The sequence below is a fragment of the Sorex fumeus genome, unplaced genomic scaffold (assembly GCF_029834395.1).
Source record: "Sorex fumeus unplaced genomic scaffold, SorFum_2.1 ptg000039l, whole genome shotgun sequence".
NCBI lineage: Eukaryota > Metazoa > Chordata > Mammalia > Eulipotyphla > Soricidae > Sorex > Sorex fumeus.
The window spans coordinates 7,853,161-7,924,178 of NW_026606096.1; the positions used below are offsets into that span (position 1 = coordinate 7,853,161).

The 71,018-nt window shown below is 48.1% G+C and overlaps 1 protein-coding gene across 2 annotated transcripts; it reads left to right on the top strand.

The window, feature by feature from the left end:
* The first annotated feature begins 2,072 nt into the window (after positions 1-2,072).
* On the top strand, positions 2,073-39,574 carry SLC25A37 (solute carrier family 25 member 37). Of its 2 annotated transcripts, XM_056119160.1 has the most exons (4): positions 2,073-2,405; positions 32,920-33,148; positions 35,251-35,307; positions 37,075-39,574. In XM_056119160.1, exons 1-4 carry the CDS (start codon positions 2,190-2,192, stop codon positions 37,593-37,595), a joined length of 1,023 nt encoding a protein of 340 aa, XP_055975135.1. In that variant the 5' UTR covers positions 2,073-2,189; the 3' UTR covers positions 37,596-39,574. The 2 variants fall into 2 exon arrangements, with proteins under 2 accessions (XP_055975135.1, XP_055975136.1); XM_056119161.1 differs by lacking the exons at positions 2,073-2,405; positions 32,920-33,148 and adding an exon at positions 33,543-33,641.
* The last annotated feature ends 31,444 nt before the right edge of the window (positions 39,575-71,018 follow it).

Sequence of the window (71,018 nt, forward strand, 5' to 3'; positions counted from 1 at the left end):
AATAAAAAATATCTTAGATCTCTGAATATATGGACAGGTTCACATTTGCCAAAAGTCCTCGTTTTTGTTTTTTGGGATTGCACCTGGAAGTGCTCAGGGCTTCCTTCTTGCTCTGTGCTCAGAATCACTCCTGTCTGTGCTCAGAGGACCATATTGGGTCCCTGGGATACAACCCGGGCAGGCTGCATGCAAGGCAGGTGACTTGCTCTCTGTACTATGTTGCTGATCCCTGCCAAGAGTACTCTTAACCACCTGAAATGTGAATTTATTCCTTAAATAACACCAAGGAAAGTTCAGGGGTTATTCTAATAGTGAAAATTATATCCTAAAAATAATTTTTTATTATTTTCATGTTTTATAGAAATGAAATATTCTCTGATTAAAACAGAGTAGTTAATATAATCCTATATTTCTATCACAATACCAAATTTTATTGCATAATTTCTTCTGTGCTTTAGTTTTAGATTTTTGTTTTTCCTAACAGTACACCATATTAATTTCCTGTGGTTACACCCTATTAAGTTTTACATTGTAAATAATTTTATAATATTCATACCATGATTTACCAGCCATTCATTTCTAACTTAACATTTAGGTTTCCCCAATTGTTTATTATAAATAAATGCCTTGAAGAGATTCATGCATTTTCAGTGTTTTATATCATAATCTCAGACATAGAATAACAGATTAATGTATATCAGCTAAAGAGCACCCACTTTTATATGAGTATCAACAGCTTTTGATCAATGGTTCTTATAATCATTTCTGGCAGAAGGAAAACTCGCAATTACTAAATACCGAGCTTATTTCTATCCATGTCCTTAGCACTCATCTGAGGAGATGCTTCCTACCAGCTAATAAGAAGAGAGAAATAAATGGTACCCTTGCTCCTGAAGGCCCCCTTGACAATGCTTATAACACTTTGTTTGGTATCCTTGAGAACTGCCTGGGTTTTGCTGTGACCTAAACTTTGGGACCTGGGTGAGCACAGAGAGTGGGCGCAGCATCTGGAGGGTCCCACCCTCTCCTATCTGCAGGCCCAGCTTTCCTGATAAGGTGTCTGGAGCCCTAGCCTTCAGCTCTGGAGCATGCACATTTAGATCACAGATGGCGTGTTTCTTGGAGACCTTCACCAAGAGGCCACTCCTTCCCTTCTTGACTCCCCCTCTTTCTGACATGGAGCAAAAATGAAGCCTACTGGTTGCACTTTAAGAAGCCAACTTCAGATGTTTTGCAAAGCAGGAGACAGTCTTCAAAGACAAAATAGGTGCAGTGCTATGGGTTTACCCTCTCAGCCCCGTGCACCTCAGCCAGGGGAGCAAGTCCCTAGAGATCTCGTTGGGTATTGGAAGGAGAGAAATGTGTTGGTGCCTGACCCTGGTGTTTTAGGCCTTGGACAGCCCAAGTCAGGTATTTAACCTATAAGAGGAACAAACAACTGGAGCTCTTAAAGATACGTCTTCATTGGGCAAAGGAAAATGGACTAAGATGAATGTTTTTCTCCAGCACAGCAGCCTCATACTGGGCCTTGAGTGTTAACTTGGCCTCCTCCACTGTCTCATCCGTGTTTTCCAAAAGATGATGCGTTACGGAGTCGTTGCTCAATTCCAAAATTTCCTGCTCCCAGCTATCCAAGGTGCGCCATACATGATAGTAACTTCCCAGCTTCAGGCCTCAGGAATGCCAAAGCTTGCTGAACCCATACCCTTTGCAACCCCGCCCCCGGGGGATGGGGATAGGAGTGGGGGGTGCTGGAAAGGCCGCAGCTCCAGATCTCCCTGTCCCTAAAGCAAGAAGCACCCCTGAGGCCTCGCGGACCCTTCGGGACCACCCCTCTCCAGCTCGCTCCCAGCGAGGAGGCAGCACCATCCTTGGGCCAGTCCAACTTCCCGGGACACCCCAACGTCTCCGCTCGCCCCCGTCCGGTTGCTTGGAAATGTGCAGTGGACAGTGACGTCACACAGGGGGGGCGGGCCTGGAGGTCCGGCCCACCAATGGCGCGCCCGCGGCCGGCCTCTTCTTTTCCAGCGATTGGTGTGCGGGGCCCCGGGGCTCCACCCCAGCCCGCCATGGCGTCAGGCGCCGCAGCACCGGGGAGGTGGGTCCCACTTTAAGAAGTGAAGTTTGTCGCCCCCCCTCCCCCTCCCTGCCCCCCGCCTGCAGCCTCCCGCGGCCCGCGGAGCTGGCGGATGGAGCTGCGCCGCGGCGGCGTCGGGAGCCAGGCGGTGGGGTGCAGAATGGATGGGGACGGCCGAGATGGCGGCGGCGGCGGCGGCTGCAAGGACGCCGGGTCGGAGGACTACGAGAACCTGCCGACCAGCGCCTCCTTATCCACCCACATGACAGCCGGAGCGATGGCCGGGATCCTGGAGCACTCGGTCATGTACCCGGTAGACTCCGTGAAGGTGAGGCGCGGCGAGGCTGCGGGGACCCGGGCGAGCCGGGGCGGACCGCCCGCACGCGCGCGCGCGCTCGCTAGCTCGCGTGTGCGTTTGCATCCTGCGCCAGAGCCGTCCCGGGCAGCGCCCCGAAAGCACGCTCTGACCCCCCGGGGTCCGCGCCCAGCCGCTCCTTCCGCCGCGCGCCCGGGCTTGGGGGCGCCGCGGGAGCCCACGAGGATCCGCTCCAGGCGCGCGCGCCGCGCAGCGCGGGGCCGGCGATCGGTGGTGCCCCAGCGGATCACGCCAGCCCGTGCGCTCCCCAGCTTTGGGGTGTGTGTATGTGGGGGGTCCTGGTCCGAGCCGCGGCGAGACTGACCCCTCCACGTGCCGCGTTTCCAAGGGAAACCCAAGCCGCGACGCGCTGGTAACCCGGCTCGCGCTGAGAAACGTGGCCCCAGCCCGGCGCTACGCCTCCCGCCGTGGCACGTGTGTGGTTTCTGTACTCTGGCTTTGGCGTTTTTTTTTGGGGGGGGGGGGTGCGAGTGTGTCTGTGTGTGATCAGCAGGAAGAGTATGCCGCTCCAGAGCCCCTTTCTCGGGGTGGCACGTGCCACTACGCTTCCCCCGGAGCGTAGGGGGAGGTGGTGATCTCCCCGCGTGGGGACGTTTGCAGCGCTCCGGGACGTTTGCTGACTCTTACTTGAACACACCGCGGCTTGTGTAGCCGGCACCCCGTTTGACTGTCACTCCCCTAGGTAGTTTGAAATGCACTCCTGTAAGGGGAGGCGGCATAACCCCAAGGCAGCTGTAGCTTTCACCTCCTACCAGTCTCCTGCCCAGGAACGGTGTGAGGAAATATTGACACATTGCGCTTTGCTGGGCTTAACTCAGTCGCTCCCGCAACCCTGGGGAGCTGAGGATGAAGAAACCGCCCCTTGGAGAGACAGCCTGAGGACTTGGTTCCAGGCGCACTTCCACCTGTGCTCTCGGACTCCACCCCACTGTGCTTGGGGGAGTAACATACTGGCTCTCAGGCTCCCACCCCCGACAGACGGATAGTGGTGCCTTGAGTATTCCAGCCGGGCAGCCAGTGGGGATGGGGTTCTGGGGAGAGAAATTAGAGGAGGGGGTCCTCCTGGTGTGCTTACCCCAGGCCCTGCCCTGGAAGGAACCTCTCCATGTAATACAGTTCCCTGTGTGTTTGAAGCGTTTGTCTTCAGTGTCTCGGACAGACTGCAAGGGAAGTGAGGAGCAGGAAGATGTCATTTTCATGGACACCAGGCCCACCGGGTGAGGGAGTATGTCCAGGAACTAGCTGGCATCTCTGGCCCGGGGTCTCTTTGCTTTAAGTTTGGTTCAGGGCATTGTTTTGGTTTCTCATTAGGGTTAGGAATAATTAGTCATGCCCTCTGAGCTGCCTTTGACACTGTCAAGAGGCATTCTTTTGACATGTTTAAATTGTGAGCTGTGTTTAGTTTCCTCCCTGCCCCTTCTCCTGCCCCGAACTGGTATGTTTTGATCCTGACATCGCTGTGTACTTAGTATTAACTTTCCTGAGCTGCTTTCACCCATGGGCAGATTAACATGGTGTGTGGGAGAAGGAGGTGGTCTGCCTGTCTGGGGCTAGTTACCCCTGGCACTGGGAGGGTGAGGGCTTTGGCTGGCATTGAAATTTCAAATAATGATTGCAACTGAAGTCAAGTCAATAGAAATCACAGTTTGAATAAGGTAAATAAAGTTTTCTTGTTTTTTTTTTTTAATAAGGTACACGGTTCAGACTTTGCCCTTCCACAATTCTGAGGGTGGCCTAGGTTCTGGGGTACCTCGCTGTGATCCTAAATTGTGGTCCTGGCGGATTTCTATGTGTTTTAGCTTGTAGGCTTGTTTTGAAAACATTTACCATGTGTTTATCACCATTGCTTTCTCAGAAGGGGTAGCAAGGGTGATTCTTTCCCTTGTTCAGTAGACACTGTTCAGTGGTGTGCGCCTCTGAGCCCCTTTGCACAACCTCGGGGAGGGTGCAGCAGAGTGCTGTGGTCTACCGAGGTTTGCCCAGGAGTCTGCAGTCCTGGGGAGCCCTCCCCTGTGTACCTCTGTATTAGTCTGTTGAGGGAGACATTGTAACTGAGGCAGGAGCCTGGGGCTGGGGCAGGGTGGGGTGGGGGGCTCCCACCCTCCCCTCATGTACTTCCTGTCTCAGGCTCTGTTCAGATGGGTTGATCTGGTCACTTCTGAAATGGGGACTGAGTCCCCATCAGTGTTCCTCTCTGTTCACTTGTACCCCCTTGCAGTGAGTGCAGGACACCTCGTCCTCTTTCTCGTGATGTGAAATTTCAAATAATGGTTGCAACTGAAGTCAAGTCAATAGAAATCACAGTTTGGATGAAGGAAATTAAAGTTTTCTTTGATTTATTTTTTTTAATAAGGTACACGGGTCAGACTTTGCCCTTCCACATTTCTGAGTGTGTGTGTGTGGGCCTGCCTTTCCTGTCCTCAATGGTGTGACTCCCGGGGGTGTGTGTGTGTGGGGGGGGTTCTGTTCACATTTGGGACAGTCTGGTGTGCTGTTGGTTCTCTGGTCATAGGTGTAGAAGGTCAGTCTTGGTCATGCGTAGATCAAGAACAGAGAGCACTTTTCCGTGAGTCTGTCCCACGCTCCTGGTGCCAATTTAGCTGGTGTGCGTCTTTTAGCGCTGAGCTGTGATGTTGCAGATGGACATTTTCATGCAGCTTGGTGAGTGCAGACTTGGTGTTTGCAGGACATGGCCCCGGAGAAGTGTGGTTCCTTGTAGCAGGTTTCAGTTCTGTGTGCGCATTTCCTGCTCCTCTGATGGCCCACCACTGCCAGCGCTCACCAGCCTCACTGGGCTGGCCCCTGGGGCTTTTGGTGCTAGGTCATTCCTGCAGTTCTCAGCCTAGACAGTGGTGCCAAGGTAGGAACATGGGGGTTCTGTGGGGTTTCCTTCAAACAGTAGCTATTCCTACTCTTCTGGGGCCTTGCCACGGGTTTTCCACGCCCCCCCCCCCCCTGCTGTTCCAAAGTGCCTGGTGGTGTGGTCACCTGGCCCAGCACTTGGGGTGGATGTGAGAACCCCTGGTTGGGAGTCCTGAGATTGTGCAGAATGCCAGGTGGGTGGAGGAGGAAATTCCAACCAGATTAGGCACAGCTCTCCTCAACCATGCTGATTCCCGCCGTGGTGAAAGGGTGAAAGCAGGAAACAGGAAAGATTTGAAGTGAGGGACCGTCCGCTGACCCTTCCTCAGCCTCCTTTCTCTTGCTTTGCCTGTCGGGCAAACGCTGGCCTTTAACTCTGCTCTAGATGCCCGCCCTGTGCAGCCAGCTGTGGGCACTGCCATGCTGGTGCCTCCTGTTGCTGGCAGTGCTGAGACGCCCTCACTCCTCGGCCTTGCCTTGGGGTTCCTGTGGCCAGGCGCACAGCACAGAGCTCCCAGCACCTGCCAAGCTAGGTTGGCACCATGGTGGCAGGGCATTGTTCAGCTTGTAGGCGTGCCCCTTCCCTCCTCCCACCCGGTGGGCCCAGCCTTGCAAGCTGAATGGTAGCAAGGGTGCTCAGGAGTTGCCAGCCTCCCGTCTGCCCACTTCAGCACTTTGGAGGCAAAGATCAGTGCACTGGATGCTTTTCAGACTCATTTGAAATCGCAAATTGGTCTGGTTTCTGCAACAAGATTATTGTGATTTTTAAAAATTTTTTTCTTATCTCCTTGGGGCCTCTCTTTCTTTCTTTCTTTCTTTCTTTCTTTCTTTCTTTCTTTCTTTCTTTCCTTTTTTTGCTTTTTGGGTTACACCCAGCGATGCTCAGGTGTTACTCCTGGCTCTGCACTCAGGAATTACTCCTGGCAGTGCCTGGGGGACCTTATGGGATGCTAGGAATCGAACGCAGTTCGGCCGCATGCAAGGCAAACGCCCTACCCACTGTGCTATCGCTCCAGCCCAGGGGCCTCTCTTTCTTTCTGTCTTCCCTCCACAAGTGCTTTAACTGCAAGGTGGATGTGGGGCAGGTCAGAAAAGGGAGTCTTTCAAATGTCCTGCTCTTTACTTCTAACTCCCAGACTGCATCCCCCGGGGAGGGGGGGGGGAGGTGGGGGTGCATTCTGCATCTTCCATTTGGGGGTTGGGGCGTGGAGGGAGGTCTCACCCAGTCCCAGAGCCAGCACTTGGCCTGAGCTGGCCATCTTCCTGCCGACCTCTTGTTTCCGGAAATAGGAGATGAGTAGGCTGAGACTGAGGCATGGTGGCATTCCCTGGGATCTAGTAATGAAGGTATGGAGAGGCATTTGGGGCTTGCTGGGGGGGTTTCATTAACTGCATTGAACACACACCTTGCTGGGGGTGGGGGGTTGGAAACCCCTAGGGTTTCCATGCTGGAGGGCTTCCCCTTCCTTCCCAGTGTCCCCTCAGCTGATGTGCTCCCTGTGGCCACAACCAGTGCCCGGCCCTGTCCAGTGCCCCGAGGTGCAGCATTGGAGGCTGATCAGCTCTGTGTGTTTGGGGTGGGGAGGGGGTGCTTCACAGCCTGGGGCTTTTGACCCCCTGCCCACCGCAGTGGACTGCCTTTCCTCTCACTCACTTGCATGTCAGAACTGACTGACCTGCTGGTCTTCCAGTCTCTGGACTCCAAACCTTTCTGGCTCTTCATGTCTGCCCTGGTCCCTAACTGTTCCTTTTCAAAGAATTTTCTGTTTGTTTGTTTTTGCTCTCCAGTGAACTCTGAGGCATGCCCCAGGGGTGCAGGCCAGGCGGCCTTGAGGAGGCTTTGGGGGAGCTCCTTCCCCTCCCGCCTGCACCCCACCTTGCAGATTCCTAGCTGACAGTTTTTCTAGGAGGGATGTGGCTGATCACTTTCTCTTCCTCTAAATGTAACCTTGGCCCTGAGGGCCTGTATCTGGACTTTCACCCTCCCCCCAACTGTCTTGGGGAGCCTCCAAGCCCAGGCTTTGTTTCCTGGGTAGGCAGGACATTTATTCAGCTTTCCTGAGCGTTTTCCTTTTCTTACTCTGTGTTTTGTTTTCCTTCTGCCAGTGCCTGGTTTGGATTCCTTAACAGCGTCCCTGACCTTTGGGCCCAATGAGGTCCCCTCCTTACCTCTCCTCCCACACTCCCCACCCCAAAGCCCCTCCCCTCCTACCTCCCCCCATTTCCCTAGCCCCTGGCCCTGCTCTGTTTTTCTCTAAGGCATCCGTTCCCTTCTCACCCTAATACCAGTTACTTAGAGTATTTATGTGGTTTGTTCCTATTTATAGTTTTATTCATACAGTTTGTGGTTTTTCTCTTCCCATTGAAGTGTGAGCGTCAGTGAAGTGTAAGGGCGGGACATCTCTGCTCTTTTGTTCTCAGGGTCTTTCCCTGACACCCTGTCCCCAGACACTCTCTCCCCAGCACTGAAGGTGCTCAGTTAAGTGTTTATCAAATGAACTCCCCCCAACAATCCTTGCTGGTCCTGCCTGGCCCCCTCTGAATGCGCCTGTTTCCAGGCAACCCTGAAACGCTTGATCCACCGTCCCAGTCCACTTTCTGCATCTTAAAAAGAGGCAGTCAGGTTTGTAGCTAGCCCCAGTTTCAAAGTCGAAAGCTACCTGCAGGTGCCAAGTCAGGTGTTGATTGTCCACTAGGGATTCTCTCGGGAGAGAGACATCAGGCTGTGCCCTCTGCCCGGTGCAGCTGAGACTAAGGAAGCAGAGGGCAGGACATATCCAGTTGCATCTCCGACTCAGGACTGCTGCTCCCCAACTCCAGCGATTTCATGTGATTTTTCAGAGACCCAGAAACGCTTCTTCCTTCTGACTTGAACTCTGGAGCACAAGGTGCAAAAGATACTCCGTGAATGTTGGTTGAGTGAATGAAGCCAAAGGCTTACTTACAGGTGGGAGAAAATGATTTAAAATGTATCCTGAGACATACTTCTTGATTGGACACTTGTATCTGTCATGAAATCTGGCAGCATGGAAGTCTAGGCAGTATCCATCACCCTCACACAGTTACAAAAATGTTTGTGTGATGAGAACTTTTAAGTTTTACTCTCAACAACTCTCAGATGTGGAGTCTAGTATTAATAGAGTCACCGCATTACACCCCCCTGGAGACTTGTTCATTTTACAACTGAAAGTTTGTATCTTTTGACCACATTCCCTCATTTCATCCAGCCTCCTGTGCCTGACACCTACCAAGTCTGCTGTCTTTGCTTAAGAGCTTTAAAAAAAAAATTCCACATAGAAATGAGATGATGTGATATTTTTATTTCTCCATTAGCAAAATACCCTTAACGTTCATCCATGCATCTATGTTGTTGAAAATAGCAAGATTTCCTGTTTATGGCAGAATAACTGAATAATATACTATTGTGTGAGGTGGAATTGTGTACACACACACACATCACATCACATCACATCACATCTTTATCCACTGCTGGAATTTTAAGTTGCTTCCTTAGAATGTCTGTTGTTAATTTTGCTGCAGCAGTTCGTGCTCTTATTTGTGGATAAAAATTTTGAAATAGAATTGGTGGATCATGCTAGTTCTCTTTTTGGGGAGGAGGGTTTTGGACCACACCTGGGGCTCACTCCAGGCTCTGTGTTCGGGGTCATTCCTGATGGGGCTTGTAAGACCATACGTGGTACTGGGGGTCCAACTGGGACGGAACACATGCAAGGCAAGTGCCTTAACTTGTTAGGTTAAAAACTTTTATTTTTGAGGCCTCGCCATTCAGTTTTCTATCTTGACTATGCCTATTTGATGATATTCTCAGCAGGGGGAGAGGGGCTCCCTCTTGTCCACATCCCTGCCTACCTTCACTGTGTCTTGTCTTGATGATGATGCTACCACGTGCCATCTCCGACAGGTGCCAGGTAACATCTCTTTGTGTTTGATTTGCATTTTTATCCTGATTAGTGATGTACCACCTAATCACTATTTGCATAACCTTTATGAAATGTCTTCTTAGATCATCGGCTTTTATTTGAACTGAGCTACTTTTTCTGGGGCTGTCATTATTATTATTTGATTTCTGGACCACAACCAGTTGTACTCAAGGGTCACTCCTGGCTTTGCACTCAGGAATTATTCCTGGCAGTGCTTGGGGATCATATAGGATGCTGGGATTCAACCCAGGGTGACCCTGTATAAAGCAGATGCCCTACCTGAGGTTGAACCCAGATTGGCTGGTTGAGTGCAAAGCAGACGCCCTACCTGCTGTACCATCTCTCTGGCTCCCCTTGGTGGTTGTTCTAATTAATTATTTTTGGTTTTGTGTTTTTAATCCGTATTCACCTTAACCACAAAAATCAGACTTTTCCGGATCTCTTTGGCTTGTCCTTGCTGTGTGGTAGAAGCCGAAAGTCACAATCACTCCTGAATGAGACTGTTGATATATCCAGCTGCCCACTTCATATATTCCACTGTACTAGACATGAGGCAACAAAAATTAAGATCCGGGTCTGTTCCCAAGGAATGTGCCCTATAATTACACCCCGAGGTTAAGCAACAGAATTGTTCCTCCCAAGGAGAAAAATGGCCAAACTTGGTCCTTATTTTTCAGTGGGTCCAGGTCTTGGGTGCCTGGGCTCCAGAGGCTCAAACTGTTCTCTTGAAGGGCCAGAGTCCATTGGACAGCATCATTCTGGCTTCTTTGCTGGGCCCCTTGACTTGGCTCCTTCACCTGTGGGAGACAATAGCCCTCAGTTGTCCCCAAACTCCTGCAGAATGAAGCTGAAATTGACTCACAGAAGGTCCCTTTGAGAACCTCCCCACCCTCCCAGTAATCCCAGACAGTTGCTAAGAGGTGTTAGGGTTTCACATACAGGCTTTCTCGCCAAGGGAAAAACAACACATGTTGAAATAGAGAGAAATCCCAGCACCAGTGTGGTGGGAGCGAGACTTGCATAACTGGTTCCGGAAACGGCTGGCCATTGTGGGTCGAGTTGCGGGACACAGCTGCGAGTCACTGGGAGGCCATCTTGTGGACCCGCCCGCCCGCTCTGGATGCATCAGACAGTCTAGTGAGAAACTCAACCCCCCTGGCTGGCCGACACCGCTGGCCTCCTCACTCCTTGTTCCGACTTCCTTTTCCTGGCAGTGCCATCCTTCGGGGTTACATTTGAGATGCTGCTGTGGGCCTGGGCTGTGTGTGTGTGTGTGTGTGTGTGAGAGAGAGAGAGAGAGAGAGACAGACAGACAGACAGACAGAGACAGAGAGACAAAGAGACAGAGACTGAGAGAATAGGGCAGGTTGGAGGCTCCTTAGCAAGGACCTGAACCCCAAGGCTCAGGAATTTTGAGTACCAATCCCGCCATTAGCACCTTGGTAACCTTGGGAACTCATCTTTCTGGGGAGGGGTCTCTACGTTCAGTCCCGCTGACCTGCTTGACCAGGCTGAAGGCTTGGTGGGCTCACGTTTGCCGACAGCTTTTGTAAACCTCAGCATGCCCAGCCAATGATAGCGCCGGGCACAGGCAGAAGTCTCGGGTCAGAGAAGTGTTTCAGGTTAACAGGCTGTGGGGTGGCCGGGGTGGCCCCTGGACAGCTCCTGCAACCTCTCTGTGTTCTTTTTCACATCTGTAAGGCGGAAGTAATGGTACCCACTTTAAAGTTGCTGCGAGAATTACTCGCGCAACTCCGGGAGTCAAGGCGCCGGAGGAGCTCCTGCTCTCCTTCCAGAGAAACTAAGAGGGAAGCCCCAGGACCGTGCTGTTGGAACTGAGCTGCCAGCTTCAGCTCCTGTTTGCTGAAGTTTCTGTGGTGCTGTCGCCATTGTCTGCTGCAGTATTTCTAGATGGTGTCCGCCTCCGTTCTGTCATTTGAACCTCCGAGTTCTCTTTTGAAGCTTGGAAAAGGCATGTGTCCTTTCTCATGTCGCAGATGAGAAAACTGAGCTTCAGACAAGTGATACGCCCAGGAGTTCTGTCCTCTTTCTGCGGTTTCACAACAGACGGGAATTGGGTGGGAGCAAGTGAGGGACGTGGGTACAGACATGGATATTAATGATGCAGAGTCTCTGAATTGGGTCCTGGGAGAAGAGAGAAGAGGGCCGCAGCTGTTCTTGGGAAGCAGGAATCGGAGCGAGGGTGTTACAGCGGGAAATGAAAGCGAGGCCTGAAACGCAGGGCTGTGATGTGTAGGTAGGAGTTTCTTGGTCCACTGTGGAAAGCGAGGGGACCATGCAGTCAAATATGGGACACAGTGCAGTTGCTGTGACTCCTTCTCATTTTTGCAGTCTATCAGAGTTGGACTCCATAAAGAGTCCTTTGACTATGGACAGGCCCGAGGCTTCCTTTCCAGATTATAGCAGCAACGGATTCCGGGAAGATCAAAGTCTCACAGCTCCTTCCTGCTCAGGCTGTGGTGTTGCCCGTGTAAGCAGGGGGCATTGTGGCCTCCCTTGCTTGCCCCTCAGCTAGGGCATCTAGTTGGAACACATGCCCGTTTGCAGTGAGCTACCCCGTACACTTTTAAAAGGCACCAGGTCAGGGTATTATCAAACCGGGATCCCGTGAAGGGAGGAGGGTGAGCTCACTGCAGCCCCTGTCGGGTGGGAGCAGCTGCCTGGCCATGGGCATTCACTGCCCTCCTTACTTGCAGTGCTCTCCTTTGCCTGTACACAGACCTGGGTGGGGTGGTTCTGAGGCAGCCTCCGCATGGTTAGGCTCCCTGGAGGCAGGCACATACATTGAAATGGAGCCAGGGCTGGAGTGATAGCACAGAGGGGAGGGCGTTTGCCTTGAACGTGGTCGACCCGGGTTCGATTCCTGGCATCCCATATGGTCTCCCAAGCACCACCAGGAGTCATTCCTGAGCGCATGAGCCAGGAGTAACCTCTGAGCATCACCAGGTGTGACCCCAAACGCAAACCAAAAGAAATCGAACCAGTGAGGGAAGACAGCAAGGCCGTTGTTGGAGTGTCATCTGCATGAACCGCTTTGTAGTTCCCTTTCCTTTGGAAGTGAGCCCGTCCCCAGAGTGCCGGGCAGCCGAGACGGGCATTGTGGGCAGGGAAGGTGACTAATATGGAGACTACTGATGTCCCCAGAGCCCCGGCCTCTCTGTCCTGGTGTCCCCTATGTTTTCCGTGTGTGCTTCTGCCTGCAGCAGAGGAAGAGGAGGAGGTGGGACACTGGCGTCCCCTTTTGCTGGCTCCTATCTACGTCTCCTAGTGCTGTCCACTCTGAGGCTTTCAGGGAGCATGCCAGCTAGGGTCAGTGGAGACAGGGCCAAGCTTGGCATCACCTCTGGCTGGCAGTTCTCGGCTTCCCTGGAACGGAGTAAGTCCCAGGTTACCCCAGGGCTGTCACCGGTCTGGATGGCAGGTGGCAGAGGGGAGCATGATCAGATCCCAGAAGCCACACCAGCGAGGTGGGCAGCTTTTCCAAAGGAAGGAAGATGCTGAAGCGTATCATCAAGTGTGCGGGTGGGGCCCGGGTCCAAGGTGTATCTTTAACCGAGGCACCAAACAAAACCTTTCCTTGGTCGCCATCTCCGAGACCCAGTGACCAATGCCGGTGTGTGCAAGTCCTGTTCATCATAACGCTCCTCCCCAGGGAGAGGTCGGGGCCAGTTGCCAGAGTCCATTGTCTTCTCCAAGACCGCACAGAATGCTGGACCTACTGAGGGCTGCGGGACCCGGGGATGACCATGTGCCTTGGCACCTGCACAATCTCCCACAGAGATGTCAGGGTGGGGGGTGATGAACCTCTGGAGCCAGGAGGTATAGAGAAAGGGTCTCTCCAGAGAGCAGGAGCTTGGGGTCTATAATTAGGAGGGGACGTAGTAGAGAGAACGAAGCTCTGTGACTCTCTGTCCCTAAGAGGCCTGGCGGTCAGTTGGGCCCAAATTGTCTCCCCCCGTCCCCATCTGGGCCTTTTCACTAAAGACTTGACTGGGAACATCTTTGAGGTCACCGTCCTGGGGCTTCCAGATCGGCCTTCCCCCTCAACTCCCTTTTGCAGTTCCTCCTTCTCATCCTCTTCCTCTCCGTCCTGGACTCTGAATGCCCTGCTTGTCCCCTAAACCACCCATGATGGCTTTTGGGAAGTGTGGCCTCCGTGTTGGCACTGCCCAGCCTAGCTGGGGCCAGGGTCAGCCGTCCTCTTACTCATTCCGCCTCCTTGTGGGGTTGGAATTAGTAGGTATTGTTATAGCTGAGAATGAATCGCAGCCCGCAGTTTGCCCACGTGACCTATATAGCCTGGGTCAGGGTCCGCAAGTGAAAAGGGAGCCCGAGCAACAGAGTGGATAGCACCCCTACTTCTGGGGACAGTGCCTCCTTGGAGCCGTTTGGCCCTGGGTCTCACTGGGATTCTCCGTCATACTCCGCTGGCCATCATCATCTGGGCAGCCGTACGACAGTGTTTGCCAGTCCTGATGTTCTGCAGCCTCTGTGTAGAGCCGCCACCCGCCTCTCCTGGTTCCTGGTCTGTGGGTGCCTGGGGATTCTGGTGATAGGCCTGAGCAGGAGTGGGAACCCCCCTCCACCTCTCATGTCTGTGTTGCACAGACACTCCTGAGTCTCACAGCTTCTGGAAACTGAGTCCTGTTTCCTGGGGTCTTTCTGGTGACCTGGCAAGAACCAGAGCCCCCAGGCCAGCTTCTGTTTCTGTTCCCATGGCCATCCCTAGCTCGCGGACTCCAGTGCTGAGTGTTTTGAAGGAGGACCTGTGTAGGGCCTTCTGAAGTGTGGCTGGACAGTGCTGAGGAATTATCCAGAAGAGATAGTTGGGACAGAAGCAAAGATTGGATCTGGTTTAAGTTGAGCCACAGGAAACGACCCATTGGGGCAGAGGCCTTGTAACTGAAAGGATAAAATCTGAAATGCTGAAGTGTGTGGGAGCCCCCAGGCTCTCATGGATTTGTTTGTTCTTTGGCTTTGGAGCCACACCCAGTTGTGTTCAGGCTTTTTCCTAGCTCTGTGCTCAGGGCTCACTCCTGGGAGTGCTGGGGGGTGAGGGACGCATCATTATGTGGGGCCAAGGATTCAGCCAGGGTTGGCCGTGTGCAGGACCGTTGCCTTAACCCCGTCCATCTCTGCAGCCCGCCACCTCCCCCGGCTCCCTTTGAACAGGAAACAGTCTGCAGCCAGCCTGTGTGAGGGACATGGACTTATATCGGGTCCTGAGTTCCATACCCAGCACCCTCCAAATGCCTCTGAGGCATCTTGGCTCCTCAGAAAATTACAGGATTAATGTTCATGTGTTTCTGCAGCCCAGGAAGGGTGAAGGACTACCTTGGACAATTATTGCCGATTGCTAGTGCTTAAAGCTTGCAGAGGACTTCCCCTTGGAAGAGAGCTATAGAACCTACGGAATGTAGTCACCATGTCGACTTAGCTTCCTCTTGGCTTCCAAAACAATCTTCTACGTTTCGGAAGGAGGTAGAGAAGTGACCGCTGCAGCTTGTGTTTAGGGGTGCCCCTGGGCTCGGGGTGCTAGGAAAAGGCCATTCCATTTATCTTCGGAACATGTCTGGATCCGGCCTCTGCCTGCTGAGTCGGGCCCACAATTGTTCTCCTTAAAATATTTTTTTCTTTTGTTTTTTTGCTGGGCCACACCCACCAGTGCTGGGGGCCCTCCCGGTAGTTACTCTTGGGACCAAGCAGTGTTGGGATCTTGGACCTGAGCCTCTTCTACTATATGCATAGTGTGTGCTCATGAATCGTCCCTCTGGCCCCCAGAATCCTCCTTTTAAACTTACATTGAGTAGCCCTTCTTTTTGTTTTGTTTGATAAGCCAATAAGGTCTATGAAATTCCGTTTCCGACCTGAACAGCCAAAAGTTACTGCAAAGCTGGACTCGACTCCCACCAGAAGCCACTTTAAATTGAAACCAGATCCCATCCCTGAGCAGCCTCCTTTGGAGAGATTGGGGGTGGGGTTGGATGGGGACGGGGCGGGGATTCTGGTGACCTCCTGTTGACCCTTGGGTGGTGCTTGGATGCAGAGGGCCAGGAAAGGAGTGAGAAGCAAGGGGAAGGTATACTCTGTCTTGACACCCGTCAGCATATTGTATGTGCATTTTCGTGTGCTGATTGCTTAAAATGTCCATAGATCCCGTTGGTGGGGGTACTGTGGAAAAACTGCCCTCGTCTGAGTCAGTTTCTTCGTCTGTAAAATGTCAAGGTTGAACTAAAACAAACTGATCCCCATGGCTGCTTCTAGCCTGATGCTCCCGTTCACTTCCATGGGGCACCTCTTTGGATTTAGAGGTGCTTTGTAGAGGGAGCTTGGAAGGCCGCAGCTTGGAATTCTCTCCAGTTCTTGTGGAATTCTCTTGAACTCTTATGGAGTTCTCGCAGATTCTTCAGCAATTCTCTTAGGCAACAGCCAGAGCCAATATATATCGTCCTGTGGAGCCTGGCCGTGGTGAGGACCTGCTAGATATCACAGTTGCTTTGATTTATTCGAGATCTTTAACGACAGCATTTCAATGACTTGCAGACCTGTCACCCAGGCAATCCAGGAAGTGGTGGATGGCCCCAGCCCCAGCCCCAGCCCCAGCCGGGAACCAAGGGGGGAGATCTGGGGCAGATGCTTCTGGAAGGCTCTTGTTCTAATTCACAGACTTCTTCCTGCCCAAGACCTTTGGCAAGTTCACTACCAGGAAGCTGAGTCATGCAGGGGTCAGTGGCATGGCCAAGGTCTCCCAGCGCTGCAGCAGCACAGACAGGGTTTGGCCAGAGAATGCAGAGTTTGGAAGAGGGTTGGTGGCAATGACGGGGCTGGTGGTGGTGTGTGTGTGGGGGGTGCTCTACCCACACCACTGCATTGTCTTTTTAAAAAAATTTTTTTTCTTTTTGGGTCACACCTGGCAATGCACAGGGGTTACTCCTGGCTCTGCACTCAGGAATTACCCCTGGCGGTGCTTGGGTGGACCATACGGGATGCTGGGAATTGAACCTGGGTCGGCCGCGTGAAAGGCGAACGCCCTACCCATGTGCTATGGCTCCAGCCCCCTGCATTGGGTCTTTCAGTGACAAGAAAACCCTTCCACCCCGTGCTCTGTGCTCCTTTGAGATTTATTGGGGAGCATTGGTCTTCTGGGTCATTCCCCTCATGTCCCCCACCCCCTTTGTTCTCCGCTCATGGACCCGGACAGAACCTGCATCCCAGGGGAGAGGCCCTCCTGGGCCAGTTTCCAGGGCTCATAAGACTCTCTCTTTCGCCCCCATCCCAGCCCCATCTCCTGGTACTTGTCATGCTGAGGGCTTATGGCCACATCCCATCTGTTGCGGCCTATCTCCCAGGTGGCCCCCTTGCCCATGTGCCACCTGCCTGTGGAACCAGCCCCACCTGCAGCATCCCTCCTGGAACCCCAGGGGCACCTCCTCCTCTGCTCTCCCCACACCTTCTCCTCTGCTTCTTGACCTCATGGTCTGGTCATTTGTATGACCTCTTTCTTTCTCTTTCCATGGCCTCAAAGTTAAGGGTGTGTCCATTCTGTTGTCCCAGCATGGCCCTGCGGTGCACTGACCGGGAGGAGTAGGAAGTAGGAGGCTGTTGCGTCCTCTCAGACTCCTGAGCCTTTACTGCCTGCACACTCAGGGGAGGGGGAATGAGGGTTTGAGCCGCATTTGAGGTCTCCCCCCTGATTGACAGTTCCTGCTGTTCCCTTTGGAGTCCAGGAGAACCCTCAAGGGCCTCAGAGGGCTCTGGAAGCTGTTTGCCCCTGCACGCATTGGCACGCAGTGTGAGTGTATTCCCAAGGCTGAAAGGTGAGGTCTCGGAGGTGGGTTCCTCTGGAGACCCCGAGTCCTCCAGGCCCTGGAGGTACTGCTCCTCTGTCCACATCGGTCTTAGCTGTGACCCAGTGTGTCCAGGAAAATCTGCTCACGTTCTGGAGTTGGTTGGATTGGAGCTTTTGTGGGCAATGGGGAAGTCTGGAGAAGTTCACCGGACATGCAGTTAGCCCCGCACCTCCGCCGGGCGCTGCCCACGTAGACTGCGGCCTGCCGGGGAGGAGATGCGTGCGGGTGCCCCTGCGTGCGGGGTGAGACTTCCAGTGGCTGTGGCCCTGGCCCTACTGTGTGCCAGTGCCCTCTGTCCTGGTGCTGGCGCCACGGTGGCGGTGAGCCAGGTGGCCCCTTCCTGCAGGTTGCCCGGTGACTTTAATGGGAGACAGGCATGCTGCTGCATCACCTGCTCTAATTATAAGTAGGAGCGTGAGCAAGGGAAGGCTGGCGACAGACAGGGCTGCTTGGAAAAGGCTTTCCTGACTGAGGATAATCGGCTGTTCCTGGGCCCGCCAGGGAGGGTGCGGTCTCTGCTGGATGGGCAGGGCCGCCGGCTGGACCACACGGGACTGGGAAGCCGGCCTGGCATTGTGGAGGTGCCAGCAGAGTAGGCTAAGGGACACACTCAGCTCCAGCTCTCATGCCAGCGGCCCCTCCAGCTCTGAGGGGAGGCACAGTGTCCTGAAGCCAGCGGCATCTCCTCAGACCAACGTTTGGTTGACTCTCAGCAGCTCTTCACATCTGAGCAGTTGCGTTTCTGATTCCCTAGCGTGGTGGGCCATGCGGACTGTCTGGTGTGCTCTGGACAGGGGCGCGCATCATCCCTGGAGCTGGGCCAGCCTGTGGGGCTGAGGAACAGTCGGGCATAGCCCCCTCGGTGTTTCTGTCTTGCGCTTCACTCAGCCCTCTGTCCCGGAGCCCTGCACTGACCTTCTGTGTGCTTCCTTCCAAGGCAACTGGAAGCAGGAACAGTGCAGTGTGTGTCCAGGGATGACATTCTGTGTCTGCTGTGTCCAGGCCTGGCATGGTCCCCTGGCTGCCTCCAGAAAAAGCTACTCCATATTAAAACCTAGGGGATTATTTGGTTTTCAAAAGACCAGGGGCTGGAGCGATAGCACAGTGGGTAGGGCGTTTGCCTTGCACACGGCCGACCTAGGTTTGATTCCCAGCATCCCATATGGTCCCCCTGAGCACCACCAGGAATGATTTCTGAGTGCAAAGTCAGGTGTACCCTGTGCATCGCCCGGTGTTACCCAAAAGAAGGGAAAAAAAAGGGAAAAAAAGGGGGGGGAGGACCACCTGGAGAGATTTGCAGGAAGATTGGTTAGATTGAGATGTTTTAATAACTATGTGGCAAGAAGCTCTTGATAAAACATTGACTGCCATAATGGGGTGTGTGTGTCTGTGTGTCTGTGTTTGTGTGTGTTGCGTTACTGGGCCTTGACTCCAGTGTGCAAGGCACGCACTCTGCCCCCAGGTTCTACCATCTCAATCTTTAAGCATTTTTTAAAATTAAAGTTTAAGTAAGGTGGTTACATTAGTGTCAAAGTATATGGTGTGGATGTAGATAGTTCTCACCCCACTGCCACCCAGTGCCCCTGGCCATCCCTGTGTCACTTCTCGCCCAGTCAGTAGTTCCTTCCACTCCTCCCTTTAGGACTTGGTCATCAATATTGTAACCACAGGTTTTTCATCATTAGATATTGCCTTTTGCCTTATTTTTATCTTGCTGTATTCCACAGAAAAGTGAGATCATCCAGTATCTGCCCTCCCTCTAGCTTACTGTGTTCAGCACAGTCCCTCAAGTTTATCCATGTTGTGGCAAATTGCACGATTTCTTCTTTACTTAGAGCTGCATAGTATTCCATTGTAGATATCTACCACAACATCTTTACCCAGTCATTGGATGTTTGTTTTTTTTTTTTCATATACCAAGTGCTGAAGTGATCCCTAGGTGTGCACTTATACTTCTGAATTAATGTTTTTGTGGGTTTTTTTTTGAGGTAGATACCAAAAAGTGAAACGGTGGCTCATATGGAGTTCTTTCTCTTATCCAAACGGCCATATAGGCTGAACTAGAGGACATTGATACCAGTGGTGAATAAGGATTTCTTTCTGATGGCTTCTCCACTGACACTGGTTTTCAGTATATGCCATCTCACTGATATGAGATGATATCTTGTTATTGTTTTGATTTGTGGTTTCCCAGTAGCCAGTGATGAGCACATTTTCATATGTGTCCTGGCCATGCTTATATCCTCTTGACAAGTGTCACTTTGTCTTCTCTCCCCGATTTTTGATGCGGTTATTAGATTTTTTTTGTTGTTGCTGAGGTTTATGGGCTGGAGCAATAGCACAGTGAGTAGGGCATTTGCCTTGCACGCTGCCAACCCGGGTTCGATTCTTCTGCCCCTCTCGGAGAGCCCAGCAAGCTACCAAGAGTATCTCACCTGCAAGACAAAGCCTGGCAAGCTCCCCATGGCGTATTCGATATGCCAAAAACAGTAACAAGTTTCACAATTTGTTGTGAGACGTTACTGGTGCCCGGTTGAGCAAATCGATGAACAACGGGAGGGCAGTGCTACAGTGGTGAGGTTTATGAGTGCTTCATTTGATGTATTGTGTGTAACTCTTTTCTCCATTCAGTGGACTGTCTTTTAATGTTAGCCTTTCTTTTGCCTTTTAGTTTGATGCAGTCCCATTTGTTTATTTTCATTAAAAAAAAATGAATCACCGTGAGCTATATAGTTGCGAAATTGTTCATGATTGTTTATTTTCATTTTTTTCTGTCTCTCCCTCTGGAGTCAAATCAGTGGGAGCGACTCAGCTGTCCCCTGCCCTTGGTCTTTTGTGTATGGCTCTATCGTGGGAAATACATTCCATTTTTTTGTGCAGCACATCAGAGCTTTTCCATCTTTTTAAAAACTAAAACTCATTCCTCTTGCTCTTTGTCCAAAGCCTCCCCTATCTCCTATTTGCTGTCTCTCTTAAGTTGACAAAGCTAGGCATCTTGTTTAAATGAAATCATATACTATTTGTCTTGTCATCATTGACATAAGCATACTGTCCCCATTGTTCCTCTGTGTTGTGGCATATGTGGTGTTAGAATTCCCTTCCTTTTTGGGCTGAAGACTGTTCCATGTCTGCGCAGACCACCTTTACTTGTTGATCCATAGCCAGACACCTGGGCTGCTTGCATTAGTGTGGAAAATGTAAGGAGCCAGCAGTTATGAGCCAGGGGGTGTGGCTACCTCTGGGGGTCCTGGTTTCCAATCTTGTGGAATGGTAAGGTCTTGTCAATGTCCTAGTTTTCCACTGGGCTTGATCTTTTTTCCTTGACACTGACAAAACATGAGGGTTACCACTTCCCCCTGCCGTCCCTGCCCTCTGCTCCACCCCATCCCCCCAGATAATACTGGTGTCTGGTGTCTTTAAACTGCAATTAGACCTCATGTATGATAATCTAGATTTACCTCCCTGAAAATGACACCCCCCCCCCCCCACACACACACACACACACATTTGTGTCTCAAAGGGCTTTTTGCTTCTCAGATTGAGAGTCGGGGCCCTCATTGAGACAACCTATTGAACTGCTCAGTTCAGTCAACAAGTGTTTGCAAGTGTAGTCGTAGGCCAGTGGGCCAAGCAGAAGCAACCTGCCCTTGTGGTGTTCCCTCTACGAGTGCGGTGTGGCCTGTCGGAAGGCAAGGCCCATCGCAGTGAAGTGATTGCTGGGAATTCCTCCGGGATTCGGTGGCAGAATGGGGTGAGATTAGGCCGTGGACTCTGGAGCACGGCTCTTTGTTCCCTCCAGCTCACATTCGGGTGTGTGCCTGGGAGCATCGCTGCCTGTTAGGGCGGGAGGCCCGCCAGATGTCCAGCCCATCCTGCAGGGCTACGTGGAGGAGACTGAGTCCATCAGGCTGATGGTGTCTTGAGGCCCAGTCTGGTCCCCAAGTGCCACTAGGCCCTTGTGACTCTAGCCCTACAATTCCGAGTGTGCGACTCTGCCCAGTGGCTGCCCACGCACAGTGCCAGGGGATCAGGCCTCATTTACTCCATTAAAGGTGTCTAGAGCTGCCGGTGACTCCCAACTGCCAGGCCAGGGAGCATTTCTCTAAGCACTTTTATTCTGGACCCTTCTTTGTGCCCTGCAAACTGACACCAGCCATCCACACCCTCAGGATGGGGCTCCCCCCCAGCTCCCCCAACTCCTCCTCCCTCCAGCTCTCCAAGTCTGATTGTTGCATAATCAGGATTAATGTAAGCCCGGTCCATTCTTTTAGAAATAGGGAGCCAAGGAAGGTGGGAGTGGCATGGGGGGGAGGCGGGCGGGTCGCAGAGTCCCCTCCGAGGCTGTCCTCCTGGGCAGATCCCCTCATTTTCCTGGGACCGCAGTTTCTCTTCTGTGAGGGGGAGCTGGCCAGCTGACTCAGGGGTGCTGACTCAGGTCCTCTCTCGGTGTCAGGGTGTGGGGATGGGACCCGCCCCCCGCGGAGCCAGCTTCAGCTTGCCAGGCCCCTGCGTGGTTGCCTTCAGCCCTGCCACTTTAGGAGGTCGCAGTTCACACTGTTCACCAGAGCCCTGTTTGCAGATAAGGAAGCCAGCTTGGGATTGAGCAACTGGCCGAAGGTGCAAGGTGCGAGGAGGAAGTGGCCAGGCTGGGATTCAGATGCAGGGTCCCCCCCACCCCCTACCATCCCAAATCTGTTCAGCTGGTCACTGTGGGCCTGGACACCAGAGGGGTGTGGCCACAGGTGGAGGCGCCTTCCTTTGTCGGCAGCAGGAGGCTTGGGGTGAGATTCCACCACTGTCTCTTCAGTGGGAGATTGTAGGAATGTGACCTGGGGTTCCCCACACCAGAGCCCTGTGGCAGGTAGCTTCCTCCTGGGACCCCTCCCCCCCTTTTTTTCAAATATGGAATTTATAGACTCCTGCCCTCTAGTACAAGTCTTACAATGAAGACGTTACTGGTGCCCGCTTGAGCAAATCGATGAACAACCGGAGGACAGTGCTACAGTTCTACCCTCTAGTATAATGATTCAAACTGTAATGAGATCCTTTGCACCAAACAGCCACTTAACCATCCAGCAGGGGAAAAACACCTTCACCTTGTAGGCAAGATTCAGATAGTGCTGAATCTCTCTTAAGGAGATTTCAAAGTCTTCCTCAACAAGTATGCGCATAGGCGTCTAAGAGACTCGCCCCGGTGAGTGTCTGATGTTTCATACCTGTCCTTCTCCATCAGTGTCGGTAGCTTCCCCAAGTGGATCGAGAACAGAACACATCAGGACTTTGGCAGCGGCTTGCAGATGACCCCCGTGTGTCCATGGGGCTGAATCTGGCCTACTGATGGAGGGAAGGCTCTGTATGGTTCTGTGTGTACTCGCACTGTCGAAGCCCGGGTGGTTGGTGGGAGAGGCTGAAGGACAGCACCCAAAGTGGGAACTTTTCCTTAAATACAAAGGATGGTCACGCAGGTGGCATCTGTGCAAGGGTGAGCAGCTGTGGGAACTTGGGTGACTCTTCTGTGCCTCCAGCAAAACCAAGAGGTGCATGACGGAGCTGGCGCTCTGACAGCAGACAAAAGCCCACCGGACACCCCACCATGCAGGACCAGAGATGACTGAGCTGCTTGGGCTGCTGGCGGGAACAGGGACCAGCGCTGCTCACCGGGAAGCTCTGGAACGGCTCTCAGCGCCTGGACTGTGTCCTGGTCTCCATGGCAGTGTCCTGTTTTTTGCTTTTTGAGGGTCACACTCAGCGATGCTCAGGGGTTACTCCTGGCTCATGCACTCAGGAATTACTCCTGGCGGTGCTCAGGGGACCATAGTGGATGCCGGGGATCAAACCCGGCTCAGCTGTGTGCAAGGCAAATGCCCTACCCGCTGTGCTATTGCTTCAGCCCCTCACAGCAGTGCTGGGAGATGCCTTGTGTTCGCTGGGGCACTTTTGCATGGACACTGGTGCTGCTTCCTCCCAAGTTGATGCTTTGGTGTGGTGTTAGGCTGTTTCACTTGACCTCTCTGGGCCAGGCCGAGCAAAGACCCCAGAGAAAGAGGTGTGTCTGCAGCTCTGCCTCTGACATCCTGTCCTTACTTGTACGTGGGTGTTTATAAGCAAGGACATAGACCAGGCGGGTGAGTCAGAGGAGGCCAGCTTAGTAGCTTGTGAACATCTTTCTTGAAAGTAGCCTGACGATTGTTCAGCTTTTTTAATTAAAAAAGTTTTTTTAAAATATTTTTTATTGAAACACAGTGAGATACACAGTTACAAAGTTATTCATGATTGGGTTTCAGTAATATAATGTTCCAACACCCTTCCCTTCACCAGTGTACATTTCCCACCACCAATGTCCTCAGTTTCCCTCCTGACTCCCCCCTCCCCCCATCACTGCTTGCCTCTATGACGGGCACTTTTTTTCTCTCTCTCTGTCTCTCTCTCTCTCTGTGTGTCTCTCTCTCTCTCTGTGTCTCTCTCTCTCTCCCTCTCAGATTATTTAGTTTTAGTCTTTACTCACTGATGCAGTGTCAGGATTTTCTCTGTCAAAATGGCCCCTTTGCCCACCAGTGGGTTGAGCCCTGTTTTGAGAAGAGAGCAGAATCCTGCTGGCTGGCATGACCACCTGGTTCCCTGAGGGACTAGAGGCCAGTCTGGCAACAGTGAAGCTGCACCCCCTCCTCTAGACCAGGATTGGTGGGTGCCTATAAATACTTCACCTAGGTGGACCCTCTACAGACATTCCTGGCACATAAATGGACCCAGTGACAATTTTGGATGACTGTGGCGTAGGACTTTTTCCTTTTCCAAAAGCTTTGGGTGCTTCGGGGGTCTCTAGGGAGCTTGGTGTGATGGTGGAAGACAGAGGGTGGCAGAACAGCCGGGCTGGGCCAGAAATTGATTCTTTCCACCTGCGTGCCCCAGGAGGGACCCCTGACTGGGTGATGAGCCCCGGAGCCAGACTGCCTGGCTTCCAAGCCAGTCAGGGTTCAACCCATGAGGCAATTTGCTCCTCCCCCTCTGTACCTCACTTTCCTGGTTTGTCAGATGGAGTTGTTAGCTGCTAACATTTCTGTTTTAATCAGAAATTAAAATTATTCTGTGACTATAGGGGTGGGGATTGGGGGACTCAGAGAAGTGATTTGCCACAGGCCACGCGTCTGTTGGCTGTGGGGCCCCCATCCCGGGACCCGGCTTTCTGCTCGTCTGAGCAGAGCTAGGCAAGGTGGGCCCGGGCGACTTGTGCTTCTGGTTGCCTTTCCAGCCCAGCACTCTCCTGCCCTTCGTCTCCCGGTGACGTCCCTAATCCCACCCCTGAAATCCCAGCCCTGTTACCTGGCATCTTGAGAATTTGCCCACCTGTAGAGCAGTAATAATTTAATCTTTTGGGCGTGTCACAAACAGGATGTTTTGAGCTTGTCCTCAGTACGTTGAGCCTGAGCCAGGCATGGATTCCTTTATTCCTCCCCTTCCTGCTCTCGAATTTTCTAGAGATGGAGAAAAGCCCAGGCCTGGCTCCTGTAAGAAAGGAAAAGTGGGAGCTCCAGGCATGAGCAGGGACAGGAGGCCGCTGACCCTGAGGTGGGTGAGTTGACGGCTGCCCCACGGTGGCCTGAGAGCCGTCACAGCCCCAGAAAGTGGCACCAGCCTGGTAGACGAGCCGGCGGGGCAGGTTTCTGAGGCCCGAGGCTGCCCCGTCTGTCCAGCCGTGCATCTCCTCCTAGCTCTCAGCATCTTGTTCAGTGTGGAGCCAGGGAAAAGGCTTCACTAGAGCTCCTTAGCTTGGTGTTCGGGGCCTCCTGAGTCCAGCTTCAGCTTGGCTTTCCCCCCAGCAAACAGGGACCGACCTATTGCCCAGCTGGCCTGGACCACCTCTCCACGGGTACCTCCCTCCTCACCCCCGGTCCTGGCCTGGCACACGGCAATTTGCCCGAACCCCAGATGCCGTAGTAAGAGTTGCCATGAAGGCTTCACTGCTTTCGCTCCTGGTGCTACCCGGGCATCCTCTCTCCCACCACCCTGGCCGGGCTGGATGTGAGCCTGGGTCCAAGTCTTCACACTGGCCAGCTCCATAGGGGCTGTTGGGTGCCAGGGCTTCTTCCCTGGGAGAAACTTCGGGAACTTGAGTTTCGGTTGTGTTGGTGGAATTTGTGTTTTCTCTTAACTTCATTAGGGAAGTATGTTAGTCACTTCTGGGCACCCCAGAAGCAGCAGTTTCCCCTGAAGCACACCTCACTAGGACAATTTCAGACTGGTGTCTGGGGAATGTGAGTGACTGGTGGCACACAGCTCTGAGCCAGGACCTCATGGTCCACAGACCAGGAGCACAGAGAGCGCTGGACTCTTCAGGGCAAAAGTGGTTTTGTAAGAATTGCCCCCCCTTTGTGCGTTGGGCCTACTGAAAGGCAGAGTGCGCCCTGTGAGGGGCTCTCGCAGAGTGAGTCCACTTCCACCCATCCTCCCCAGCTCGGGGTTGGAGGTGGGCCTGCGTGGAGAGGTTCAGGGATGTGGACAGACACAGGTCAACCGGGAGGTCAGCCCACGGTGCTCAGTGCATTGTTTCCTCTTTGCTTCTTTTTTGCAGTGCGCTTGCCTTTGGCTAGATCTGAAATGTCATTTGGCACCTTCTGGAACTTCCCTGCGGCCTCCTTTTGGGAATGGCAGCACCAGTGACTCCTCTTGAGGAGTCGTTTTTGTCCCTTGTGTGATTTGTAAACTTGAGTGTCAGATCTTCCCTTTGATTGGGAAAAAAAAAATAGTGTGCTCTCTTCACATTGACAAATGTCGCTGATTTGGGAGATGTGGGAAGACCCTCACAGCAGATGCTGTAGGTGGGTCCCCTATGGGCGTCCCGTAGCACTCCACTGTGACTTCTGTGCAGGACAGGGTTGGCTGGTGGCTGGGAGCCATGTTCCTGGTGAGTTTTTCTAAGGAGCAGGGAGTGGTCCTGAGGAGCCCAGTGCCACGGCTACAGGCTCTGAGTTGGATCACTGGCAGCTTGGAACTTGAGTGCCGGGTGTTACTGTGTGTGGCTCTAGCAGTAGTTTGGTTTCCTCATTTGTAGTGTGCCCTTCCGGAGCATTCTGGAAGGTCAGACAGGCCTTCCATGCCTCCCAAGTAGAGCCCATGTTTTCCTCTGGAAGGTATGCTGGCCCCTTACAAAGCACTCCCTCCTGTCCACATTGCAGGCTGTGGTGTTGGGGTGTGGCTGTCAGGAGACCCCTCAGGCAGAGGGCAGGTGTGGGGGGCTGAGGGACAGGCTTTGCAGAGGTGCTTGGTGACAACGGGGTGCAATGGTTGGGCCTTGCTGTCAACCCCAGGTGCCATGATGTCATCTAGCTGCTTGATTGTCAGCGTCGTGCTCCTGGAAAGCTGTTGGCAGAGAGGAGAGAAGGCAGAGGACTATTTTGGTTCCTGATTCTGCTGCAGACGCCAGGCTGCAGATGCTAGCATTGTTTGCCCTTTTCTTAGCGCTCGAAGCCTCCGGAACCTGACTTCCCTTCCCTGGGAGAAGGCCGGGAACCGAGATCCTGGCCAGCCTCTGGCGCGCGGCCCTGCTTCCTTGGTGGGAGCCGTGCCTGCCATTGTGCTGGGATGTTTGTCCGTTCACACCGTGGCCAGAACCCGGCCCGTCTCTCTCCCGGGAGGGCGTGGCCTGAGCTCCACGTGGGGGAACAAACGGGTCCTAACAGCGAGTGCCACGGGGGTTTGCCACGTGGGAGCCTGATTACTTTTCACTGCTGAGAGAGGAGGGAATTCCCAGCCCTGGCCAGGTCAGGCTGGACATGATCGGGATGCTGACCAGGACGTGGTCAGACACGGCAGGGGTTGAGCTGGGCCTGGCTGGCCTCTACAGGATCCCCGGGAGGCAGCTTCTCCTGTTCCCTTTGCTTTTCTCATGATGGTTCCTCTCCTGTAGGGTCCTGGGCACACGCCTTCCTGCCCGGGATCCCCTTTCCTGTTGAAGGTAGGTGGTGATCTAGGTGCTCGCCCAGGCTGGCTGCTCCTGTTACCCGATCCCTTGAGCTCATGGGCTCCCAGCAGTTTCCACTCCCGCCTCCCTCCTCCTCTGTAAGAGAACAGGGACGCAGGCAGGCTTTCCCTGTTTGCCTTTTGGGGGAGGCTGAGGGACCCGGGGGTGGGGGAACGGTCTTGACACCCCTCACTCCATTCTGGCCTTGCGGGAGTTTCTGGAGCCAGTTCAGAACAAACCTAGTTTGTCTCATGGCTATGGTGTTCTCCTAGAACATTCTAGGACTGGAGGGGGCACGGTTAGGTTACACAGAGGATGGCCCAGTCAGGTCGGAAGCCTCAGTTCCCTGGTTTCTGGGTCACGTAATGTTCTCCGTCCTGTTCCTCTGAGCGTGCAGTGAAGAGCTGGTGAGGTAGGCGTAAAGCCGAGTCCGCACGCATGCATGCATGGACTCACACACACACACTCACACACACACTCACACAACACATACACACACACACGCACATGCGCGTGGGCCTCCAACTGTGCCATCCCACCCAGGCTCCTCCCGGACTGCCACCAGGGGGCCGTGTGGCACCTTCAGGTCCTGGGGAGGTGGCTGGCTCCCGCTGCCCACAGCTGTGGAACCTGTCCAGGGCTTGCTGTCCTGAAGGCGTCCGGGCCTTCCCTATGAGAGTGTGCGGGTAAATTCCCACAAGGAGAGAGTGAAAGCAAAAAGAACGGAAGGTGTTTGGACAGTGTGCCTAGCGCTGGGTAGACCCCGAGCAGGAACTGAGACCAGGGAGGGCAGGCACATGGGGGTCTCTCTGGTGTGTGTGTATGTGGGATGTGTGTGGGATATGTGGAGTATGTGTGGGGTTGGGGGGGCGGTTGTGTCTGTGGAGGGGATTTATGGGGGAGCTTATGGGGTTGTGTGTGCTTGGGATATGTGGGGAGTGGGGGGCACATGTGGGTATGTGTGGAGAGGGATGTGTTGGGGACGTGTGGGGGGTGAGGTATGTGGGGAGTTGTGGGGTGGTGGGGTTGTGGGTGTGTGAGTATGGTATGTTTTTAATCGCTCCCCCTTTGTGCATCCTGATATATTTTCTCTCCACTTTCATTCTTGACTTTCTGTAATTGTGATTATAAATACCTGGAATGCTGAATCAGCTGCCCTGAGGTGGTGGTAGACATTTTCGCCTCAGTGTGCTGCCGTTGTCACCGGCATCCAGGCCCAGACTCTGGGGCTTTTTGTTTGTTTGTTTGGAAAGCAAAACTCTGTCCCCAGCACCCCTGTCCCCTCCCCCACAACAGCCGGTTCCCCTGTCTCTGGTGTGGAGGTCCCTCTCGAGGCGTCCGTCTTGGGGGCAGGGTCCACTTGACCTCTGTGTGTGGCTCCCTTCGTGCCCCCCAGAGGCCTCACCGGCCCTCTTCCATTTCACAAGCAGGAGAATTGCTTGCCGTGGACAGACAGCATTGGGCGTTTCCGTTCACGTACCCAGGGATGGACACGGGCCTGTCTTCACTCCCTCCCTGGAACACTGGCAGGTGGGATGTCTGATGAGACATGCCCAGCCCTCGGGCCCGGCCTGGCAGGAGCCCTCTCTGAGGAGAGGAGCCTCAACTGGTCCCTGCTCCCTGCCTCGGCTCCCCCTCTCCTGTGACGCACCTTCTGCCGGCTTGCCCCACTGTCGTCTCTTCTTGGGCAGCCCGGCCCGGCTGTGTCCGTCTCCCTCTTCTCTCCCATTCGGTGCTCTGACATCTGTCCTGAGTGGAGGGTCCTGCCAGCAGGTTGTAAAAGGCGTCACAGGACTGAAGAGGTTTGATTCCCCCACCTTGGCCACCCTGACCACTATGGGCGCGGAAGGGCTATGCCTGGTCCCTCCTTCCCACTGACAGACCACTTTCAGGGGCTGAAGAATCCCACTCAGAGCTCCTTTTATTTTTTTTCCCGCAGAAGATGGGACATTTGGGCTCAGTCATACATACCCCAAAGGGTTCACTGCTAATTTAAGGGGGGAGGTGTGGGCCAGGGAGATGACTCAAGGGTAGAGCATATGCCCAGCCCGTGATCCCCACCCTACTCTGCGGGAAGGGACCCCCCACCATGAGCAAAGGGGCCATGGACCCCTTCCCCTCCCCCACAGAACCACACATGCCTCTTCCTGGCGGGTGACTCTAGGGGTTTCCCACACGGAGTCTCTCCTGGACAACCCCACCAGGTTGGCATTCATCTGGCCGAAGTCCTGCAGACCACTCCCTGCTCTTGGGAAATACCTCCGTATGGACTTTGACTCCAGAGGGAAAGCTCTCGAAGGTGGGGTGTGGACAGCCAATGGGTCATGGTGGGAAAGCGTTTTTATGTTTAGCAGGGGAGAAATAGGAGATGCCCCTTGGTCCCAGGGTGGGTGTCCCGAGTGCCTTGCCTTTGGCCATTCATCCTGTGGGGCCCTGTCCTGAATTAGATACCATCTAGCTCCATCTAGGGGAGATCATGACGCCCCCTTGGTGGGGCTCAGCTCTCAACAGGGTCGGCCTCGGTTAACCATCAAGGTCGCAGGTCACAGGAGACAGAAGTTCTGAGATGGGGACTGACTCTCCACTGGGGTCTCACTGCCACCAGGGAAACCCGTATCGGTCCCTGGAGGCAGCCCTCGTTGTGCCCCTGCCTGCTTGTCCCGGGGAGTTATAAAAAGCACAGGGAAGTGCCCCCATGGCTGGCCCTAACGCAAGCCTGGTTTTGAATCCGACTGAGAAGATTTCCACGAACGCAGCCTCTGCTGCTCCTTCCTCTGCCCTGGTTTGTTTCTAATGTGCCGCTCAGTATTGGGCCGCTCCAGGCGCTTTTGAAAAACTGTTAAACTAGGAAATGAGATGGTGGAAGACTCCGGTCCAGCTGCTTCTCCATCCCTGGGAGCACAGTACTGGGAGCCCGGCACTTGGCGCTTAGCAGCTGCCGGACCCAGCTGGGGGCGTGATGACGGCTTGCAGTAGGGGACAGGGTAAAACTGTGTTTTTCATCAAGCACAGTTTAACATAAGGACAGTGTTACAGTCTGGGGCAGTTGTTCTTTACTATTTTCTTTTTTGAAGTGTTAAGAAGCCCTTAGAGGAAATGTTTACAATAAAGGATGGTATGGGCTATATTTTATTGTTGCTGCAGCCTCGCGCTTTCTTGGCCAAATAAAATGCTGTCAGTGGTGTGGCTGTTTTCTTTGTGATTGGACTTATGGGTGAAAATTTGAACTCTGAAAATGAGCCCTATTTTAGAGCCCTCGTGTTCACACTGTACCTCTGTGGCCTGGATTTGGGGGAAATGGGGCCGCATTGGACAGTGCCTGGGACTCTTCACCCCACTTTCAGTTGAAGACGCCCTTCTGCCCTTTCCTACTTGCTTTCTATTTTTTTTTGGATGGGGGATGCTCTCTCTGCCAGGCGTGTGAGACCGGGAGTAGAGTAGAGGGAGGAATGATGTTGCTTTGGTAGGCCTGAGCCAGCTCTAGTCTTCACCTGGGGGGGGGGGAGGGCAGAAAGAGAGAGAGTGGGGGGAGGAAGGGAGGGAGGAGGGGGGGTGCTTATGAATGGCAGGATGGTATGTTTATTTAGGGAGTTGATTCATGGACTTGGAGGTGGCTGGCAAGTCCCAAAGCTGCAGGGCCGGATGGCTGCCTGGAGATGAAGGGAAGAGTTGATGGTTCAGGTTCAAATCCCAGAGGCAGAATTCTTCCTTCTCTAGGCACACCAGGTTTCTCTCTTTTCCACATCTCCAACTGATGAGACAGGGCCCACCCATGTTCTGGTGGTGAATCCACCTTACTCAGCAACTATTGATTTTATGATGTGAGGATGCAGAAGACATCAGATTTAGGGCCACAAGAAGATAAATAACACTTAGATTTAAGTTGGTCTCTGAGCGTATTGTTTATTTTTATTTGCTTTTTAAAAATGCTTATTTAGACACTGTGATTGGCAAAATTACCTAGAACAGGGTTTGAGGCAGACAGTAACTGTATCCTACAAATGAGCGCAATCATTCTATGTCGGTCCCATTCATTCTATGACTGGTCCCACCTCCAGTCTCAGCACCTGGTGACAGCTCCTCTCACCTGTGGCCTCAGGTTCCCTCCCACCCCGCAGCCTGACTCCTTGATGGCTACTTTTAGTTTGAATGATTGTAGTGAGGGTACCGTGCTTTCAGTATGGGTTGGTTCGAGTGTTGGTTCTGGCGATTTAGAGATACACAAGTACCTCGTCTCTACACCAGACTCCTCTGTCCCTTGCCCCTATGATACTACCACACCTTCTCTTCTTGCTTTCTCCTTCGCTTTTCTCATTCCTTGGCATTTTCCCCTTGTAAGCCAGAGGCAATGTTTTGCCCATCCCTGAGATTTTCTATATGCCACAGATCAGCGAGACATCTGGTTTTTGCCCTTGTCTTTCTGACATACTTCACTTAACACAAAACCCTCCGATTCCATCCAAGTTGCAGGAAATTGCATGGTTTCCCCCTTCCTTGTGGCTGCATAGTATTCCGTTGTGTCTGTAAACCACAGCTTCATGATCCGTCTGTCACTGGACACCCACATTGCTTCCATAGCCTGGCTAAGTGCTGCAAGGGACATAGGTTTGTGCATATCTTTCTAAGTGGATGTTTTCATGTGCATTTCCTGCTTTTCTGTGCATAATAACATTCATGACTTTGGGAAAAGAGAGGGAGGTGGGAGCTCAGGAAAAAATGAAACAAAACTTTTCTGAATATCATCTCACGCCACAGAGACTGGCACACATCAAAAAGAACATGAGCAACCAGTGCTGGCATGTATGTGGGGAGAAAGGGACTCTCCTTCATTGTTGGTGGAAATGCTGACTCATCTAGTCTTTTAGGAAAACAATTCGGGCGTTCCTCAAAAAACTAGAAATTGAGCTTCCATACGACCCAGCAATACCACTTCTGGAACTCTATCCTGGAGGCCGAAAAACACAGCAGAAATACCATCTGTACTTCTATGTTCATCGCAGTTCTATTTGCAATAGCCAAAATCTGGAAACAGCCCAAGTGCCCAAGAACATGATTAGTTAAAGAAACCCATGATAGATCTGTACAGTGGAATACTATGCAGCTGTTAGGAAAAATGAAGTTATGAAATTCGTTTTTAAATGGATGGACATGGAGAGTATCATGCTGAGTGAAATTAGTCAGAAGGAGAGGGACCGACATAGAATGATTGCACTCATTTGTGGGATATATATATATATATATATATATATATATATATATATATATATATATATATCACATAAGATGAGACTAAAGTAGAAACAAGGGCCAGGAGGATTGGTCTGCAATTGAAAACCTACCTCAAGTGCTAGAGAGAAGGCAGTTGGGTTAGAGAAGGGACCACTATGACAAAGGTAGTTGGAAATGATCATTCTGGACAAGAACTATGAACTGAAAATAGATACAGGAACGGACATCATAACCTCTCAATATCTGTATAGAAAACCCTTAAAGGTGGGGGAGGGAGTGGAGGGGCCGGGGGACAGAGACAGAGACAGAGAAGAAAGAAGTGCCTTCCATAGAGGCGGCTGCTGAGGGGCAGAAGAGAACCTGGGGACATTGGTAGTGGGAAATGTATACTGGTGGAGGGATGGTGTTGGAATATTGTGTGACTGAACCCTGACCATGAAGAGCCTTTATAACTGTGTATCTTGGTGATTCAAGTAGGAAAAAAAAAAAAGGATATTCTGAAGAAATCCGGGGGCTCTGTGAAAATGCTTGCCGCTCTCAGCCTCTCCCTTTCCCTCTTTCTCACCCTCACTAACGCCTCGTCTCATTCTCTCCTCCTCCCCCAGACGCGGATGCAGAGTTTGAATCCAGATCCCAAAGCCCAGTACACAAGCATCTATGGAGCCCTCAAGAAGATCATGCGGACTGAAGGCTTCTGGAGGCCCTTGCGGGGCCTCAACGTGATGGTGATGGGCGCGGGGCCGGCCCACGCCATGTACTTTGCCTGCTATGAAAACATGAAAAGGACTTTCAATGCCGTTTTCCACCACCAAGGAAACAGCCACCTAGCCAACGGTATTTGAGCGTTTGTCTGGAGTTAGAAAGTTCTCTCCTTCAACAGACCTTTCCCCAGGGCCCTCCTCCCCGTGACCCAGCAGCCTGACGCCTCAGCTCCGCCTCACTTGCTTATGAATAAAGAACTCCAGAGCCGCGTTGTGCGGGCACACCCCAACACACTCAGACACACACGCACACAACAGACCTTTTTCTTTTTTTTCTGTTCCCTCCTTGGTTTTCTGAAGCCTGGGGACAGTCGGTTGACAGAGGTGTTTCAGTTTTATTTTTATTGTCATTTGGGTTTTTGCAGTTTTTAAGAAACATTTAAAAAAAAACATTCAAAAACAAATAATGATCAGATCTAGGAAAACAAAACAAAACCCTGAATAGAAATACAACTTTTGAATGCTGGCTTCAAAAAAAAAAAGTTATCTGGACAGCTTCTTTGAGACTATTTAAAAACTGGTTCTACAGGTCTCTGCATCGTCAAGATCTAACTAAGCTTTAAAAGGTCAAGAAGTTTTATGGCTGACAAAGGATTTGCTGCAGCACGGAAGGCCTTCCCCACCTTAAGCTTCTGGGGATTTGGGAATTTCGCCCTCATTCACTTCTGTTGATATGAGTTGCACCTCTGCAGGAAAAGGGGGAGATAGTTCGATTGCTTTGAGGGAGGGGCGGGGAGGTGGGGTCTGGTTGGCGGGCAGCTGGGGTCGGACCTTGGCTTGTTGTCCAGGCCAGGTCCTCGCTGAGTGGTGGGTTTTGCCTTTTCTTTTGTCGGTTTTGCTGGGGTATGACATGGGATTGGGGATTGAAGGGTATTTAGTCTAACCCGGTTCATTTTTCCCCGCACTGCGGAGGTAAGTGTAAGTGGCAGCAACTTTTCCCCGTTTTTCTTTGTTTCACTCAGAACCAAAGGCACCACTTCCACCCGTGAACCTAGATAACCAGCTAGCCTGGGGCTGGCCTGTGGACACGTGTTCTGCATTTTAAGTGTTGGCCCCGAGTTGCATCTGTTGAGGGGGTCCGCCTGTCCAGATGCTTGTCCTGTTTCTGTGGCCTTGGAACCATTTTGCGGAAACTGTCTTTATGTCATCAGTCCTTGGCCATGGAACCCTTTGAAGGGGCTTTGTCCCCCTGTCCCCCCATTTTATGCCGAGCTGTGCCCAGCACTGTCTTCCTTCATGGCGGCGTGTGCTGGGGTGCGTTTTGACCTTCCTGGGGATCAGAGTGGGGGGGGTGGTTTGTGGTCTGTGTCTGCATTTCTGAGGTGCTCTCTGTCTCCCTTCTAGAGGGGATCTCCTGTATGGGCAGTGACCCCCGAGGGAGGTGGAAACTCAGAGCCCTAAGCTAAAGTCTCAGGCTTTGAGGCTTCTAGAGTTTCTGCTTTTGGACTCCAGGCCAGGCAAACTCCTCCAGTGCACAGGTCAGCTCCAGAAAGTTGCACCTTTGAAACTAACCCACACTGGCTGTTTTCTTAAAAATGCCCGAATTTTGCCTCAGAATTTGTACTTAATGGTTTCTTATGATTTTTTTCCCCCTGCTTGGTCATGTGCCTGATATCTGATTGTCCTTGCTTAAGGGCCAAGTGAGCCCATTTGGAGAGTAGGGCCAGGGATGGGGGAAAATAAGATCTAGATCAGTGTTTCTCAGTGGGGGTGGAGGGCTTGGGGGTTGTTAGGAGATTTCCAAGGGGGCCACAGGTAAAAATCATGTGAATGGGGAGCCATGGCATGGGTCTTGGGGACCAACTAACTGGTAAGACCTGGCAGGGGTGGAGCATAGGAAGGAAACAGGTCAGAAGGGAACCCAGATCTGGAAAAGGTGGAGAAACACAGGCAGTGGGAACCTCTGGGTGCCATTAATTCCAAAGGGTGCAGCAGGAAAAGGCTGGAATTAATGCTTCGATGCCAGTGATTCAAGGAGACATTGCACCTATGTCTTTCCCCGACATCTCCTCGGTCACTTGGGAACTCAAACCTCAGTGCTCACCTGGGTGGAATTGTGGTACATTCTGATTGTGAGAGAGAGAACAGTGTCCTTGGATCCATCTGACTTTAGGCTCCAGGCACTTCCTCAGCACACCCATCCCGGAGGGTAATTTTCTGGAGTTTGTTTTGCAGGCATAGCTGGGAGTATGGCCACTCTGCTGCATGATGCGGTAATGAATCCAGCAGAAGGTAATGTTCTTGGGCCCAGGGAGCGGCCATGGGGGATGTGCAAGGGGCAGGTGGTAGATGTGGGACTGAAGGTCAGCCAGGGGGCTCCTGGCTCCGGCCAAAATAAGGAGGAGAATTCTTTGCCTCCTTATTTAAAAAGCCTTGAGGAAGGCCTGAGCCTGGGAGCTGTGTGGACTTCCTGTTGCTCAAAGTGTCGTCCCCGGACCACCACCGGCGTCTCTCGGGCAGCATGTTAGAAGTGCTGATTCTTGGGATCCACCCCAGGCCAGTTGCAGAGGCTCTGCCAGAGGAGTATGTTTTAACAGGCTCTGCTGGTGATTTCTTTGCACGTGTTTGCTGTACGCTAGAGCCTGTTTGTGCACGCGCCCGAGAGTTTTTCCTGGAATGTGCCCTGGGGGGGCGTTATACAGTGGTTCTAACCCCACTGAGCACTCCCGACTTGTCAGCTCTTTCTAGACAGGGAGGGCCTTGGGGCTGCTGCCGGCCATCTTCTCAGCTGGCCCTTCTGTGTGTGACACGTGGTATTCGTGGGATTCGTTTCTCCCCCACCTTTAAGTTACCCCTTGCGGGATTCAAAGTATTAACATTTTGTGTCTTGTATTATCAGTTTGCCTGTTTTTTTTTTTTTTTTTGGTTTTGTAATGTTAAAACTGCTTGTTTGCCCTCAGCTGAGTCTTTGGCCCAAACCTAAGGGGACTGAGTCTGTCTTTGAGGGACCTGAGGAGTCCCACTGGGAGGTGGGCTTGTGTGTGTGGGGGGGGGGGGGGGGGAAGGGTGATTTCTGCAGCGAATTGATCAGTGACTCCCTTGTTCACGTTTACCTAGCAAAAATTTTGTTTATATTTTTCAAAAGAGGGAAAAGCGAGATTCAAACTCTGCTGCCTTTTCCTTGACAGACATGCTGTTGGTTAAAGGACTTCATTCCTTTAAAGAGTAGAGAATAGGGGTAGTAGGTGGGGAGGAAGTGATAGTACAGTGGTTAAGGAGTTTGCCTCCTATGCTGCTGACCCGGGTTTGTTCTCCGGCATCCCATAGGATCCCCTGAGCACCACCAGGAGTGATTCCTGAGTGCCAAGTCAGGAGCATCACCAGGTGTGACTCAGAAAGCAAAAAAAAAAAGAAAAGTAAGGAATGCTGTGTCAGGGACACAAGGACTATACCTCAGGGACCACAGTTGGCCCTGTTTGCCTGTGTCCTTTGAACCACCAGTTACTTCCTTGTTAACAAAGCCAAGGGTCTTTGTTGGATTTTGTCATTGAACTTGGACTCATCTAGACCTTGGGTCTCTTCTGAGGGCCCTGTGACCTGGAAGCGAAACGGTCTGTTTCCACTGAGAGATAACAGAACACTGAGCATAAAAGACGGAGCTCACGCGTCCATGGGCAGGACTGAGGCCAGCAGGTTTTGGGGCTGGGCAGGAGTAATTTTGTCGGAGATGTGGAAGTTACAGCCTGCAATGTCCAGGCTTGGGGGGTGAGGTCAGGGAGAGTGTCCTGTTGGGGGCTGCCGCGTCAACAGCCACCTGGGGCTCGATTCAGGCCGGAGAAGCCGAGCTGTAGGAGGGGACCGAGACTGTGTTTTCAGAGGGTTTGTTGGCCATCCTCGGTGACTCCCTCAGGCGGGGGCGTGTGCGTGCTAGCTCTTGGTGGCCCGTTGTTTGCCGTGCGTCTATCTAAACTCACTGTTTCTCTTTATGGCCTGGCGTCCCATTCCTCTCCGACCCCGTGGGGCCCAACCAACTGCCACTCACTGCGCATCCGGCCACAGTGGTGAAGCAGCGCATGCAGATGTACAACTCGCCGCACCGCTCGGCCCTCAGCTGCGTCTGGACAGTGTGGAGGACCGAGGGCTTGAGGGCCTTCTACAGGAGTTACACCACGCAGCTGACCATGAACATTCCCTTCCAGTCCATCCACTTCATCACCTACGAGTTCCTGCAGGAGCAGGTCAACCCGCACCGGGGCTACAACCCACAGTCGCACATCATCTCAGGAGGGCTGGCCGGGGCCCTGGCCGCGGCCGCCACCACCCCACTGGATGTCTGTAAGACCCTCCTCAACACCCAGGAGAACATGGCCCTCAACCTGGCCAACATCAGCGGCCGGCTCTCGGGCATGGTGAACGCCTTTCGGACCGTGTACCAGCTCAACGGCCTGCCCGGCTACTTCAAAGGCATGCAGGCGCGCGTCATCTACCAGATGCCCTCCACGGCCATTTCCTGGTCCGTCTATGAGTTCTTCAAGTACTTCCTCACCAAGCACAAACTGGAGAGTCGGACTCCGTACTAAAGGAAGGGGCGGTGGAAGCCATGCCGGAACCCTTTATTTTCCAAGGGCTTGCCCTGCCTGCGGCCGTTCCCTTGCCTCCTCCCCAGATGGTGTTTTTCAAGGGGTGTTTGCAGGGCGGGCCTTTCGAGAGGCCCCTTGATGCCTTCGAGAAAGGGGGACCAGACCGTCACTTCCTGGAAGGTCTGCAGGGACATCCATGGCGGTGGCAGGAGGGGGCAGAGGCTCTGGACGGAGAGTGAGGATTTGCCTTGCGTTTTCCTCCCCGGTGAGGAATGTAGCTTTTCTGCTTCGCTCTCGCAGTCTCCTCCCAAGAAACGTAGATCCACACGGGAGGGAAGAAAATGTGCAGAGAGTGAAAACATGAAAGAAAAAAATGTATATAAAAGTTCTAGTACACAGCAGAAAATAGATGGATAATGTTTATCCTTTATTTTTCTATGTAGAAGTTTTTGGATTTGTGTGTGTTTGTGTGTGTGTGTGTGTGTGTGTATGTACACGTATGTGTACAATTAAGTGTTACAGCTGGGAATATAAAGCTGTTTTAAAAATCAAAACAAAAAAATCAGAGGGCTGAATTCTTCCATTGGGTTAGGTGGAAAAAAAAAAGGCACCAAAGGAATCAGTTGCCAAACACAGTCCTATAGTTGTGCCGAGCCTCCAAATGGAAGTTTGACTTGAATGTAAAGTAATAAAGTTTATAATTTGAATTTCTCTTTTCGTGGTGGGGGGGGAGGAGAAAGGGTACGTTTAAAACAATCAAAACGATGAGTTCTTTAGTCACTTACCTTCGTGTGCCTTTTCCCTTCCTTTCCTGAAAGTTGCAGTCTGGTGTGGGTGCATTTGCTCTGCTCTAAACCAGGCACAAATACCAGGTGACAGGATGACCCCTGGGTGGGGGGGACATGGCCCCCAGTGGAATGCAGATGACTCATCTCACCCACCAAGACCTTTAGCTTCCCTCCAGAGGCTGGAATGCATGCTCCCGGGCCCAGCACTTAGAGTTCCCGAAATGCTTTCTTTTGGGACAGGCAATTGGCATCAATGCTGCTGCCTCCAGCCTGGGACTTCTTTCCACATCAACCTTTTGCTGCAGGCACTTTTCAGGTATTCTGGACCTTGTGTCTCTTGACCAAAACTTGTTTCCAGTGAAGTTTGAGGAGTTAAAACCCCACAAAAACGTGGCCAGTGCATCTCTGGCTTCTCTCTCTCTCTGTGCCTACCACTGATTCCTCACAGAGCTCCCCGCAGCGGATCCAGGCCTTAGGGCCAGCCCTGCTGCTGAAGCGGGACCTTGCACACTCACCAGGACACCCACCCCCACCCCACCCAACCCCCAGCCATCTCCAGCCTCTCTTGGTTGGTGTCTCCTGCGTCCTGAAATGGGGCCGCAGAGCTAGATTATCTCGGAGAAAATGCAGGCCTGTTTCCTCCAGCCTTGCCCTGCGATTGGCTGCCAGGTCTCTCCAAGGCAAGACCAAATGACTGGATCATTTCCTTTTGGAGCCTCTCTTTAAAAAAAAAAAAAAACCCAAGCAGGAAGCACGTGTGTTTTCACGCTGGAAGGCCTGGTCCTGACCTTGACCTGGTCAGACATGGTCAGTGTGAGGAGCAGACCCAGGCTCTTCCTGACTGTGGCTTCCTGCAACAACTCTGGTGGCACTGGACAGTTTTCCTCTCGAGACCTCTTGCAACAGTGCCTTGGGGCTGCTTCCCCCCTAAGGAGTGCCACCTCCACACTTCAAGTGTGTGTACCTTCGGGCAGGGCCCTGCTCCAGGGCTGGGGGGCCCAGCTGTTGCCCCGTCCCCCTTGGGAGCTGACCCCAGGAGGAAACCAGGGCAACAAGTTCTGTCCCCTGGGGCTGCAGAAAGCCCCTGGACTCACTGCTGCTGTCAGAAGTGTTTACATCTGCTCCTACTATCTCCTACCTGCCTTTTAATATGCTGGGATTGGAGCAATAAGCAGATTGAATTCTTTTTTTTTTTTTTAATCGATCCACTACTGCAAGAACTGTCTTTATTTCTTAGAGGATTTTGTTTGCCATGCTTCACCTCTCCGGGAAGTCTCCTTTAAAAGGCACTCTCTCTCTCTCTCTCTCTCTCTCTCTCTCTCTCTCTCTCTCTCTCTCTCTCTCTCTCTCTCTCTTCGCTTTTTGGGTTGTGGTGGCAGTGCAGGTATCCTGGAGAGAGGTAGGGAGCAGCTTTCCAAACCCACAGGCAGCTCTACCCACTGTGCCTTCCCCTCTCAGTCATCAGGAGCTGAATGAGCCACTTCCCGAGCAAGCTTTGAGAGCTGCTGAAACACTCAGTAAAAACAAGCGATTGTTGGTGTTGAGGGAGTTTCCCTCACCTCCTCCGACCACCACCAGAGTTAGTGGCGGAACCCACACTCATCACAGTCTCTGGGTTGATTGTGACTTTGGGGTTGGGGAGGACTGAAGTCCACACCCCTTTTGATGCCCAGCTGAGCGAATCATGGTGGGGACTCGGCCACTCCTCTCCGGGGACTGCCCTGCAGCCGGTCCCACCCTCACACTGTGTGTGCACTTCTGTGTCCTTACCTGTGCATGAGCCCTGCTCAGATGATGATGTGAATTCCCAGCCACTTCTGGATCCATTTTAAGGTGGAATTTTTTTGTTTTGGATTTCCCCCCCCCCCTCGGATTATCTTTATTTTTTTTTATGATAGAATTAAAATGGATTGAAAATAGGATAAATCTTCGTGATTGTTTCCTGAACTTTGGGTTGAACCTAGCAGTTTACTTGGCCACCAGCCTCGTGTGATTTCTGTTTTTTTGTGTTCGAATGCCAATGTCTTATTTCAAGTGCTCCCCTTCCAAACTCCCCCACCCCCCCAACACCATTCCCCCTGTTCCGCCCTGCGGGACTCCATCTCCCGTGCCTTCTTCCAGTTGGGTTTTATTTATCTTTATTTAAGGACGATTGTGCCTGTTCAATGCGAATGTACTGCTGCTTCCAACCTGTGAGATGCACAAACTTTATTATAAGGATGGACAAGTGTGTGTTGTGAAGATCCCTGTTCCCTCCTCGCAGCTGTTGCCCTCTTTGGAAAGGGGAGGACTGTGTGTTTTGGGGTGGAGATGTTTCTGATATGCTGCTACAGTTGTGACACTGGAGCGAGAGAAAAAAAAAAATAAAGCCTTGATCTTTGAAGTGTTGTGGGCTCTGTGCTGGGAATATGGGAATCATACTGCAGGGAGAGGGTTCCCTGATTTCTGGGTTCTGCCTCTTCCCGTATCACCCAGGACCCTGATGGGAAATGCCCCACACTGGAGGCCCCACACTCCTCAGCACTCTGAACCGAGGGCCGAGGCCTGAGGCTGGAGCCTCTGCTGGGGTCCACTCCCTAGCTGTGAGGTGGAGGCTGCAAGTGAACAGCTACATCTGTGGTCCAGGCTCTGTCCTCAAGCTTGGCTGGGAGGAACTGGGAAGCTGTGCTGAGTCAGCTGTTTAGGGCCTATGCCATTCTGGGGTGCTAAGCCCTTGACTAAGAGTGCCCTCTGCGGCTCCCTCTCTGGCACCCCAAAATATGACCCCTGGGGCAGGGCTTGCCTTTGGATTTCCTACCCTCTCGCTTGGTGCTTGTCTGCCTTCATGGCTTCAGCTGGTTCCTCTGGAAAGATGATTCCCAGACACGAGCTAGGTCACCCTCACTTTCCGTTCATCCGAGTTCCAGGTCTTGGGGCTTCCTTGAGATGCCTCATTCCTGTTCATGTGCAGAGAGCTCGCCTATAGTTCAGAGGGGCTGGCACCACTCCCCAGGATTCTTGACACTAGGGTCACAGCCAACAGTGCTTGGGAGCTCTGTAGCTCCAGGGACCCAATTCAAGTCCCCATTTTTCAAACTTATCCTCAAGTCAGGTGATTCCCACTCTTGCTGCCTGAAGTTTTCTGTGCAGCTTGCTCACGGTTTCTAAAGGGTTTGTCATGCTCCCTAAGAATTCGCTTCCCTGCATACCACTGGGCGCCACCTACACTTTACACAGAAGGGTGAAGAATGGTGGCACAGTCTCTTGGGTCTTCATCTCCAGAGTGATGCTGTGGTGTCTGTCTGGGTCTTTGCTCCCATTACGTGTCCCTTGCCCTTTCCCGGCTTCCATCCACTCTCTGCCCTCTGTAAAGTTGCAGGAGGTCTGGATTTGGATCCTGGCACTGTAAGGTTCCCTCAAGCACCTCAGAGAGTGACCCCCCAAACTCAGCACTGCTAGTTACCCTTCAGCACCTATGGGTGTGGCCCATCTCCCCTCCTCCACACCTTTTGTCCAAAAAAGACTACCCCAGGCTAGGCTGACACTTACTTCCTTATCCAGCTAGATCTGACCCAGCCTAGGCTTGAAGCATGCAGGGCTTTGCATTTTTCCTGCAGGCTGGTTGAGTTCTCCTGAGGACCACCCCTGACTGGACCCTCTGTGGCCTGCTGGTCCCGAGAGCTGGGAGCAGGGCAAAGGGACGCGCTCACCAAGGCACTCGGAGGCTGCCACTTCATTCACTCTGGTCTCTGTAGCCCGGCAGTATGGATTCCTCTCCTTTCTGCCAAATCTTTGTATTTGGCAGACTGAAGTCCTGTGGAGCTGGGAATGCCTTTGGGGCATGGAGCTCTGGAAACACTCCCGTAGTTCCAGTATTCCTGCTCTGGAACTGGAATTCAGGATTTGGCACATATCAGGGGTGTGATGGCAAAAGCCGCAGGAAGGTGAGAATGGAGGGCCAAAGAGAGTAGGGGACTTACCTTGCTTGCCACTTACCATGCCTGTTTTGATCCTCCACACCTCATGGTCTCCTGAGTCCTGCCAGGAGTGATCCCTGAGTGCAGAGGTAGAAATAAGCCCTGAGCACTACTTGTGTGCATGCCCTCACCCTCCTGCCCACCCAGTGCCCCCACCAAAACAAACAAACAAAAAAAAAAAAGGAAAAGGAACCAGGTGGAATGCTTACATTTAAAATGAAAAGAGAGTGCAGTGGTAGGGCACTAGCCTTGCATACAGCTGGCCAGTTCTATCCCTGGCACTCCATATGATCCCCTGAGCCTACCAGGAATGAACTCTTAGCATTGCTAGAAGTGGCCTAAAGAAACAACAAAACTTGGGACTGGAGCAATAGCACAGTGGGTAGGGTATTTGCCTTGCACGCAGCCAACCCGGGTTCAATTCCCAGCATCCCATATGGTCCACAAGCACCACCAGGAGTAGTTCCTGAGTGCAGAGCCAGGAGGAATCCCTGAGCATCGCTGGGAGTGACCCAAAAAGCAAAATAATAAATAAATAAAAGACAAAAACCAGGAGAGAAACCAGAACTGGAGAGATTAGAATGGTCAAAATTATGAAGGCTGCCAAGATTTAACAAGGAGGAAAGAATTTGGTGTCTCTGCTTTGGTGTGATGTCAAAGCAACTAAAGCAAGTGTGTGTGGGGGGGGGGCAGTCAGTGCCCCTATTGTCCCTCCCCTCATATTTTTTCTTCTTTGGGTCATACCCTGTGCATCACACAGTGGGGGTTACTCTTGGCCCTGCACTCAGAAATTACTCTTGACGGTGCTCAGGGGACCATATAGAATGCTGGGAATCGAACTCCCTACCTGCTGTGCTATTGCTCCAGCCTCCTCATCCTCTTTAACTGCCTCCAAGTCCAGTTACAACCCAGAAGCTGCTAATACACCAATACTAGTAGCTTCATTGATCCTTGCTTATTCTCTAGAACACCCAGTGACTTTATCCAGAGTTTAGTTTGTATCTGTCAAGCAGCTCAATAGTCAGTTCTCAATCTTCCGGTGAGGTCTAGGGCCAATAGTGGTAGGTAATTCTCATGTCTCCCCTCAAGATTATGATATAAGGGGCTGGAGTGATAACACAGCAGGTAGGGCATTTGCCTTGCATGCGGCTGACCCGGGTTCGATTCCCAGCATCCAATATGGTCCCCCGGGCACTGCCAGGAGTAATTCCTGAGTGCAGAGCCAGAAGTAACGCCTGAGCATCACTGGGTGTGACCCAAAAAGAAAAAAAATTATGATATACATGAAATCTGGGGAAATAGTACATCAATGGTATCATGATTACTAGAACTGATCAGGCAGTTGTCCTGAAAGGAAGAACCAAGAAAGCGTATCAGCAGGGTTTACTGAATCCTGAATCTTATCATTTACTGTGGTAGAAAAATTTCCTCTACATAGAACACAAGGCTGTAAGCCCCACGGAGCTCCAGTGAGCTTCGGTTGCCAAATGTGCTCACTGGGAAATGTTCTTCGATTCTTACCGTCATGCTTCATCTGATCCAGTTTCCTCTTTTGAAGAGATTATTTTTTGCTGAGTTGGCTTAGATCAAAATCTTTGTTTATTGATGCAATCTTGAATTTCCACTTTGGCTTCTAAAGTCTTTTGTTTCAGCAAGTTTGTCAAAGCTAAATTTTGAAAAGACTACAATTGCTTTAAGCGAATCAATACAAGGATAATTTTTACTAGTATAATAAACTAGTTTATTTGCTTTGGTTCATTTTAATCATAGAGCACATAAAGGCCTGGAGATTACTAACTGGCTGGACAATCAAGTGACCTTGAACATATCACTTAATCGCTCTATTCTTCAGTTTATTCATCTGCAAAATGAAAGGGTTGGATTGGATGACCTATAATAGTTCCTCCAGGTGCAGTGGCCTATGTTTTTATAATAAAGACTGTCCGGTCTCTAAGTCTATAATTAAAGTATAATCACATGCTTTTTATATGAAATTAGAGAATCTCCACAGAACTCCTAGTATACCTGCCACAAAGAATCATTTGTTATCATTTTGCTCTACTACTACTTGTTTTTTACTTCCCGAGCTACAAATAAAATATGAAAATGAAAATGAAAATTGAGGGGCTGGTGAATAGTGTAGCTATACTTGCCTTGCCCGCAGTCAACCTGGCTCGATCCCCAGCATACAATATGGTCTCCTGAGCACTGCCAGGAGTAATTCCTGAGTGTAGTTCCTGGAGTAAGCCCTGAACATTGCTGGGTGTGGCCAAAAAAAGAAAAAATGTTGATACAGGTTTCCCCCACTATCCAAAAAATAGAGAATTTCCTTGAAATCCTTCTTAAGCAAAAATAACATAAAGCAAAGAACAGTTACCAATAATTTCATTTGGGAAAAAAAGTGTTCCTAAAACCCCCAATAGCCTATCAAATCATGTCAAATTTAAAATATATATATTAAAAGAGAACTAACACTGACACAAAAGCAGCAGAGATATGATGTATAAAATAGTCTGTATAAAATTGTTCCTGGAGGGGAAGGAGCATGGTATGTCTGTCTTGCTCTCAGTGATACTTGTCGCCACTCTTAATACAACTGCTGCAGAACCAATGGTGGACACGCAGGCCTTTTTTTTTTTTTCTGCTTTTTGGGTCACACCTGGCAATGCACAGGGGTTACTCCTGGCTCTGCACTCAGGAGTCACTCCTGGCAGTGCTCAGGGGACCATATGGAATGCTGGGAATCGAACCCGGGTCGGCCACGTGCAAGGCAAACCCTCTACCCACTGAGCTATAGCTCATTTGTCTTAAAAGTAGAATGGAAGGGGCCCCACCCCCATCCCATGAGGTCCCACGTGTCTCATCACTCCGGGTCCAAACCTCACTGTCCAATGTGCTCTGGCAGATGGCAGCCACTGAGCCACCAAGGGGGAGCAGGTGGAGGGACAGCACCCTTTCCCCCCTGGGGTGGCCTGGCAACAGTAACCTACTGCGGGGTCCGGATGCATTTCTGCCAAAAGCCGCTGGGTTTCAAGATTAGTTTCTGAGTCTCTGGGATCATGGCCCTTAAGCAGCTTGATCAGGAGCCAAAGAGGTGATGTAGGTGTAGATGTAGGCGAAATAGGTGATGACTTGGGGTCTTTTTAAGACATCTTATCAGAACTTTTTTTATGACATCTTATTGTCTCATTCCTACTTTGGACAAACTTGCAGGCTATTGAATGTAGCCTGCCCACAGGGCAGAGTCTGGCAAACTCCCCATGGCGTACCAAATATGCCAAATACCAGTAACAATGATGGGTCTCATTCTCCTAAAGAGCCTTGAATATAATCTCAGGGCTAGGATGAAAGAGACATTACTGGGGCCTGCTCGAGGCAATCGACGAATAACAGGATGATGAAATGAAATGAAATGAAAAGACAGGGAGGAAAGGGCTGGCTCCACCCCCATCCCATGAGGCCCTGCGTGTCTCGTCACTGCAGGCCCAAACCTGACTGTCCAGTGGTCTCTGGAGGATGGTGGTCACCGGGCCACCAGGGGGAGCAGGCCAAGGCACGAAAACTATTCCCACCTAGGGTGGCCCAGCACCAGTAACCTATTGCAGGATCTGGACGCATTTCTGCCAAAAGCCGCTGGGTTTCAAGATTTGTTTCTGAGTCCTGGGATTATGGCCGTTAAGCAGCTTGATCAAGAGCCAGAGAGGCCGTTCATGGACGGCGACACAAGGTCTCGTTGGGATGGGGAGGAAAGGGCCGGCTCCACCTCCATCCCGTGAGGTCCCGCATGTCTTGTCATTCCTGGCCCAAACCTGACTGTCCAATGGCCTCTGGCAGATGGCAGCCACCAAGCCACCAAGGGGCAGCAGGCAGAGGTACAGCACCCTTTCCCCCTGAGGTGGCCCGGATTTCATTTTTTTAATCACAAAATAGGCATTGAATTTTGTCAAATACTTTTTCTGTATCTGTTGATATGATCATGTAATTTTTTTTTTTACTTTTGCTTTGGTGACGTGATTACATTAATTGTTAATTGATTTTAAGGTATTGAACCAGTCTTGCCTGGAATGCAATCTTTTGCAACACTGTAATTGGTTGTGATATATAATTTTTATTTGATGATGTGCTAATATTTTGTAGAAATCTTTTATATATGCTCAGGAGCTGTATTTTTCCTTTCTGGTAGTATTTTTGGTTTTGATATTTGGGTAAATCTGACCTCAAAGTGAACTAGGAAATATTTCCTCTGCTTGTTTTTTTTATGGGAGATCTTATAAAGAACTAGTATAATTTCTGTCTTTTAAGTTTTTGATAGGGGGTGGAGCAATAGTACAGCAGGTAGGACGTTTGCCATGCATGTGGCCTACCCAGGTTCGATTCCCAGCATCCCATATGGTCCCCTGAGCACCGCCAGGAGTAATTCCTGAGTGCAGAGCCAGGAGTAACCCCTGTGCATTGCCAGGTGTGACCCAAAAAGCAAAACAAACAAACAAAAAACCCAACTGTTTGTTAAAATTTACAAATAAATTTACAAGTAAATCTCTATAGATCTGGTATTTTAGAATATTATTTATTAATTTCTCTTTTTTCATGGTTTGATTTGGTAGGGGGATGTGCACCTGGTGAGGCTCAGGGATTACTCCTGGCTCTGCACTGGAATCACTGCTGGCAGTGCTTGGGATGCCAGGGGTGGAACCAGAGTTGGGTACCTTACCTGCTATACTATTTCTCCAGCCATTATTATTAATTTCTTTATAAATGTAATGATATTAAAATTACCTTTCCTTGTGTAATGTTTGATAGCTTGTGTTTTACAAGAAACCCATTTCATCTAGATTCATGTAACCTATGGACACAATTTTTTTAAAAAATTTTTATTAGTGAGACACCATGAGATACAGTTGTGGACTTACAAATTTTTGTGCTTGGGTTACAGTTATACAATGATCGAATACCCATCCCTTCACCAGTGCCCATTCTCCACCACCAGTGATCCCAGTATCCCTCCCCCCCCCCCCCCCGCCACCCCCCTATCCCACCCCCGCCTCTGTGGCAGGATATTCCCTTCTGTTCTCTCTCTCCTTTTGGGTGCTGTGGTTTGCAACAGAGGCATTGAGTAGTAATCATGTTCGGTCTATAGTCTACTTTCAGCATGCTTCTCCCATCCTTGGAGGATCCTCCCTTTATTTGGTGCTCCCTTCTCTATCTGAGCTGCCTTTCTCCTAGCATGTGTGGCTGGCCTCCAACCCATGGAGTAAACCTCCTGCTACTTATCTTGGCTATTCTTGGGTGTTACTCTCCTATTTTGTTATTTTATATTCCCCAGATGAATGCAATCTTTCTATGTCTGTCCCTATCTTTCTGACTCATCTCGCTTAGCATGATACTTTCCATTAGTGCCACTTGTATGTAAATTTCATGACTTCATCTTTTCTAACAGCTACGTAGTACTCCATTGTGTAGATGTACCAAAGTTTCTTTAACCAGTCATCTGTTCTTGGGCATTCAGGTTTCTTCCAGTTTCTGGCTACTGTAAAGAGTGCTGCAATGAACAAACAAGTGCAGATGTTACTTAGACTATACTTTTTTGCCTCTCTGGGATACATTCCCAGGAGTGGTATTGCTAGGTCAAATGGGAGCTTAATTTCTAATTTTTTGAGAATCTGGACACAGTTTTTCAAAGTCTTTTTATTTACATCAGCTTTTTAATTCCCATGAGAGCTGTAGTGATTTCTCCTTCTTTTTCATTCCTAATAATTTTAAACTTATCCTGGCCAGATTTCTTTTTTAAGTTTCTTCTTTAAAAAGAAGTTGCTTTATTTTTTAAATTTTATTTGTGGCACAGTGAGTTACAATACTGTTAACTTCCTAGTTTCTAAAAGCTGAACTTTTGTTTACTTGCTTTGTTTTCAGTTTCATTGATCTTTGCTTTGCACTGTGTAATACCTTTATATTTTCTTACTCTGAATTTAATTTGCTCTTATTTGTCTAGTTTCCTTAAATAATTTTGTTTATATTTATTTTTGAGCCACACCTGGTGTTGTTCAGGGGTTATTCATAGCTCTGCACTCAGGATTCAACTTCTGGCAGGTTTGGGGGACCATTTGAGGTGTCAAGGATCAAACCCAGGTCCGGTGCATGCAAGGCAAGCACCCTAAAAGCTGAACTATCTTTCTGACCCCCAAAATATTAGATGATATTTGATTTTTTCTTTTATATATGCCTTTATTGCTACAAATTTCCCTTTAATTACTAATCATGTTACATCCATGTATTTTTGATAAATTGCTTTTCATGTGCAAGACCCTGGGTTTGGTCTTCAGCACCACCAAAAAAAAATGAAATTGTGTAATTTTATTTGTCCCATATGTTATTTAATAGCTATGTGGTTTGATCTTCACATGTTTTTGGATTTTCAGTTGCCCTTCTATCATTAGTTTCTAATTTAATTACCTAATTGTCAGCAAGCATTGTGTTATTTCTATTTATTTAATTTTGTTAAAAGTGTTTTTATGGCCTGGAGTATGGAATATCTTGGATGAATGTTTCATGTGAAATTGAGAAAAATGTGTGTTCTATTATTGAACGATATTGTCTATAAACGCTCATAATATAGAGTTGATTGATGTTGCTCTTGAGTTTGACTATGTCTTTATTGACGTTCTGATGACTATATCTGTCCATTTCTGATAGGGAGACACTGAAGTATCTAGCGTAAAAGGAGACTAATCTGTCCTTACAGTTCTATCAGTGTTTCCTTACATGCTTTGATGCCCAGCTCTTAGATGCATACACATAATTCTCTCCTCTTGGAGAAGTGACCCCTTTATCAGTGTGCAATGCCTCTCTTTTTCCCTGATTACTTGTCTTACTCTTAAAATTCTTTTTGTGTGAAATTAATACAGCTATTCTGCTTTCTTTTTTTCTCCCTTTATTTAAGCACCATAATTTACAAAGTTGTTCACAGTACAGTTATTTCAGATATTGAATATTTCAACACATCCTACCACCAATGTGTCCTTGACAACACCATTGTCCCTAGTTTCCCACTTACTCCCCTGCCCCAATCCTTCTCTCTGAACAGGCACTAATTAATTTACTTTATGTTGCTTACTCCAACATATACATTGTGATGATGTTGCTAAAGACATGGCCTTTGGGGCCTTTGGATTTACAGAGCTGTTAGGTGTGAGCTGGGCCTGTTATTGTTTTCACTCCTTGGGCCTAGTGGCATTGTAGCACTGTAGCACTGTCCTCCCGTTGTTCATCGATTTGCTCGAGCAGGCCCAGTAACGTCTCCATTGTGAGACTTGTTGTTACTGTGTTTGGCATATCGAATACATCACGGGTAGCTTTCTAGGCTTTGCTGTGTGGGCAAGATACTCTTGGTAGCTTGCCGGACTCTCCGAGAGGGGTGGAGGAATCAAACTTGGGTCAGCCGTGTGGGCCGCGTGCAAGGCAAACGCCCTACCTGCTTTGCTAGGGCTTAGTGGCCTTCTACTCAATTTCCCAATCTACTTGTCTTGTTTCTCCTGGGCTGTCTGTCAGCTCTGTGAAGTTTGGAGGTGTTGCGCAGCCACATAGTGCAGCTGCACGCTTCAGGGGCTTTGGAGCTGGACCAATCAACTGCAGGTGTCTCTCTGGCCTCTCTGAGATCAGTCCCGAAGCTGGGCCAATCCTCTGGCAACTGTGGGAGCCCAATTCAGGTAGGTGGAGCTTTGGGCCTTTGGCAGGGTGTGGACTCCATCTGCCCCCATCCTGCCTAGGGTCTGGAGATCCTTGGTTCAGTGGCAGCCAGGCCATTGGATAACTCAGCTGCCAGCATCTCTCTAAGACTAGTCTTGAAACTGGGTCATTTCTCTGGCAGCAGCAGAAGCCAGATGTCATACTCTGCTTTCCTCTGATTAGTTTTAGCACTGTATATCTTTTTTACCGTTTTTTTTTTAATCTACAGGTGCTTTTATAGTTAAAGTGGGTTTATTGTAGACACCATAACATTTTAAAAATATATTCTTTTTTTCTTAATGTAGGAGTACTGCTATTTATTCAGCCACTGATTAGCTGATTGAACTGGGCATGAACTCCACCTTACCTTTTTTTTTTCAATTTTTATAAGGTAAAGGTAAAGGTAAAGGTAAAGGCCCTCCCGTTGATCGTCGATTTGCTCAAGCGGGCCCAGTAACGTCTCCATTGGAGACTTTGTTGTTACTGTGTCTGGCATATCGAATACTCTCGGTAGCTTGCCGGGCTCTCCGAGAGGGGCGGAGGAATCGAACTCGGGTCGGCCATGTTGGCCGCGTGTAAGGCGAACGCCCTACCGCTGTGCTATCGCTCCAGCCAATTTTTATAATTTTATTTATTGAATCACCATGACAACAGTTACAAAGCTTTTGGGTTTAAATCTTGGTCATACAATGAAACGCCCTTACCTTCACCAGTGACCATTCATCCCCCAAAACCTCAGTATACCCCCATCCGACACCCTCCCCCTACCTGTGGGGCAAATGATTTCCACATTTCTCTCTCTCTCTCTCTCTCTCTCTCTCTCTCTCTCTCTCTCCTTTGATTACATTCAATATTTTGACACCAGAACCACTATTATTATTTGGGATTTTACCCCAACACTCGGATCTGCTGAAAAGGCAACAGTAGACAATTTGTTTTCTATTGCTGGTTATGGATAACATATGATGTCTCGTAACTACAGTAGTGGCCACGCAATTTTGGAATTCTGAAATTTTAACAATTAAATCTGGAGGGATTTCTGCCCAAACCTGCTGGGTTCTGAGATTTGTTCCTGAGTCTCTTGGATCATGGCCTTAGTTAAGCAGCTTGATCAGGAGCCAGAGAGGTCGTTCTGCATCTAGGAATCTCGTTGGAGCGGGGAGGAAAGGGCCGACTCCACCCCCATCCTGTGAGGCCCCGCATGTCTCATCACTGGGAGCCCAATCCTGACTGTCCGATGACCTCTGGAGGATGGTGGCCACTGAGCTGCCAAGGGGGAGCAGGTGGAGGGACAGCACCATTTCCTCTCTGGGGTGGCCTGGTGTTGGTAACCTACTGTGGGGACCGAACACATTTCTGCCCAAAGATGCTGGGTTCTGAGATTTGTTTCTGAGTCTCTTGGATCATGGCCGTTAAACAGCTTGATCAGGAGCCAGAGAGGCCATTTGTGGGTGGTGACTCGGGGTCTCCTTAGGGTGGGGAGGAAAAGGCCGGCTCCACCCCCATCCCAGTGAGGCCCCTCATGTCTTGTCACTGCGGGTCCCAACCTGATTGTCCAATGGAGCTCTGAATTTTTTTTAATTTGATTTTGCGGACACACTCAAGCAGGCACCAGTAATATCTCATTGTGAGACTTGTTACTGTTTTTGGCATATCAAATATGTCACGAGGAGCTTGCCAGGCTCTGCCGTGCGGGTGAGATACTCTTGGTAGCTTGCCGGGTTCTTGCCGGGCTCTTGCTGGGCTCTCTGAGAGGGGCGGAGGAATCTCTACCTATTGCTCCAGCCCTGTTTAATTCCCTAGAGCAATCAATTCTTTCGTGGAGCTAAATCCTGAATTTCTATTTCTTACCACAAGAGGGCACCTGGCTTTCATTAATATACTATTTCCCACTCACCCCGTCACTCCTGGAGCAGGAAACCAGCAGAAGCATTCAAGCCTCAGGGGTTGACCATAGTGTCCCCTGTACCTCACACAGTTCTGGCACATAGTAGGTACTAAAAATGTCTATGGAATGCATGTGTTCCCCAGAAAAGTTGTGTGAAGAGCGGGGTAAAAGTGACTAAAATGTTGGGTGCCAGTGCATGGAGAAAGTCAAGATTGCTTTGCAGCTTGGACAGACAGTGAAAAGGGTGTTAGAGCAGAGCCAGATGGCCAGAGAGGGTGAGAGAGGAGGTGGGCTGGCCTGGGCTGGCCTGCCTGAAAGCCATGCCACAGAGCTTGTACCCTCTCTAGAGAGAAGTGGGGAACCACTTCAATCAACTACTAAAACAAGTGATTCAGGTAGGGGAGCGGCCAGGGTTCACTGCGGCGGCTCACTGCGGTGGGAGGCAGCTCCCGGCTCAGGTGTGCTGGGATCCTGGCTGGTGTGTTAAGAGCTCACTGCGGTTTGCAAGAGTCTTGTCCAACAGCAGCCTTGTTCGATGCTCACATTATGCCTGTGAGGGCCACTCAATGTGTGACTCTGCTTCATGGTGGGAAGTTGTAGCCTAGAGAGGTTAAATGACTCATCTGATTTTAGACCTTCAGCTTTGAGATCCTGATGGAAGGATAGAATGAATGGGAGTGAGCAACATATTGTACAGAGAAAAGTAAGGGCTTTTCTGTTTGCTATTACAATCCAAAGAGGATGAGAGACATAGTTGCTGTCTCAGTGAACAATGGAAGACAATTTTCTCTTTATTTATTCATTTTTTATTAAATCATGGTGAGATACACAGTTACAAAGTTTTTCATGATTGGGTTTCAGTCTTATAATGTTCCAAGACCAGTGTACATTTCTCACCACCAATGTCCCCAGTTTCTCTCCTGACCCCCGCCCCCACCTACTCCTTTATGGCAGGCATCTCTCTCTCTCTCTCTCTCTTTCTCTCTCTCTCTAATTTTGGGCATATTTTGGTTTGTAATACAGTTACTGAAAGGTTATCATGTATATCCCTACTTTCAACACACAGTTCTTGTCCAGAGTGATTATTCTATTATTGTCATACTTGCCCATTCTCTATCCTAATTGTCCTTCACACCCCCTTCCAGGCCCCCTCCCCACACAAACACCTGTGTCAAACTTCCAACCACGACCAGTTACTTCTGGCCTATTTTCCCTTGGATATTAGCCTCATACTACTTTTTATATCCCACAAATGAGTGCAGTAATTTTAGATCTATCTTTTTGCCTCATTTCACTCAGCATGATACTTTCCATGGAAGACAATTTTCTTATGTTATTTCCTAATAAGATGTTTTTGCCATGGAATGGCCTAAGAATCCTCTTTTACCCAGACCTCTCATACCTTCACACACTTTAAAAAGAAAATTTGGGCCATTCCTGGTGATGTTCAGGGGTGACTACTGGTTCTGAACTCAAGGATCACTCCTAGTGGGGCTTGAGCAACCTTATGCGGTGCTGGAGATTGAATCTGGGTTCTGCCGTATGTAAGGCAGGCCTCCTTACTGCTGTACTGTCTTTCCAACCCAAGGGGGCTTTTGTTTTCCAATGAGAACCAGGGACTAGGATTAATAAAAAAAAATCTGCAAGTTAAAATAACCCAAGCAAAACATAGCAAGATTTTTACTAAAACCATGCTACCTACAGCCAGAATCTGGATGGTTATTTCTCCTCTATTATCTTTGCATCTTCTTCCTCCTCCTATGGCTTGGAGGCCAGCCACACGTGCTAGGGGAAAAGGGAGCTCAGATAAAGAAGGGAGCACCAAATAAAGGGTGTTGGCAGGATCCTCCCAGGATAGGAGAAGCATGCTGAAAGTAGACTATAGACCAAACATGATTGCCACTCAATGTTTCTCTTGCAAACCACAACACCCAAAAGGAGAGAGAGAACAGAGGGGAATGCCCTGCCACAGAGGCAGAGTGGGATGGGGGGGATTGGGGGTGGGAGGGATACTGGGACCCGTGGTGGTGGAAAATGGGCACTGGTGGAGGGATGGGTACTTTATCATTGTATAGCTGAAACCCAAGCACAAAAATTTGTAAGTCTATAACTGTACCTCATGGTGTTTCACTAATAAAAAGAAAAAAAGAAGAAGAATTGAATAATTGATAATGGAAAAAAAAAGAAACTATCTGCACTGAAGTTCTTGACTCAGGTTCTCCAGGTTGGGGAACTCAAATGAGAAAACATTATCACTCATACTTCTAGAAAAGCTGACTCTACATGAATCAAAGTGGGACATACTGGCCACATAGGTGAACATGTACCAGGTGTCCTGTGAACAAGGAAGAGAGGGACACTGCAAAGTGAAGTGTTGTGTTGGGCATGGAGGCTTTGTGGGGAAGACAGTGGCCTGCTGTCATTGGAGATGTGTTGGGTATAATTGAGGGGTGCCAAGGGAAGATTGTTGTGGGAGAAATGGTCTACTGGGAGTAGTTGCTGGGGTTTGGAAGAGTGGAGAGAAAGTAGAGGCCTTCTGGGCTGGACTGGATGCTAGAGTGGGGGAAAGAGAGAGGTTCTAAGTGTGGGAGGTGGTTGAGCTGTGGTGTGTGACTGCATTGGTCATGGGGTTCCCGTGTCTGTCTTTACTCCTATCACTGGTGGTATCTGGCTTCTCTTTGGAATTGTGTTGTGGAGAGAAATACTTTTCAACGCCAACAGTTTCCACTGTCAATTGTTAAATCTAGACTTACTGGGCGAAGAATCTCATTCCCTCACCCCTTCCTTGTCCTTTCATCCTGAACTTGAAACCTCTTTCTCTTTTAGCTTCTCCTCAAACTCGACTTCTTCAGAAGTTTTCATTGTGTTTTAGCTCATCTTGCACCAACAGTGTCAGACCCTAACAATTTGAGGTATTAAGAAAAGAGTTTATATAACTCCTTTCCGTGTCACATCAATATTTGTACCTGGGATGTTTTCACAAGTAGCGGGGGTAGGGTGTCAGTTTAAGTTTTGGAAGTAACTTTCAGAACATGCTGGTGCCCAGTGATCAGACTGTACCAGTGAGGGGTTGAATTTCGGTGTCATTTCCTCTGGGGCCCAGGAGACTCTGCACAAGGGCATTGCCTGGCTCTACTGGAACTAACAGCTGAACCAATTAGCATATCTTTTCTGGTTTAGCTACTCCATGTTACATACAGTAGCACTGTAGCACTGTCCTCCCATTGTTCATTGATTTGCTCATGTGGGCCCAGTAATGTCTCCACTGTGAGACTTGTTGTTACTGTGTTTGGCTTATCGAATACATCACGGATAGTTTGCCAGGCTTTGCCGTGAGATGGAGAAATTGGAGGGCTGGCCAAGGTAACGACTGGATAGCTTCAAAAGAGAGATGAGAAATCAGGACTTTGATCACTAGCTAACCTTGCTGTGAGAGGCAGCAAGAAGAATAAAAACCAGCTTTTGCCAAGAAGATTCCAGGATGTGGTTCGAGAGAGTCTTGAGCAGGATAAGCAGGAGTATAAGAGTGATTGGTTTCAAGTGCCAGAGTTCGACAAATGGTGTATGATGTAGATACATGCATGATGGAAAGGAAGATGGATAGGAAATCATCAGATGCTTGACAAACAAAATAAAACAAAACCAGGGAACATACATATTAAAGTATCTTTTACACTTTAATAAGTCTTACATTTCAGTCTTTTGTTTTAATAAGCTTGTTTTAATTGAGGCAGGATCTGGAGTTATGATTCTATTTACTTGACCCATTATTATGTCTCAGTACATCAGAGAATGTAAGTGGTGTTTTCGAGGCTGGGGAATAGATTAGACCAGGATTTGACAGACTTTCTTATTTACAGATATTCCTTGGCTTCTAAATAATAAAGCAATTAACAATTTGAGTTTGATTTATACTTAACTATATTTAAAAAATCTAAGGTATTAACTTATTCCTTCCAGATGAAGTGAGGGCGCTCCTACATTGTACCAGAAAAACAAACTTTAGGTGTGTGTTGGCATAAGGACAGGCATTCATATCAGCAGGTATTCTTTCCTGTTTACTAGATGTGTACTTGAAGTATACCCTCTCCCTCCCCTTGTACTGATTTATCACCTTTTCCTCCTATTAACAAAGGGAGGGGGGAGTTGGAGTGATAGTACAGGCGATAGGGCACTTGCCTTGCATGTGGCCAACCTGGGTTCACTCCGCAGCACCTCAGCCACACCAAGTGCTGTAGATTAGCTTTTATATCTTTGAGCACAGAACCAGGAGTATAATACCTGAGCATTGCCAGGTGTGGCCCAGAAATCTAAAACAAAACCAAAGCAAAGGTGTGAGTGTTGGATGGACCTAGGACATAAGTAAGTAGAAGATGAGGAATGCCTCGGAGCTTGCAGAATTAGTTCTGCTATCTAGGAGTTGCAGACGAAGCGATAGCATAGCAGGTAGGGTGTTTGCCTTGCACGTGGCCGGATCAGCCGACCCGAGTTCGATTCCTTTGCCCCTCTCAGAGAGCCTGGCAAGCTACCAAGAGTATCTCGCCAGCACGGTAAAACCCGGCAAACTACCCGTGACGTATTCAATATGCCAAACACAGTAACAAGTTTCAGAATGGAGACGTTACAGGGCCCACTCGAGCAAATTGATGAACAATGGGAGGACAGTGACAGTGACAGTCCAGGAGTTGCATGGGTGTATGCATACACATAGGAGAGTGCACATATATGTGCATTTGTGCATGTGCATGCATGTGTGTGTGAGTGTGATATTAGAGTGCTGTGTGTTAGATTCTTTTTTTTTTTAGGTTAGATTTTTTACAAAAAAGAAATTTCAATTTGTAGAAGAAGTTGCAGTGGGCATGCTTTTCAGGAAACTCCCCAATAACGTTTATTATGCTCTGTGGTTAATAACAATGAGATTTGCATACACTGTTTTTTCAGGAAGTTTTTTTAGAAAGGGAAGAATGCCTTTCGAGGAGGGGCAGAGACGGAGCTGTGACTTTTTGAAAGACTACTGACCCTGAAACCCAGCTTGGGAAAGCCAGGCCTGAGGAAATGTGACCAGGATGTGCAAACGGGCAGGCAGAGCACCTGAGCCAACCTGGCTACCAACTGTGGGTAGCCAGGAATGAGCCTCAGAAAGTTTACCTGGTTTGTTGAACAGGTGTCATCTCTGACATAGATCACCAAGCACCAGGTGAAACAAAGGCAGCTTCCTTCTTCGCAAGCTGTGCTATTTGCACTTGACCTCGGGGCAGGAGGCAAGAAGGGATGTGGTCACCAGCTGGCTAAATGGGAGCACACCCCTGAACCGTAACTGTGGACAAGTCAGCTGAGAGCCAATCCCAGGACACTAGCTTCGCCAAACCCTGCCTCCTGGAGTCCTTTGCTTTTTCTTTTTTTAAATTCAATTTCATTTTTTATAAAGTTGTTCTTGATGATTGATTACATTTAATATTCAAACACCAATCCCACCACCATTGTACCTTCCCATCTCCATATTTTGAATGTTTCTGTCCTGAACCCCAAATCCTGCCCACAAAGCCAAACTGAAGTAATTTATTTTGTATTCTTCTTATGAATAATCTGCTAAAAGTGATTACAAAAAGTTTCCTTAGAGGAAAGTGTGTGAGGATTATTGTATTTCACCCAGGAACCATTAAGCCCTTCTATAAGGGATCACTAACATGTTGTAAAAGGTTAAGCCTTGTGTGCTTATATATCTATGTCTCTCTCTGTGTGCATACATACATACATACATATGTATATGCCCCTAAGATTGGTTGCCTTCTACTTTAAACTCCATCAAATGTTGTATGCTTTTCTTGGTACATCAGTGGTATAAAGTATGGGATGTCTCGGCCACGTATTCCAGGAATTCTAAGATTTAAAGTATGGTTATATAGCAGATTCACTCATGGGTGAGGCTCATGGGTTTTTCTGCAGATTCAGATGAGACAGCCTCCCACAGTCCTTTTCACTGAGTTGGGGAACCATGGTTCTCTCCATCAGCAGGTCCTGGGAGATTTGACCTTCCTAAGAGCTTCCCAAATCTTTCTTTCAGTTGTGGCATTGGGAGGACAACTTACTCAGCCCTCTGTTGGACAGCACTGTGTGGGAGTGGAAACATCCTGAAAATCCTCAAAAGTTGCACTTTCACCTCACTTTAAGCAGATGATAAAATTCAAAACTCTGGTTTACATAGATAACAACAGGTCTTAGATGGTGTAAATTTACTTTGTCAAAGAAGTCACACTAAAATTATTTCAGAAAATTTCTCCCTTGGTGACTTTTTAAATATCTTAGTTTTGCAGTAGTCTAATTTTCGTTCAACCTTTAAGAAAGATGTATGTTGACATAGGGTAGGAACATGTCAAATTAAAACTGAGACTGTTAGTCTTTAAAATTTTTACTTGCACATTTCTGATGCTCAGTTCTGAGTTTTGGAAAATGCATAATCCTGGAACCACCTCTGACATCAAATATGGAATAGTTCTCAAAAATTTGTTGAGAAAAAAATTATTTCTGCTGCCCTTTTGTAGTTTACTGCTTTTTCTACCCCTACTCTTAACATACTCTTCTTTGTATCTGTAAATATGCCTATTCCAGAATGTCATATACATTGCAGACTACAGTTGTGTCACTTTAAGGACAGGAAAACAAGGATATAGTAAACATGACATGTATGAGGTTGTTGCTGGTGTGAAGTATTATGGTGTTCAATGGCCATAATGCCCTAAGCAATAGGAACCTGAGGATCATTGTCCATATACTGTCCATCACTGAATTGAAGCATCATTGTGTGACATATGATTAGATTGTATATTGTATGGCTGTATTACTGTTTTTTTTGTGTGTGTGGGGGGGGGCAGATCCAGCAGTGCTCAGGCCTTACTCCTGGCTTTGAGTTCAAGGATCACTCCTGGTGGGCTCAGGGAACTCTATGGGATGGTAGAGATTGAACCTGAGTCGGTCATGTGCAAGGCAGGCTCCCGACTGGCTATACTGTTGATCCAGCTGGAGAACAATTGTTTGTTTATCCATCACCAGCACCAATTCAAGGATATTTGGGGACTTGGGAGCTGGCTCTTGTGTGTGCATGCGTGTGCATGCGCACATGCATGCTCGCACGTATTTTTGGTCACACCCAGAGGTGCTCAGAGACTACTACTGGCTTAGTGCTCAGGTTGCTTCTGGCAGAACCCAGGAAATCATGCTGTGCTGAAGACCACGCTTGGGGTTCACTCCATGCAAGATAAGCACCTAAACCCCTGATCTATTTCTCTGGCTCAGCAATATTTGGATTGTTTCTAGTTTGAAGATAATTATGAATAAAGCTGTCTAAATATCTGCCCTCAAGTTTTTGTATAAATAGAAGTTAATTTTTTTGGAGTAAAATTGTAGGAGTGGGATTGCTGGATTCTATATTGAGTATATGCTTAAAGAAATAACTACTAGTTTTCTAAGTTTTGGTAATAGTTTTCTGATAATCATTTTGAACAGTTATCAGGAATGTATAAAAATACTAGCTGTGCTAAACAGAATATATTTTGCACTCAATCAATTAAAATTTTTGGTTCTCAATAATCACACATATTTTCCGGAACTAACAATAATAATAAAATTCTAAAATTCTGAATTTTTAGAATTTCTAATGCTTACTATTTTTTCTTTATTCTGGAGTTCTAATTTTCTCTTTTCTTTTCCCTTTCCGTCTGTTTGGAAAGTAGGGAATTTTATTGGAAAGGAAAAAAAAAAAAGAAGAGAAAGGAAAAAGAACTGCCCAAGTGGAAAGGAACTTATAGGACTAAGTTCTGGATTTCTAATTGTTTTTAAAATTTTTTTTTAGTTGCCATGATTTTCAATTTTGTTAATAATAGTGTTCTATGTATACCATGTTCCAAATCCATACCCTCCGGTAGCGTGATCACTTGCCCCCACAATTGTTCCACCACGACCAGCTGTCTTCTCCCTGCCATTGGTTATTTGTTATTCTCTTGATATGTTTCCACTTTCCCTTTTGGTATCATTACTCTTCAGCTGTAAGAACTTACTTTAATATTTCTTTTAGAGTTAAATGTTTAACTTCTCTAGTGGCAAATTTTTGTTTTATCTGAAATCATCTTTTATTTTTTCTTGATGACTGTATTATATAAAAATCCTTGAGTGCCGACTCCTCTCTTTCAGCTATTTCAAGATTCTGTTCCATTGACTTTTGGCCCCCATGATTCCTGATGAGAAATTTGTATATTTTTAGTGTCTTACACAAACCAATGTGGTATTTTCATCTGTTTCCAAACATTTTTCATCGAATGTAGCCTTTGTCAGTTTGACTATAAGTTGTTGGTTTCCACTGAATTTGTCTTCCTTGGGATTTCTTGATCACTTGAACTGGTAAACCTAAACTTTCAGAGAATCTGAGAGGTTTTCACCCTATTTCTTTAAAATTGTGGGGATGAGACGATAGCACAGTGAGTAGGACATTTGCCTTGCATGTGGCTGATGCGGGTTTGATTCCTAGCATCCCATATGGTCCCCTGAGCACCGCCAGAGTAATTACTGAATGCAAAGCCAGGAGTAACCCCTGTGCATTGCCGGGTGTGACCCCAAAAGCAAAACAAAATAAAAAATAAAATTGTTCTTGCAGCAGTCTCTCTCCTCTCATTATGTTGGTCTTATGATATGGAATTCAAATATTTAATATTATGTTACAAGTCCTTAAAAATAATTTGTTTCCTCTCTGTTCTTCAGATTGGAAAATTATTGATTTCTCCTTAGGTTCATTCATTGTAATTGTGGTCTTGAGTCAATCCAGTGAATTATTTACAACAGATGCCGTATGTTTTAGTTTTGTAGTTTCCAGCTTTTAAAACATATATCACATGGAATAGAGTTACTATAAGAATCTGAGTTCTATTAAAGCCTCTGGAAAATGCTTGTTTATTTAATTAAGTAGGTGATTAATCTGATTCTGTTCAGACTAAAAATTCTATTTTTCTGTTGTGAGTGATGGTTACAGCATTGGTTTAGTGTTTAACAACCTTGGCAATATGAGCATTACCAAACACTGACCTCTCAGTTTAGTCTGGGATTTGGTTAGTAGTTTGTGTCATGAAAATTCAGTTCAAAAAGCCTTGACTAGCCTTCTTTTGATCAGTGTTACATATGTCTAAGATGGTGGTTAATTCAAACCTTGGGCTGGGTCATAATGCAGAATTTTGGTCATCATTTCTCCAACTTGCTACAGAATTACCCTTTACAATTTGATTCCATAGAATTTTGTTCTGGTTCATCTCATCAGAAGCATGTTTTTTCTAAGAGTTTTAATATTCCTCTACTCCTATGTACAGTTCTATGTAATGGCGCCACCTGAGGGGTAAAATGGCAAGAGAAAAGAGAAAATGTTCCTCTTTTGTCCTGATCTTTTGCATCCTAGGAGCTCCTTCTTCATTTTTATGTGTCCATTCTGCCATGTATCATTGCAGTGGTGTTTGAAGAGGGAAGAAAGAAAACAGTGAAGTCCACATATTCTGACTCACAAGAACCCTTTTACTTGCCTATGACAAAAAAAGGGGGTTTTCTCTTAGAAAAACTATGGCAAGAAAAATGGTTTTCCCCTGGTAGTTACACACAAGTCCCAAAGCTACCATCCAGATAAAAGTTTAACTACAGCTATATCTATCACCCTGTTAAAATTTTTGGGCTTCCTGGAACAACATCTCAATCTCTACAACACCGATAAACCACAAGTGGCATACCAGATTGGATGGGATATAATGTAGAAGGTAACCAGTCTCAATTAACAAAGTATAAATACAGAAGGCTTAACCTTTGTAACAACATCTTAGTAATCTCTTATATAAGCACTTAATGGCTCTATGATGAGATACGACAATCTTCATAACTTTCTTCTAAGGGAACGTTTTTTTAAATCATTCTGTTAGCAAACTATTGTTAACAAGCAATATAAAATAAATTACTGAGGTCTTCTATGAGGGCAGGCTTAAGGGGTGCTTGGGAAAATTGGAGACAGTGGTGATGGGATTGGTGTTGGAATATTGAATGTCTGTAATAAATTATCATGAACAACTTTGTAAAAATAAATAAATAAAAGTATAAATAAAAAAGGGTGGATAAAAAGAAAGGGGGCTTTCTCTTAGAGCAATTCATATCACCCTCTTGTCAAAGCCAATAGATAAAGGAGAAACAATTCAAAGCAAAAAAAAATACTAGGAAACTTACTCTGATACAGGTCTTTTAAGTTGGAACTTTACTTGTCAATCTATTTACCTATATTTACTTTCCAGAGATCTCAGGTATTTGCTTTTCCTATTCTGTCTAGGGTTTTTGTTATAGTTAGTGGAAAAGAGAGGCTATAGTAAAAATAATCCATTTGGGCTGCCCTGGATATCCTTGTTATTTTTAACATGACCTAAATAGTAATTATAAGGAACTTAAAAATATGGTTTATTTATATAAATGAATACCATAGCACAGTCCTTCCATTGTTCATCGATTTGCTCATCAGACACCAGTAACATCTCCATTGTGAGACTTGTTGTTACTGTGTTTGCATATTAAATATGTCGTGGGGAGCTTGCCAGGCTTTGTCGTGCAGGTGAGATAATCTCCGTGGCTTGCTGGGCTCTCTGAGAGGGACAGAGGAATCAAACCCAGGTCGACCGGGTGGGCTGCATGCAAGGCAAACGCCCTACCTGCTGTGCTATTGCTCCATACAGCAATTTAAATTATAAGGAAGTTTCTGATATCAAAGTACATGATACACCATGTTTTAAGCAAAAAACATGTTTTTGTTAAGAAATAACACTGAAATAAAATAATTTTATAATCTGTTACTTTGGCATAAATTAGGGAGGTGAGACTAGGATAGATATTTATGTTGTTAATGTGAAAAGAAAGTCTGAGAGGACACACTGAATACTACGAAGAACAGAGTTGGTATTTTGGGGAGCACTCAGTGTTGTTCAGGGGTTCTTCCTGGATTTGTGCTCATGAATCACTCCTGGTGGTGAACTGGGGACCATATGGAATGCCAGGGACTGACACTGAGACAGCCACATGCAATTTATACTTTAAGACCAAATTGATAGGTAAAATTATTGGAAACAGACAAGCAAATGTTATGACAAGATAATGTTATGAATAGATATCTATTTGGACTTTAGGGGTGAACTTTCTGTAACATATGCAGATGCTGATTTATAATGATGCACTACTGAACAAGATGATAGAAAGCAAGACAGCTTCAATAAAAGTTTTTTATTACAATTATCAATTGATCACACATGGCCCAATTTAAAATTCCAATACTATAGAGTATCCCAAACCCACCAATATTGCTAAGAGCATTAGCAGCTAATAAGAGATTTTTGTTTCAGAAATTATTCTGAATTAAACTATCTCTTTGGATAGTTTGCTCGATTGACTCTTCAGAAAGCTTGAAGAGTTAGTACAGTGGGTAAGGCACTTTTCTTGCATGTGGTCAAATCTCAGTTCTATCTCAGCACCACATATTGTCCTTCAAACACCACCAGAAGTAATCCCTGAGAAGAACAAGAAGTAAGCCTTAAGCACCACTGTGTGTTATCCCTCACTAAAAAAAAAAAAAAATGAAATGAAACAAAACAACTCTTCCAAGTTTCTTTGGAAGAGTTGTTCACATACTGCCAGTAGAGTTGGAAGGATCAACATAATTCTAAAGCTCTCAGTGGTTGACTGAGACCATTGACACAACTGCTTCACACTTCACCTTTTCCACACTCCTGGTCATTTCAGAACAGAGTTTTGAGAAAATGAACAGTGACTGATGCTGAAGACCAGTAGTGGTAGAGGTTTTGTGTACAGAAGTGAACTGAAAAATCAGTCTTTTGTGTCTGAATCATGTTATTAAAGATTATTTTAATATAATGTTATTTAATAGTAATAAATTATTCATTTAATATTAATATAATTATTAAAGATTATTTTAGTGAATCTATTAAAGATTATCTCAAGTATATCAATAAACAATCGTTTATCTGAACAAGTTCTTTCTCCACATGAACAAATGCTACAAGCAGTGTTTAAAGACCAATAGAATGTGACTATAATGATAGAATTTCTCACATCCATCAAAACTGGACTTCTAAGAAATTTTTTCAAGTCCTAGGGCTTTATCTTAGTACTCAGAACCTCTGATCACACCTCCTCTCATTTACTCTGCTTTCCTAAAGGTTCTACTTTCACAGCAGTCTGCTCATTCCAGATGCTGTCATAAGAATCTCAGGATGGTAAAAATCAAAGAAATCCTCTGCAAGTGTTGTTGATGGGTTCCCTCACAATGAGTCAGCCACTCATGTCTCTCTCCACTGCCTATGGAACTGCTCAAGATGAAAGCAGAGGTGGGGTTTTCAGTTTCCCATATGTGGATGTGTCCTCTTAGTGACCTCATTGAATTCATCACACACATGTTTCCCAAGGATGACCATCTGGTATTGGGGCCTACAGCTGAGTCATCATTTTTGCAGCAAAGTAGTACTTCCTTGACTAAATTTCTTCCTCAGTCCTTTCAGTATTCTAGCTTCTCTCACCTATGCTCCTTTAGGAGTTCTGGGAGTTCTGCTCAGATTCAAGAATGACCAAAATAGAGTTGCTCATTTGGATCTGGTTCCCTGGGTTCTTGCTACATACTTGTGTGTTCTCCTGGTCTTGTTACAACTTCCTTCTATGCTTCAACAGATGAGTACAGGATTGTGTGAAAAATAGCCTAATGCTTTGATAACCTGGAATTGTGATGTGCCTGTGAAGTTCTGAAACTCTATGACTGATGGTAAGACTGAAGATTCTGAGACCTGCAGCATCAATTGCCAGATGGTGGATAAGAGAACAGTTGCAACCATGCCTTGTATATTTAAAGGGATCTTGTTTCCCCAGAGTGTTCTGATCCTCACACTCATCACACCCCTGCTCCCATGTTTTCTGTTTGTTTTCCAGGTAATTCATGGAGAGAGTCTTATTAGAAAGATCTTTAGATTTATGGGTGCTCACGGCAGGCATTCAGACTCCAGTGTCAATAACTAACTTCCCATGAGTGCTTGAACACCACTGGGGTTCACAATGGGAATAGGACTTCAATCTTCCATATCTCCCAAGTATGTGAGTGAGTGCACGTGTATGCATGGACACATGCATGCACACAAACAGAATGTCCACTTATGGACCTTCGAGAGTGCAAATGACATTTCTGTGCACAAATTGGTACTATATTTCAATGAGTATAATGGACAATACATTGGTAACATCTAGAATATCTTTTTTCCCCTTCTTATTGCTCTTCAGATTTAAAGCTGAACTGAAACATATACCAGAAAAGATCAATCAGTTGAATATCTTTAAATGTTTAACACTTATTTATTATTTAGATGTTTAACATTTATATAGGGGAGTGCCTAATGGCTCCACGAGTTAAGATCAGGGATGATCTTACATCATTACTGAGACGATGGTCATTCCCAGTAACATCCTTGACAACTCATCTGTTACTTCGCACCTTCCTCCCATCCTACCCACCACCTCCTCAGAAGGAAGTTAAGTAGTCAAGTATTATTATCTGAGCTTGTGTCTTTAGGGTACCCCCAAAATTCATCAGAGTTTTACTTCTGATTGTAACTATTACTATCCCGGGGAATTATGAACATGCACAATCAGATAAACTTTCATTTTGCTGTGTTTTGGTGATATGTTATTTTGTGTCCCTTATAAGCCTACAATTGAGACAACTGCTCAGATTTCCTTTTCAATATGGTCTTGATTATTTGAAGTCCTTCTTCGACATATTGGATTAATATCGATCTCACTGCTGTACGTGAATTTCATACTCACATGGCACTGACTCTGTGAAGCCTTTTCCAGGAATCTAACCTCACAATGACCCATGTTCTTCTGAACTGTCATTCTCCTTCTTCTCATGTGTGAAAACACTACTGCTCATTTGTCATTCAACCACCTGTCACTCCATCCAACAAACAGCTATTAAAGTCAGATTGTCAGGGGACTGGATATACTCTAATGAGATTCTATGTCCATCTTTAAGATTCTTATAATCAATGAACTATATTATACTTGTGTTCTTTAATTCTGTGTATATATTTGATCTTTCCAGTTCATCCTTTTCTTGAAACCATGGCCCTATCTTTTGTTTCTTTGACCAGCGTTAGGAGCTGAATTCTCCAAAAGCAGATCTGAAATGGTTAGAGAACGGTAGGTGTATTAGTCAGTGTTTTAGGGATTAACCTATAAGGAAGGGAGACCAAAGTACAAGGGCAGAGAAAGACTGAGCTGTGATATAGTCCCAACAAAAGCTGTTGACAAAGCTATGGAGAGCTCTGAAGTTGGAATGAACCTTCAGAGTTAACCCAAGTTGGAGATAACTTGTTTGGGGACATTTCACATAATGCTTCATACATTCATATTAAATGGTCATCTGGATCACTGATGTGCACTTACTGGAAGCTTTAGGATGGGGTAATAGTCATCTAAAAGTGCTGCTACTGTTGGCTGGTTCACCCTGAGTGCATTTAGCTTTCACAGGCCCAGCCTTAGGTAAATCTGTTAGCAGACCACTCAGCCTCATTCTAAGGCTGCTTACTTGAGAAGAGCAGCTGTGCCTACAGCCTTGAATTCATTTTCACATCCCCTCATCTCCCATGTGCTTTGTATTTAGGAAATTCACTAGTAAAATCTGAAATGGACTTGGAACTCAGACAATGAAATATTACAGTATTATTCCTATTTCACTGAATCTGTATAATATTTTGTTTTCTGTACTGGTTGAGACCTGTTTAAAAAAAAAAGGGCAGCCTTGAGACAACTGTAATCTCTGACCTGAAATTTAGGAACAAGAAGATAAATGGGTATCTGATAAATCACTAGAAAACAAGATGCAGAGTAGAAAAATTCTGTTAAAGTGTTTTTAAAAATTCTATTGAAGTAGCATTGGGTTTATTTTGTGTTTTTGTTTTGTTTTGTCGTGTTTTTTTTTTGTTTTTTGGGTCACACCTGGCGATGCACAGGGATTATTCCCAGCTCATGCACTGAAGAATTACTCCTGGGGGTGCTCGGGGGACCATATGGGATGCTGGTAATTGAACCCGGGTCAGCCGCGTGCAAGGCAAACACCCTACCAACTGTGCTATTGCTTCAGCCCTAGTATTGAGTTTATTCAGGATATTTTTGTGAATAAAAGGAGGAAAAACAACCAGGAACATTGTTAACTGAGATCATGCCTGTCAATAACAGGAAGCCACCAAATAACATAGGGAAATGCCTAGATATTGCTGAGTTTTAAAAGCTAGAGAAGATAAAGGCTTTCATAAGAGAAACCATTTAGAAAACACTTGACAGTCTGGTTAGTGTAAGGCCAGTGAGAATGAAAGAGATGGGGGGATATGGACCTAGACTAGAAGTCTTGGGTCAACTGAACAAGAGGGAAGAGGACTGTCTGGGCTGTGTGGGCTGTTGTTCATTCACAGAAGTGGTGACCATTGGAAAAGTCAGTCACTGGGGATGAAGGAGGGATGGGCTGGTGAGTTTTGTAGCACCTGCCAAACCTCTGATGCTGGTGGGACCTTCTGAGCAGAGACAGAAGGGAATTGTAATAGGGACTGCATTGAATCTGTATAATGCCTTGGGCAAGAACATTATTTTGACAATAGTAATCCTTCCAATCCATGAATAGGGGACATGTTTCAATTTTTTTGTTGTGTCTTCTTTTACTTCTTTTAGTAGTGATTCATACTTATTTTTGTTCTGTTTTGTTTCATATAAGTCTTTTTCCTCTTTTGTTAAGTGGATGCCCAGGCACTTGATTTTTTACTATTGTAAATGGAATTTTAAAAAATTCCTGCTTTCTCACTCTTCTGTTTTATTGTTTGCATATAGGAAAGCCATGGATTTCTGTGCATTGATTTTGTTGTCTGCCACTTTACTGTACAAGTCTATTGTTCCTAGGAGTTTTTTCTCCCTTCCTTCCTTCCTTCCTTCCTTCCTTCCTTCCTTCCTTCCTTCCTACCTTCCTTCCTTCCTTTCATTTTTGGGCCACACCTGGTTGTGATTGAACTTACTCCTGGCTCTGTGCTCAGGGATCATTCCTGGAGAGCTTAGGGAACCATATGTGGTAATGCAGATTAAACCAGGGTTAGCCATGTACAAGCTAAGCACTCTATACACTATACTATCTCTCTGATCCTTTTATGCATTTTTGTGTAGAGTCTTTAGGGTTTTCTAAATATAATATATATCACATTTACATAGATAGTTTCAAATTTTTTTCCAATCTGAATGCCCTTTATTCCTCTTGCTTGCCTAATTGCTATGGCAAGAACTTTCAATACCATACTGAATAGTAATGTTCAGAGTGGGAACCTTATCTTATGAAAGATAAGGCTTAGAGAAAAGGCTTTCAGTTTTTCACCACTGAATGTTTGTTCTGGACTTGTTGTAATGGCTTAAATTATGTCAAGGGAAGTGCCTTCAACCTCCATTTTACTGAGAGTTTTTAGAATGAATGAATATTGGTTTTTGTCAAATGCTTTCTCTGTATCTAATGATATGATGGATGATTTTATTCCTTGTACTGATATGGTGTCTGGAGCAATAGCACAGCGAGTAGGGCGTTCGCCTTACAAGCGGCCAACATGGCCGACCCGAGTTCGATTCCTCCGCCCCTCTCGGAGAGCCCGGCAAGCTACCGAGAGTATTCGATATGCCAGACACAGTAACAACAAGGTCTCCTATGGAGACGTTACTGGGCCCGCTCGAGCAAATCGACGATCAACGGGAGGGCCTTTACTGATATGGTGTATTGTTTTGATACAAAAATAAACCAACTTGTGTGTAATAAACCAACTTTGCATTCCCAGGATTAATTCCACTTGGTCATAGTATACGATTTTTCTTATCTTTATTTTTCAGTTTTCTTTTAAAAAATTTATTTTTTGATCACCATGAATTACAAGTTACAAAGTTATTTATCATTAATTTTCAGGCATACAATGTCCCAACATCAATCCCTTCACCCGTGTTCACTTCCCTCCACCAACTTCTCTAGTCCTGCCCCTAGCCTGGCTCTAGAGTAGGCACATTTCCCCTTCATCACTGTCCTAGTGGTCCCTTCCCTAACTTATCCCCCATTCAAGTGGCATGCCTCCTACTGAGAAAAAGTTCTCCTGCTCTTCCTTTCTTATCTTTTTTATTAAAAAAGATATTTCTTTTATTAAGGCACAGTGATTTACAAAGTTGTTCATAGTAAATTTGTTTCAGGCATATACAGCGTTTCAACACCAATCCTACCACCAGCGTGCTCTTCTCTCCACCAACGTCCCCAGTGTCCCTCCCAGCCCCCAACCTGCCTCCTTGTTTCATCTTGCTTGCTCCAACAAAACTTAATGCAAATGGAATTATCAAATAATGCATTAATAAGAGTCAATTTGTGTGATATATTGCTGTTTTTTTTCTTTTTGGGTCATACCCAGTGATGCTCAGGGATCACTCCTGGCTCTGCACTCAGGAATTACAGTGCTTGGGGGATGCCGGTGATCGAACCGTGTGCAAGGCAAACTCCCTACCCGCTGTGCTATCGCTCCGGCCCCTATATTGCTGATTTTAATCTATGTAATTATAGCACGGTAGCACTGTCCTCCCATTGTTCTTTGATTTGCTCAAGCAGGCACCAGTAACGTCTCCATTGTGAGACTTTTTGTTACTATTTTTGGCATATCGAATATGCTACAGGGAGCTTGCCAGTCTCTGCTATGCGGGCGGGATACTCTCTGTAGCTTGCCAGTCCCTCCAAGAGGGATGGAGGAATCGAACCCGAGTCGGTCACGTACAAGGCAAATGCCCTACCCACTGTGTTACTGCTCCAGCCCATATGGTTTTTTTTTTCCACCACCATGGATAATATCCCCCCACCCCCATCCCCCCATCCCCCCCTGTCTCTGTGGCAGGGCAATCCCCTGTGTTCTCTCTCTCCTTTTGGGTGTTGTGGTCTGCAAAAGAGGCATTGAGTGGCAAACATGTTCAGTCCATAGTCTACTTTTGACATGCATCTCCCCTCCTGGGAGGATCCTTCAAACATCCTTTATTTGGTGCTCCCTTCTCTATCTGAACTGCCCTTTCCTCTAGGATACCCGGCTGGCCTCTAAGTTACGGAGTAATCCTCCTGGTGCTGATCTCAGCTATTCTTGGGTATTAATCTCATACTTTGTTACTTTATATCCCCCAGATGAATGCAATCTTCCTATGTCTATCCCTCTCTTTCTGACTCATTTCGCTTAGCATGATACTTTCCATGTTGTACCACTTGTATGTAAATTTCATGACTTCATCTTTTCTAACAGCTACATAGTACTCCATTGTGTAGATGTACCAAAGTATCTTTAACCAGTCATCTGTTCTTGGGCATTCAGGTTTCTTCCAGTTTCTGGCTATTGTAAAGAGTGCTGCAATGAACAAACAAGTGCAGATGTCACTTCGACTACACATTTTTGCCTCTCTGGGATATATTCCCAGGAGTGGTATTGCTGGGTCAAATGGGAGCTCAATTTCTAATTTTTTGAGAATCGTCCATACTGTTTTCCAGAAGGGCTGAACCAGTGGACATTCCCACCAACAGTGAAGGAGTGTCCCTTTCTCGCCACATCCACGCCAGCATCGGTTGCTTTTGTTCTTTTGAATGTGGGCCAGTCTCTGAGGTGTGAGATGGTATCTCATTGTGGTTTTGATCTGCATCTCCCTGATGATTAATGATGTAGAGCATTTTCTCATGTGCTTTTTTGCCATTCGGATTTCTTCTTTGAGAAAGTTTCTGTTCATTTCATTGCCCCATTTTTGGATGGGGTTGGATGTTTTCTTCTTGTGGAGTTTAACCAGTATTTTGTATATCCTGGATATCAACCCCTTGTCAGATGTGTATTTGGTGAATATCCTTTCCCATTCTGTAGACTGTCTTTGTATTTTGGTCACTGTTCTTTGGAGGTGCAGAAGCTTCTTAGTTTAAGAGAGTCCCATT

Excerpts from the sequence above, each read along its gene's own strand:
- SLC25A37 (XM_056119160.1), top strand. The coding sequence starts at position 2,190 with ATGGAGCTGCGCCGCGGCGGCGTCGGGAGCCAGGCGGTGGGGTGCAGA. Across the intron at positions 2,406-32,919 it reads ACCCGGTAGACTCCGTGAAG|ACGCGGATGCAGAGTTTGAA; the intron begins GTGAGGCGCGGC and ends CTCCTCCCCCAG. Across the intron at positions 33,149-35,250 it reads AAACAGCCACCTAGCCAACG|GCATAGCTGGGAGTATGGCC; the intron begins GTATTTGAGCGT and ends TTTGTTTTGCAG.